The sequence below is a fragment of the Magnolia sinica genome, chromosome 5 (assembly GCF_029962835.1).
Source record: "Magnolia sinica isolate HGM2019 chromosome 5, MsV1, whole genome shotgun sequence".
NCBI classification, from domain to species: Eukaryota; Viridiplantae; Streptophyta; class Magnoliopsida; order Magnoliales; family Magnoliaceae; genus Magnolia; species Magnolia sinica.
In genome coordinates this window covers 83,779,385-83,851,473 of record NC_080577.1, presented here as the reverse complement: position 1 = coordinate 83,851,473, position 72,089 = coordinate 83,779,385, and the positions used below count along the sequence as shown (strand labels likewise).

The 72,089-nt window shown below is 39.7% G+C and overlaps 1 protein-coding gene across 5 annotated transcripts; it reads right to left on the bottom strand.

Annotated features, from left to right (window-relative positions):
- Positions 1-28,356: 28,356 nt before the first annotated feature.
- LOC131246223 (uncharacterized) lies at positions 28,357-58,398 on the bottom strand. Of its 5 annotated transcripts, none has more exons than XM_058246132.1 (6): positions 58,014-58,147; positions 57,614-57,824; positions 53,162-55,604; positions 52,500-52,631; positions 52,217-52,386; positions 28,357-28,941 (listed from the first exon to the last, which is right to left on the bottom strand). In XM_058246132.1, exons 2-6 carry the CDS (start codon positions 57,620-57,622, stop codon positions 28,690-28,692), a joined length of 3,006 nt encoding a protein of 1,001 aa, XP_058102115.1. In that variant the 5' UTR covers positions 57,623-57,824; positions 58,014-58,147; the 3' UTR covers positions 28,357-28,689. The 5 variants fall into 5 exon arrangements, with proteins under 5 accessions (XP_058102115.1, XP_058102114.1, XP_058102117.1 ...); XM_058246133.1 differs by lacking the exons at positions 28,357-28,941; positions 57,614-57,824 and adding exons at positions 40,017-40,323; positions 41,333-41,365 and having other exon boundaries at positions 58,014-58,396; XM_058246131.1 differs by lacking the exon at positions 57,614-57,824 and having other exon boundaries at positions 58,014-58,392.
- Between the last annotated feature and the right edge of the window lie 13,691 nt (positions 58,399-72,089).

The following is a 72,089-nucleotide window of genomic DNA, read 5'->3' as shown; positions in this document are numbered from 1 at the left end:
ATAAAAAGGGAGTAGAGAACGTAGTGGCTGACCATCTTTCTCGCCTTAATCCCTCTGATTCCCTTGAAACGACACATATCAATGACATGTTCCCTAATGAACAATTGTTCAGAGTCTCCCATTCACCTTGGTTCGCTGATATTGCTAATTATCTTGCCACAGGTTCCATACCGACACATTGGACTGCGCAAGATAAGAAGAAATTTTTCACCGAGGTGCGCAACTTTTTCTGGGATGATCCATATTTATTTAAATATTGCCCAGACCAAATCTTAAGGAGATGTGTGACAGACGTTGAGCATTAGAGTGTCATCTCTTTCTTTCATTCACAGGCCTGTGGTGGTCACTTTTCTGCCAAAAAGACCACAGCCAAGATTTTGCAGTGTGACTTTTACTGGCCCACTATGTTCAGGGACACTCATGAGTTTTGCAAAGCTTGTGAGCGTTGTCAGAAATTGAGAGCATTGTCCCGTCGAAATATGATGCCCTTGAATCTCATTCTTATCATCGAGGCATTTGATTGCTGGGGCATTGATTTCATGGGACCATTCCCCCAATCTTTTGGAAATCTATATATTTTGCTCGCTGTAGACTATGTCACTAAATGGGTTGAAGCGATTCCGTGTCGGAATAATGACCATCGCATGGTCATTAAATTCCTAAAAGAGAACATCCTTTCTCGATTCGGAATGCCTCGAGCTATTATTAGTGATGTGGGCTCACACTTTTGTAATAGGCCATTCGAGAGTTTAATGAAGAAATACGATATCTCTCATTAGGTGAGCACCACATATCACCCACAGACAAGTGGGCAAGTTGAGATTTTCAATAAGGAGATCAAATACATTTTGGAGAAAATGGTTAACCCTGACCATAAGGATTGGTCAATTCGATTGACTGATGCCTTATGGGCTTACCGTACTGTGTTTAAACCCCTATTGGAATGTCTCCCTTTAGACTTATCTATGGGAAGGCTTGCCACTTGCCTATGGAGTTGGAACATAGAGCCTACTAGGCAATTAAAAAATTAAATTTCAATCTGGACAACGCTGGCTCGCTACACAAACTTCAGTTGAATGAACCCGAAGAAATCCGGAATGATGCATACGAGAACTCGAGAATTTATAAGGATAGAATAAAGGCGTTTCATGACCAAAGTATTTTACAGAAATCATTCACACCTAGTCAGAAAGTCCTTTTGTATAATTCTCGATTACATCTCTTTCCAGGTAAGCTTCAATCTCGTTGGACTGGCCCTTACATTGTGGTCACTGCGTATCCTCATGGGGCCGTTGAGATAAGAGATCCTGACAATGGCAAGGAGTTTAAAGTAAATGGACATCGCTTAAAGCCATTTGTCGAGAAATTTGATTCAGAGGACATGTCCATACCTCTGACTGATCTTGTTTACCAAGATTAATCTCCTAGTCTGATGGAGGTATAGGTAGGTTTCCTGTTTTCATAGGACTAGGGTAGTTGCTTTATGCTATTCTAAGTTAATTTGCTTTCTACATTGTTTTAGGATAGTTTTCTTTTGTTGGTTTCTCTCTTGTGCTGACTTGCTTTCATGCTGAGATCTTTATGTAAAAACTTCTTGAATCCCTCGTCCAGGTACAATCTTCCCATCACTTCTCATTTACTTTCATTATCTCATGTACATTGCGAGCATATCTTTTACATTGAGGACAATGTAGATTTTTAGTTGGGGGTGGGAGATTAGGTTATCTAACCAGTGTTTTCTTGGTCTTGAGCAGAAATTGTGAAAATTTTTAAATTTTTCTGGAATTTCGTATGAATTCGAAGTGATTTTGACGACCATCTTGGATTTAGACTTACAAGATACATGATGTTGGTGATTTATGTCTCTTAGATTTAGTTGTTTGATAGATTTCACAGTTGAGAGCGAGTTATCAATCCATGATTAGAAGTTTTAAACATTGATTGAATCATAATTTTACATGTCACATCTCGCTTACAAATTAAAGTTTCAGTCGATATTGAAGAAATAACTTGGTAATCACTAAACATGAAAGGAACTAACCTGAGAAAATTGAATGGATTGGGTGTACGATCTTCACCATAGGTTTGCTCCCATAAGTGAGGATTCGATTCTCCATGGATGATATGTAAAAAAGGGTTAGGTGTACAGTCTTTACCATAGGTTTGCACCCTATAGGTGAGGATTTAATTCCCCTTCTTGGCGTTACTTTCAATGAAAAAATCAAAACTAAAAGAATGAAAAGATGATTTGTAAGGCAAGTTTTGGTTTAAGTCTTGGTTATCATGAATTTTCTTGTTGGTTACCAATGATATCCTAAAATAGAGAAGTAAATTTTAATGATGATAAGCCGAGATTAGACTATACACTCATGGATCCTAATGTTTTTCTAATTGATGGATTAATACTTTGATCTTGATTATGAAGTCTATCGAGCACTTGAGTATAAGGAATGTAATGCCCAACATTCATGAATCTTAGAATTCTTGGATCTGCATTGTTTATCAAAACTCACTCAAGTTTATGGAAATCGTCCTGTAAGTCTCAACTTATTTTTCGCATACTTTACTCGGGACTAGCAAGATGCTGGTTGGGGGTTGTGTTGAGGGTTAAATATTGCATATCAGACCCAATTATTGCCTGGATTTATGAAGATGGTACTGTTTAATAGCCCAATTTAATCGTGTTTGTGATGCAAGGTACATTTGCGAGCTTGGACTGAAACAGGGTACTAAAAGCATGGATTTAACACTCAGAATTCATCGAGGCAAGGGATGGGCCCTAGGGGACCAAGATTGATGGATTTACATGCCAGAGATCCGTGAAAATCGAGAAACTGAAGCTCAAGTGGCCTGAAAGTCAGCCAGAATGCAAGATCATAGGGTTTCCACCATATGTTCGGCTTAAAACTTCATATATGACCTGAAGACCATAGATTAACCGTACATATAAAATTTCAGCCATTAGATCTTTGTAGAAGTGGCCCAACAAACAGATTATCCCATAAAACTCTGATTTGGGGCCCACCTGATATCTGGATACACTTCAATTTTGGTTTCAACTCCTTAAATGAGGTAATAAAACAGATGGACGGAGCGGATTTCTCTCGAACATCACTATGGGCCCCACGTGTACATTGCATGTACATAAGGTACATGTGCACGAGAGGTACACCAGACTCGGAGTCCGGTCAAACTCGGTTTGACCGAGTCTCTTCTTCAAAATAGGAAACTATGTTTCCTGTAGCGTGAAATAGAGCCGCGGTTGGATTCTTGTGGGCCACCACTGTCCATCGACAGTCCGATCCAGACCGTCCATTGGAATCCCACCGATCCTCTTATCACCACCTAGGTGACACAATTCCAGGAAATAGTGATGATGGGTTCCTAACCTTTCAAACATAGATCAGATGGATGTAAGATCAAGTAGGTGGGTCATATTAAAATCACTCCAAAACCATTCATTCTCACCCGAAATCTCGCCAAGAAGCTAATGGATGAAGTGGATTTTCTCACCGACGCTGAACAGGGGCCCACCAATCATCACAGCGCAACTTTCTGCGTAGGCCGTGTCCATAAAAACCGGACGCAATATGACGTTATGGCCCACCAGAATGGCCCATTCGACCAATCCGGATCGTCCAAATTCATGTCAGGGGGTGGACGATCAGCTCCAAGAATCCTGAGTAGCTCAGATCTTGCACTCGGAACCCCTGAAGCCAGAACTTCATTTCCAAACGTAGATTGGTTGCGTTTTGCTGTGAGACGATTGCGAAAGGAGTTCGTAAACTCCAGCCGACTTCCCTATTGCGTAAAGGGCAGTCTCCACCGTCCTTCACAGCTATAAAGAGAAGAGAGAAGATCGAATCCGGGGCATTCAATTTGCAGCCGTGACAGTGGCCATTTGTGGAGGGGAAGTGGAGCAGAGAGAGTAATATTTATTTTGTTTATTTTTACTGTTTCTTTCTTTTAAGATGTTTAGCCTAATCATGTCTTTTCTTGGCTAAACCTCTTAGATAGGGCTAAGAGGTGAAGCTTATAGCGAGATGGGAGACTCTATTTTATGCTTTTAATTTAATTTAAATTTATGAACTGAATTTGATTTTAGTTTGATTATTAAGGGAATGTTTTTAGTCTTTAATGGTCTGTTATGACTGAAATTACAATGGGTCTGCAATGGCTTTGAGCGTGTTCTTTTCCTTTTTATGTTTATGACGTCAGGAAGCCCTATTGTTCACCATCATCTCCTGGGCATAGTTGGATGACGGTACCCTTCTTAACATTCATATCATGTTGATTGGTTGTTAATTAGTTTAATTCTATTGTTTACTTTGTCTCTTGGGCATGGTTTGGTAATAGAATCCATTTTAATTTATATACCTTTCATCTCTTGAAAACTATATCAAAGGAAGTTCAGTCTTGATTTTCATGGTTATATTCTTCAACTGGATGAAGATGGGACTTTAAGTCCAGTTGAGTTCTTGACACAGGCATAAGATCTCCCTGATCTCTACAAGTGGATCCTTTGAATCCCTAGTTTCCTTTCCTTGAATTCTTTAAGTTTTAGATAATTATTTCATCATTATTCCTCAATTTACACTCAAATTAGATTTCATTTCATTCTAGTTCTAGTTCTATTTAGTTTCAGATTACGTACAGGTTTCAGTCCCTTGGGATTCGATCTCGGTCTCACCGAGTTTATTACTACATCACAACCCTATACTTGGGGAGTGAACATTGGACGTGGGATATTTTTGGTTACTTAGAAATGGGTTTGAGAAATGAGAGGGAGAGAGAGAGAGAGAGAGAGAGAGAGAGAGAGAGAGAGAGAGAGAGAGGGTTGTAAGGAAAGAGAGAGATGGGTGATGGATGGGAGAGAGGGATGAGTTGTGTAAGAAATTGTTGACTTTTGAGGTAGATTATGTAAGAGAGGTATGAGTTGTGATGGGTTGAGTGATGTGTTGAGTGATGGGTTGAGTGATGTAGTACTTGACTTGTACTTGACCCTTGATAGGATTGATTGATTGATTGATGTGACATTTTAGATAGAGATTCTCTCGAAATTACAAATGTGCGGCGTTTTCCTCGAACTGAACATGGGCCCACATCTCCTGGCCTGGGTATCACCTCGGTGCGTGACACACAACATCAGAACTGTGGCAACGGTGCGGTCGCAAGGGTACAAGTCTAGAGTTGAGTCGACTCTTAGAGGGTGGTGAAAGTGTGTGCACTATATAGTAATACAATTATACAATATCAGAGTAATGTGGAATATACTGGCGAATCCATGAATACTGTTAGTCGTATCTAGGTTATGCGATGCAAGGCATGAATGATGTCAGCAATACCAAGGTCATGCGATACAAGATGCAACTCAAGCACACCAATCCTCATCTAAGTCCATATATTAATACAGTTTAACTCTGGAATATCACCGCGGTCTAGTACACTCCAAGCCAGATTTTCGCCTGATCGGGCCCAACAAGGTGAGTAAAAGAGACCTCACTATCCGCATACCAATATCGGGTTTGGCTCGTCGATAACAGACCCATTCCTCGAGCTAGTCAAACTTAGCTTAACTTTACCCCCTCCTTTCGGGTGGGTAAGGCCGTACCCCCTTTCAACCGACCACGACACAGTGGAAAGCGCGGCCTTCTGGTAATTGACACTCGGCGCTCATACGTCCACTCGGTCTAAACATTGGAGCAACCTCTTGGTACCATAAGGGTTTAGGAAATTTCACCCAAGTATATCTATAACATCCCATGTAGAACAAGATTTTCGGTGTCCAAACCTGCCAACCACGATATGCATGTGGAGGTTAAGGCCCTGATGTCGTTAAGGCGTACAGTATACATGTCATACAATGCGAAATGCATGAATCACGTAATCCAGTCATATAGCAATCATGCGCATACCACGCGCTCATGTGGGCAACTCCCCTTACCAAGGAGTCCCATAACAATCTGCCCAAAGGCATGTACTATGATCAATCACTCATCTCATCACAAGCATGCAGATGATGCGTATGGACATATATCATGGAGCTATACCCCCCCATATCGAGGTTGGGCCTAAGCGGCCTACCCAAAGCCTAAGGATCCGGAAAGGGTTCCTTCACCATATTATTGCATGGCCCGCTAGATGCCCTAGGAGGCCCAAATAAGTCCTAAATGGACTTCAAAATCAAAGAAGTAATCCCACTAACAACCAATGGGGGGCCCAACATCTTGGGATAACCTAATGAGAATATATGGGTCATGCAAATGGGGCCCAATAATTAGGGTCAACCCACTTAGAGAATGATACGAATGGGCCTATCATGGCCTAAGGGAAGGTCATAATGAGGACATCTAACCATCATTGCCCATCAATGTGGACGTCTAACCAACATTGCTCCCAAGGAGTGGCCCACATAAGGGATTCATACGCAATATAACAACCACACATACATCACATTGGGCCTTATTCATGGGCCTCTCATATATCGCGTTGGGCTTCATACAAGGGCCTCAAATGGATCATAATGGGCCACGCCCACGGACCTTGAATACATCACAATGGGCCTCGCCATGGGCCTTAAATACATCATATTGGGCCTCGCCCATGGGCCTTGAATACATTTCAATGGGCCGTGCCCATGGGCCTCGGATATATCACAATGGGTCGCGCCCATGGGCCTCAGATATATCACAATGGGCCTTGCCCATGGGCCTTAGTTACATCTCAATGGGCTGCGCCCATGGGTCTCCAACCTATCGCAATGGGCCTCATCAAATGGGCTCCAAATGCATCACCATGAGCCTCACACGTGGGCCTCATATACAACAAGTGGGCCGCACTACTTGGGCCTCGTATGCACCAAATGGGCCATGTATCTGGGCCTAACAATACAAACAGGTGGGCCCCGCCCATGGGCCAAAATACATCATGATGGGCCTCATGGATGGGTCGTACCAATGGTCCTCAAGTGGGCTTGGACCATACCAAAATCATTTCAATAGTTGTAGGTGTAACATGTGTATCACTATACACTATTAATCCATGGGGCACATGGCCCATTAATGAGAACCAGCACTGCCCAAACATTATCCATATAAATCAGCACCATCCAAACTTTGTCTATGTGGATCAACACCATCCAAACATTGCCCAGTAGCGGGTCCCACCATCAGGACTGCTGGGACGTACATATACATCACGTGGGTCCCATAGAACTTACTGATGCCAATCAACAAGTGGGCCCCACCATCCGAACAGCTTAGATGCACATATACAACACGTGGGAGTTCCACATACAGCAGCTGTATGGCTGGTTGAGGCACCCAGCTAATCCATTCCTCATACCAGGTGGGTCCCACGTGGGGCCCACTATAATATTATATAATATTATATATATATATATATATATATATATATATATATATATATATATAATATACATATATCATGGGGCACCTCACCCAGACCGTCCAGATGGACGGCTGGGGAAAGCACGCACCCCATGGGTGCCCACCATCTGAACAGCTCATGTGGGTCCACGTGGTGTGGCCCACACATGATATATATATATATATATATATATATATATATATATATATATGCTCGAGTAGCAACCAGCGTCCAGATAGATGGACGCTAGATGAAATACATACAGCGAGGTGGCCCACCGTCCAAGCCATGGACAGTGAGGATCCACACGTGCATCATGGTGAGGTGCACCATGCTATGGACGGGGTGGATGTAAACCATCCTCATGGTCAGGGCGGTACAGCGCCGTCCAAACAACCCAGCACTATCCATATCATCTAGACGGTGTGGATGAAACGAATACATCATGGTGCAGTCCACAGCACCATGGATGGTGTGGATCAGATCATGCATCAAGGTGGGCCACCAGCCATCACACGAAGAGAGAGAAAGAGAGAGAAAAAGAGATACCAGCGGTGATGGAGGGGCCCCGCCACTATGGGCCCCTCTTGATACAAAGTATACATCAAGGTGGGTCCCACCATATGTGGGCCCTTAAATCACAAAAAGATTTTTTTAAAAAAAGAAAAAAGAAAATGTGGGTCCAAGATCACCCACCGTCCACTTCTTCTTGGTCCGATGGAATGTCAAACTCCTTAGCTTCGATCTTGATGGAAGATGATGAAAAATGGAGGGTTAGGATGGGAGATGAGAGGGTAGGAAATGGGTCACACTAAAGCTTCTCCATGAGAGCTTGGGAAGCTTGGACGTAGGATATTTTTGGTTACTTGGAAATGGGTTTGAGAAATGAGAGAGACAGAGAGAGAAGGTTGTAAGGCAAGAGAGAGATGGGTGATGGAGTGATGGATGGGAGAGAGGGATGGGTTGTGTAAGAAATTGTTGACTTTTGGGGTAGCTTATGTAAAAGATGTATGGGTTGTGATGGGTTGAGTGATGTGTTGAGTGATGGGTTGAGTGATGTAGTACTTGACTTGTACTTGACCCTTGATGGGATTGATTGATTGATTGATGTGACATTAATTTTAGGTAGAGATTCTCTCAGAATTGCAAATGCACGACATTTTCCTCGAACTGAACACAAGCCCACATCTCTTGGCCTGGGTATCACCTCGGCGCATGAGACGTGACATCGAAACCGCGGCGACAGCGCGATCACCAGGGTACAAGTCTCGGGTTGACAGCGTGTGACTCAGGGTCGCGCGCAAATGCCGGTTACAAGTCGTGATTTGCCGGAATTTAACAGGGAGGATCGCGAGAATCTACGGAATTGTACGGAGTAAAATACAGATCTTACATGAAGGTTGATATGCCTAAGGATTTAGATAAATCTGATAGTGATGATGGATCAAGCCCTACCCCACATGACAAAGAGTCAGTGCATGAACACAAGCCTATGACTCTGTTTTCCCAATGTTTTGTCTCATCCAAACGCTTATCAGAGAATCAAGACATCTTGGATATTTTTCAACAAGTCAAAAGCAATATTCCCTTGTTGGATGTGATTACGCAAATTCCCTCATATGCCAAGTTTCTTAAGAACCTTTGCATGGTTAAACGTAAATGAAATGTGTAAAATAATACTTTTTTTATGGAACAAATGAGCGCAATTATCAAGCAAAATGCTCCCCCAAAATGCAAAGACTCATGTAGCCCTACGATCTCATGTATCATAGGGAAATTCCGAATTGAACAAGCCTTGCTAAACTTTGGGACAAGTGTTAACATCATACACTACTTAGTGTATGAACAATTGGGGCTTGGTGAATTAAAACCTACCAAGATGACCTTACAACTTGCTGACCGATCTATTCATATACTAAGGGGGTTAGTTGAGAATGTGTTAGTCCAGATTGATAAGTTCTACTACCCAGTAGACTTTATCATCTTAGACACACAGCCGGTTGTAAACGCTAGCACTCAAATTCCTGTCATCCTACGACACCCATTCCTGGCCACTTCAAATGCAATCATCAATTGCTGGAAGAAGTGATGAAGTTGTCCTTTGGGAACATGACATTGGAGGTGAGCGAGTTCACTCTTTTTGTAACGCCCTGAAATTCGGGGGTCGAGCATAACTCAGCTCCTGAGTTTCAGAACATCACTTATGCAACACGGGTCATTACACTTTTGAAACAACCAGGGGATATAGACGAGGTCCATGAGGTAAACATGATTGACACACTTGCGGAGGAGGAGCTCGTATTAACTACATTATCCTACCCTTAAAAGCCTGTATTGCTCACTTTATGGATTCTAACGATCACATGATTTTAGATATAGTAAGTGTTTTACTAAATTATGAGCCGATACTTGAAACTAACTGGTGGAGGCTAAGCTTTGAAAAATTGTCCCCGATAGACTTAAATCATCTACCATCTAGCATCATGTAACACCCTTTACTTTTCCATACTCCGGTGTTACAATGGAAATCTAACATAGTGCTCATGCGTGTGGGATTACGTTTAACTTATGCTTAATAATTTGAAATGTACACATGAAAATAGATTTTTGTAGAATTTCAATCGTCGTGATATTTTGTAAAATGCCTCATTAGGAAAATTAAACCATTTATGATCAAATTCATCAAATCCACCGTTTATCGGCTTCAAGACCCTCGGTAGTACCATTATCGCTTAAATAAACAAATAAGCTATCTAATTGTAGTAACTACCATCAAATTCCCTCTAGGATAGGCTAGGGACCTGTAGAAACCACAAGGATCAAATTTAGAAACAATCCAACCATCGGATCAACGAGAATACATAGTTAAATACCTAGATATAAAAATATGGTCCACAACCCTCAATATACCGATCCATCACTTAATCATCATATGTAGGCCATCAAACCACAACATCAACCGTTAAATCTCATCTTGGCAGACCCTAGAACCCTAATAACCGTTAATGATCAGACTGAATATAATCTGGCCATCGGATCGGCAAAAATACAATTAAAGAACCAAAAATCGGTATTTATAGCCCATCCAATTGTTGGATCTACTGGAAAATTAACCTAATGACCTATCGGGAGCATTAGAATATAATGGATGGATTGGATCTCATTCATATACTCCAATGTGGACCCCACCTTGGCTGATAGTGCACAAAGTGTGCATGCACTTGCATGGTTTGAGCGTGTTGACCTGATAAAATAAAAACAGAAAGAGCGATTTTCTCTACTCTTTCCCGCCTGAACCAAAATTCGAACAAATGATGTGGCTGGCGTGATCGTAGCTCGCCTTTGGTCACCATGATGATCTGAGCCCTCCATCGTGTAGGGCACTTAAATCCGACTGAACCTAGGTCGTTCCACATGATTTCGTCCACACACACTCACACAATCTCAGGTGCAGGCCCACCTGTGTGCAAACGAACTTCCAAAAACGAGATTTTTCCGTATTCCTTTCTTTTGCCTCGCTGGCAATACTGCATGAGCTTATCTCCCTTCATATCAGCCCTCCATTCCGAGCCAATCTCAACCCACGATTTTAGGGCGACCATATTACTTCCGCAAGAGGGAATATAAGAAAGAATCCCGCTGTTTTCGTAATGGCACAATCCTATCCATTCCCGCTTTTAGCAACCTCCCCAAATGCATCCTGGTCCTAAAAACTAGCGCATTCTCAAGCCTCCAGCTAAGAGATCTCGCACGAGATCTCCTTGTTGCGAGAAATCCACCAGCGGCCGAGAATCTCGGAACCCATTGAGATATCGTCCATCATTACCCAAATGGTGGGTCCCTTAAGGTCTTTATTACCCATATGAACCATCCAAACGTTGTTGATCAGCAGATCAACCATCCGTATGATATCCACCATTAACAGCGGAGCCATCTTCCCCGTTTATTCGAAAAACCCAGCACCCAATAATGAGCCCCATTTTATGATCTGGTGCGGTCATTTGGTGTGCCATTAACTCAGGAATCGATCCCTTATGACTGATCAAAGTCATGCAATCTATTTTTAATCTGAACCATCAAAATGCTACCGTGTTACATTCATACTCGAAATCGACTTGGATAACTAATCTAGTGATTAGTTAGCATTCGAAAGGTCTAGAACAAGATTAATAAAGCCTATAAAGGTTGCCTTTAAGGCGACCATTTCCGAAAATATAAAGTTGAAAAGAGAAAGGTTAGGTGCGCCGCCGTGATTACCACCTTGAATTGAGTCGACTCGGTTCAAGTCATTGCGAGTCGGGTCGAGTTTTAACGAGTCCAGCTGTTGGTCTTAAGCTGAAGAAGGAAAGAAGGTAGAGAAGAAAGGAAGGGAGAAGAAGAAAGGGAGCGTACATTGGTCTAGACTCAGATTGCTGCCTAGTCAATTCAACTCGCTGAGATTGAGTCGGGTCTGTGATATGGTACTCGTGCCGCACTAGGTTGACTCATCTCCACTGGAACTGAGTCAGGCTGCCTCGACTGAGTTCAGTTCATATGTCAGGCGTTGTTGGACGTGAAAGAAGAAGAAAGGAGAGTGTAAGAAGAGAATGGAGAGAGGAAGAACGTGCGTTGCCGCCCCAGCTTGAATCGAGCCAATTCTAGACTGAGTCAGGTCAGGTTTGGTGACTGCTGATGGATGTTCTCCAGCTAGGATCAAAAAGGAAAGGAAGAGAAAGGAAGGTACGAGAGAGAGAGAGAGAGAGAGAGAGAGAGAGAGAGAGAGAGAGGGAGAAGAAAGGAGGAAGATCAAAGAGAGTGCGTGTAGAGATGACGGTCGGGTTAGTGACTCGCTGGCTTGAGTCGACTCGGTTCGAGTCGCGGCCGAGTGCGGCCCAAGTCCAAAATTTCTCTGGTCGAGCAGTGAGAGAGAAGCATAAGGAAGAAAGAGGAAGAAGAAGATGGAGAGAGACCAAGAGGTCATTATTGAGTCGAACAGGTTCGACTCGTTGGGCCGAGATCGGCCAGAGTTGGATGTGAGCCTAGTCATATCCAGACACTGTTGGTCATGTCAGGGATGGAAGAAAGGAAAAAGGAGAAAAGAGAGAGAGAGAGAGAGAGAGAGAGAGAGAGAGAGAGAAGGAGAAAGAGAAAAGAGGAAGAGAGAAGCTAGTCGAGTTGACTCAACCGAGTCGACGTTGGAGATCAAAGCCCGGGGTTAAGATCTTAACAGTAGAAGGTGTGTGAAACTTAGGTCTGATCCATTCAAGTTGGATTTATACATTGCAGCGTTCATGTTGCGATCATCTAATTTCAAGGTGAGGATCACCCTTCAAGCTTTCCTACATCTTGATAGCTAGCTAGCTTTGTTTATTCATCTTCGTTCATTACCTCATTGATTGCTTAATATGGTTGATTTCTCTTATTGATTTTGGTTCTTTATAAATGATTAATGGATTGGATTTAAATTCAAATATTTGAACATGCGATGAAATTTAAATACCTCTATTCTGGTTTTAAATGAACGCTTTAGATATGGATGTGCTATCGATATGATATGTAATTTAATTTATCAATTATGAATACTTGATGGAATGTTTGGAAGTCCTCGAATTAGTGGTCACTTTGTCTAATAGATTAAATAGAATGTTTGTTCTGGATTTACCATCTTATAGATCATTTGGGCCTATATGGCTTTTGGGGAATAATCCCTTCTCATCGCATCATTGACTGGAATACTTGGCCCTTGCGGTTTTTATGGAATAATTGCCTTATATAGCTTTAATGGATTAGTTTTATCTAACCTTGCAATGGTAAGTTACACTTGTTAAACAATGATTGGTGACTAGTTGATGAGGTCACCTTTAAAATATCCTATTTGTTAGATTCCCATGAGTTGAGGATGGTGATATAGGATATTATTGTTGGCCTATGTTGGATGACGAACCCTCATAGTAACCTTTAAGCTTTCATAATTTAGCTGGTTATAATTGGAATAATAATGACTGGGCTAATAATACATGTCATAGCATGCGGACTTTACTGGGTGGTTGATATAAAATGCGGGGTTTTCTTGGGTCACTATAGGCCATACCGTAAGGTACTTTACCGAGTGATCCGAAGTTATCGTTGGGTGCATTCGACTATCATGGGTTGTCCTTTTCGCATTGACTTTTCTAGGTGTCTAGTTTTCTTTAGACGTATCATATAATACTCTTTCAGGAAGCTAGGTCACCTTGAGTGTCCTCTTTGGGCCACCTTTTGCCAGTTAGATGAGCATTCCCAAGTCTGTGAGCATGTGCATGCATCCTTGCATTTAATCAAGAATATCATTGTAAAATCTGTTTTATGTTTGCACATCTGATGGACTTTGTCTCATTATTATGATAGCTATTGCGAAATATTCATTATGGACTATTCCTGATAAACTACGCTTAATTATCTTGATGCTTGAATAAATCTTTGGGGTATTACCTCACTGTGATAGCCATTGATGCTATCAAACCATATTCAGTATGCAAGAGACGCGGATGATGCACATGCTAGTATTCATATGGAATATGAGGAGTTAGATGACCTTGCAATTTTAGATTGTAGATTTCATTTATGATCAATTTGTATTTTTATGTATTGTAAAGGCTTAATCAGGACATTAGTTTGTATAAGTTTTTGGACAACCACTCGATTATTTTGTTATGTGTATTTAGACTTCCCTCTTATACTTGATTTGTTTTTATTCCGCTAAATTGTTAACTCTGATTTAAAAAATGTATGTGAAATTTGGGTTATCTTTAAAGGTTAACACTCGGGCTTTTAGAAAACGAGTAGTGTACTTGGGTTTCGAGAACCAGAGTGTTACACATCAAACAATTGAAGCTTGACCTAAAACCATTGCCATTTGAGCTTAAATACATTTATTTAGTTTAAGGAGACATATCTAGTGGTTATTTCTTCCCACTTGGATAATGAGCAAGAGAGCAAGCTGATTGCCATTTGTAAAAACTACAAGAGTACAATAGGATGGACTATTGCATATCTCATGGGAATTGACCCCCTTGATTTGCTCTCACCAAATATACGTAGAGGGGAAGAAGGGAAGGCCAAAACATCAAAGTAGCTAGAACGCCAATTAAATCCAAACATGAGGGATGTGGTTAAGATGGAGGTGTTGAAACTGTTGGATGTATGTTTCATCTATCCCATATCTAATAATCAGTGGGTGAGTCCAACTCAGGTAATGTCTAAGAAGTCTGGAATTTCCATCGTAACCAATGCCAACAATGAACTCATGCCAACTAGAATTAACACTAGTTGGAGAATGTGCATTGATTACAGGAAGTTGAATACTATCATGAGGAAAGACCACTTTCCCTTACCTTTTGTTGATCAAATTTTGAAAAGATTGGCCAATCATTCTTATTATTGCTTCCTAAATAAGTACTCGGGCTACAATTAAATTGATATAGCCCCTAAAGATCAGAAGACGAACACCTTTACATACCGCTTTGGCACATTTGCTTACCGAAGGATGCCATTCGGGCTATGTACACTCTTGCGATATTTCAGAGATGCTTGCTTAGTATTTTTTCAGACATAGTTTAACATTTTCTGAAAGTGTTCATGGACGACTTCTCCATTTTTGTAAGCGCGTTTAACGAGTGCCTTAAGCACTTGAATTTGGTTTTGACAATGTGTGAAGAAAATAACCATGTTTTGAATGGGGAAAAGTGTCACTTCATGGTTCAGAAGGGAATTGTCCTTGAACATATGATCTCGTCCAATGGAATTGAAGTGGACAAGGCCAAAATCGATTTGATTGTCAATTTGTCGGCTTCCAAAAGCATACATGACATTCGCGCTTTTCTAAGTCATGAAGGATTTTATATGAGGTTCATTAAGGACTATAGTTAAATCTTTAGAGCATTAAGTAACTTCTTTCAAAAGGATGTCCCATTTGAGTGGACTGACTCATGTCAAGAGGCTTTTAAAAAGCTAAAGGGTATGTTAACAACCGCACCAATCCTACATCCACCCAATTGCAACATTCCTTTTAAAATCATGTGTAATACTAGTATCTATTCTATGATCATTTTTATAATTATTTTTACAACCCTTTTATTCCACTGGATTAAAAACCTAGACCAATCATTTTTATCGAATTATTACTACATCACAGCTCTATACTTGGGGTTGTCAACCCTTGGGTTCAATAACTACAAGGACTGGTTCTCAATGCTGAAATTTAGTAACCCTCGATGCCCCTTTTTTTAAAAAACATGGCTATATATATATATATATATATATATATATATATATATAGGAAGCTTTGAAGGCCACTAATGGTTGCCGCAAGCCTTTTTCTTTTGGCGATGGGGGTTAGCCAATCTGTATTGTTGGATGCTAATGGCCTACATACATTGCGAATACAAAACTGCATGGCCAAGGTCATTGAAAGCGAATTGAGAAAGGAGCCATATGGGCAACCCAAAGTCCATTAACATACCATCTATATGGACGACCCACATTTGTCTGATAGGATTCTAAATGGGTCGTCCCAGAGTTCTGTAAAGAATTCTCAAAGGATCTACCATAGCCGATGCATAGATGGCTTTGATACCAACCGTAAGCTATAATACGGAAATGAAAAGTACTATGTTGTGCATTGAGTATGAAAATCAAATAAACTAAATAAATGGCATACCTAATTGGGAAGATATTGTTGAAGGCGAATTCTGAGATCTTCGGCACCTTATTTCTTTAGAGAACCACCGAGATAGAAAGAAAAGGCTTCATATGCGTGTAGGTTTGGGGACCCAACTCTATTTAAATAATTGCAGGAGAGAGGAGTTTGTAACCCATTGAAACTCCTTCTCAAAGGCTCCACATGATTTTAGGTTTTCCTAGTCCATTGGAATACTGTGCGTGTTACACAGTCCAAGCGCACCACCCCTACACGAATTTGAGACTGCTTACGAATATAATGAGGCTCACTGGTATGCCTGATCACAAAATCCAACCCTTAGTAAGATCTAGACTGTTGATCAATTAATCCCACCTTATGGAATTCTTGCATGCACAACTGCAGAAAAATAGCCCATCCATATAGGCATAACAACCAAACCTTTTAAATAAAGTCGTTTATATGGAACTTAATGGAAACCAATCAACCCCTGGTGTTTTATGCTTTTCTTATTGTGATAAATAGAGGTGATGGTCCAATAATCCAGATCATTAGCAATGTTGACTTCCATGGTGGATGGAGAGGTCCTAAAACTAGATATGTTGACTTCCATGGTGGATGGAGAGGTCCCAAAAAAGTCAACTGGATTGAAAGATCCCATCCACAAATACTAAATCCCTTTCAATTGAATGCCGAATGTTGTTGTCTTCTTAAATATCTATACTTAGGCCACAAATTAAAAATCCAATATCCCCTGCGAATGAAAGATAATTGAACCATGTCCCCGCTTATTAAAATTGATCAAATGGTGTGTAATATAAAAATACGTGTGCCTATTTCCATTCACTAAAGCGATCAAAATCAATAGATTCTTCCCCCCCCCCACTTTATTTTTTATTTTGTGCTTTTCAAGCCCATAGCACCAAAATCTAAGAAAAAAAAAAAACAGACAACATGTACTCAAAGTTTCTTCTTTAGACTAGATAGACTTCTCATTAGATGGTTCTTGTAAGAGCCCAATATTCTGTATATGTATGAAATATGCTACATGTGATGACTGCCCAAGTCTCAAGCGCTCACACGTGCACATATGCCGCCATCAATCCTCAACAACCAACATGTGCCTTGTCTGAATTTCATGTACTATAAATGCAAAATATGTTATCATCGTATTAAGCTCCCCACCTAATATGAGAGCCTGTCTTTACTTGCATGTTCTAGCGTGCTTGACAAACAAGAAATGGAAGAACTAGTCCAAGACAGGATGAACATGTGTCATCATAACTTCGTTTGCATGCAGATGGGCTCTAAGATTCCGGGCCAAAAAACCACAGGTCCAGCCCATCAACAGCTAATAAATTAAACTTCTCTGCTCATCTCTACTCAACCATAGTTGGATATCTTCCTAGTTAAGTTGACAAAAATGCCTTCTTAAATGAGTAATGGGCCATTTAACAGTCTACAATGTGCATTAAGGCTGTTAATGTGCAACTTGCCCCAAGGTGACCCTTTACTTGGCAAATCAGGCTGTTCTATAACTCAATTGGGCCCTGGTGAAAATAAAGGGTAGGTGTTCCCTCCCACCTTGTTTCTTGTGATATGGTCCACCGAAATTTTGGATTGTGCTAATTTCAGTCCCATGATAACCTGATGTGACTCATCTGAGCACAATTCTGCCAGATACCTCTGAACGTGCTCTTTCTCTAGGCTGCCCTGTTTGATGATTGCATGAGTCGAATGATGAATATGTGTGTGTATGATGTTAGATATCGGATTAGAATTTATTTCAATTTTTGATGTGATAGGATGTGGATATTCAACAAGTCGCAAAGCATGTCTTTCATAAATCTAGAATATTGTATGCTCAGTTGATACGGGTGATAGCATATAAAGGCCGAGATCGAAAGTTTATTCAGATCCAATAAAAGCCATAACTAAGACCTCCATACTCGAACCTCACAGAGGGGTTGAAAAGAAAGGTTGATAATTTTGAGTGCTTGGTTGATATGGGCAATAGCATATGAAGGCCCAGATCTGAAGTCTATCCAGATCCAGTATAACCCATATCTAAGGACCTCCATACCCGAACCTCTTAGAGGGATTGAGAAAAGAAGCTAACAATTATATTTATATTATTCGTAACCCCCCATGCAATATGCTCGTATCCTCGGATGTTGAGCCCTGGGGGGTGTGCACTTGGTTTGCAATAACCTAATATTGTTTTGGGTTGTACACTACCTTTCACAAGTTTTAAAGAATAGTTCAACTGAGCATTGTCTTGGAGTCGCCACTAGCCAAAATAAAAGCTCTAGAATCCCACCACTGAGCGTCTGAGTTTCCTTTCAATCTCTTCTCCCCCCTCTCTATATTGTGAGTGCGAGATCCCTTTTATAGGCAATTGGAGAGGGACATATAAGGATGGATGGTTAGGTTCGGTTGCCCCGAGTCGGGTATGGAAGTGTCGAGTCATAGGCTCACGGAAACCGAACTAGATAATAGCAAATGAGCCTTTATCGGAGCATTTGAGCACATAAAACCTGCCTCTAGCAGAGTGTCCACTGCCTTTGTGCAAAGCTGACATCCAGTGTAAAGTTGGCCCTTTGGCACAAAGCTGACACTTAGGTGGCTCAATCTGGACCGTTGGTTGCCTTGCTATGGGGATTTTAGCCATGTGTACCTACTCAAAGCAAGGGCCACCAAAGTTACAAAGCTACGTGGTCATGTTTTAATTAGTAGGGTGTTTATAGATGCCCCTCTTTGGCAAAGGTTGGGATACAACTGAATGTCAAAGTGAGTGGACACCCCACCTGGAGTAGATGATGAGGCGATTAGTTCCTCTACTTGCTAGAGTGTCGTAATCGAGAAGCTTGCTTGGTTAGAAGCTTAACTCAAAAATTCACAAGGTTGGGAAAAACATTGCAATGTCTTATTGTAACTCTTTTACGTTGTTGATCGTCATATGTATCGAATAAATCTATTGAGTTGGATATTTGAGTGGTTAGAACCCATGTGCGCGGGGCCTAATTATAAGGATAATACACATTAAATATGGAAATAGTAGTTTTTTCGATGTTGTGTGATTCCCTAGGATTGCTTGCAAGCATAATATTTGTAAAAGGCAGTTTCTTGCACATTTTGTTGCCTTATGGATCTCCCGCATTACAATGCAATAGTTTTGCAAGTGTCCCAAACCAGAGTTATCTGGATTATATATGCCTTATCCAATCAAATTCTGGATTTTGTCATTGTTGTTTGTAAAAGTTCTTTTCACATGTTGGAGTAAAATTACACTAATTTAGGTATTAAAAAAAAAGTATTATGGATTTATCCTTTTCCTAAGATGACCGGCCTGAAGTTGTGAGGTTAAGTCAGGCATCTTATGTCTGCTTTTCTTTTTTTTTTGTCAAACATACTTGCCTTCTGGCATTAGCATAGGTGTTGCGATTGCAGAGTTTGGTCATGTGGTATACCTTGGGATTGATTTGATCCATCATACGACATCCAATAGGTTCCGATCAAAACTTGGGCGGTCAAGATCTGGAGTGATCGATATGTGTCAATCTGATTTGTCATACTATGTCTAATCGCCTCGATCAAAGCATTAGAAGGTCAGGATTGGAGATACTAGATAAAATGAAAAAGACCTGATTTGCCACCCGACATCCAAAAAGTCTTTTTGGAAATTTGGACGATTTAAATCGAGGTTCCCTTATTGAATGATGCATGGAAATGGATGCAAATGCATGGTATGATGAAATGATGGCCATGATGTGATGCAAGTGCATGGTATGATGAAATAATGGTTATGATGTGATGTAATGCAATGTATATGATCCATCATCCAACATCTAAAGGGCTCCAAGTGGATGTGGGATGGTCAAGATCAGATATCCATTGGGAAAATAAAATAAAATAAAATTGAATAAAATGAAATGGAATGGATTTGGTCCGTCATCCGACGTCTAGAGGACTTTGAGTGGATGTGGGAGGGCCAAGACCAGGGATCCACTGGGGAATGGAAAAAATGCATGAAATGAAACACATAATGTGTGTGAATGCATGATGTGTGATCAATATGCAAATTCGATCTGTCATACAGCGTCAGAATGCATCGATCAGAGCATTTGATGGTCAAGATCGAAAATGCATGATTGATGTACGGATTCAATCCTTCAGACAGTCCAAATGCCTCGATTAGAACATCTGACAGTCAAGATCGGATGATGTGTGATTGATATACAAATCCGATCCGTCATATGGCCTTCAAATGCCTCGATCAGAGCATTAGACGGTCAAGATCGGATTATGTGTTTTATTGCATGCATGTGAATGAAAATGGAATGGATAGATGGATATATGCGATGGGCCTTTGATCGATCAAGTCTAATCAATGGACTATCGATTCGATCAAGAATCGATCGAAAGTTCGTAGAAAACTGTTGTTTGGATTTTTTTATTTCCAACAGCTTTGAACCTCTATAAACCTAGCTAATAATGTTCATTTTAAGGCTAAGGTTTGGGATGATCAAACAAGGATTTACCAATTAGAGAATAATCGTCAAGAGGTAGGTTGTTTTGGAACTTATGGAGTATAAGGCTAGGATTACCAAGGCACCTCAATTTACCTGTTATCTTCAGGCCTTGATGCTTCAAGTCTTCAAGTCTTCAATCTTCAATGTCTTCCAATGGAGGCTCAACCAACACAAGACTCCCTAACTCACGTTATTGACAAATCGAGGCACTAACAAGGATAAGAGATCAGATATCTAAATATGTTTGGATTAGCCAAATGGATGATCATGAAAATATGTTCGTCCTCATCAATATGTGTTCTCATTTGTTTGACTATGGCTCTCCATCGTTCAACATAAGCTAGTAGAGTCTCATCACTTTTCTGTTTTAGGATGGCCAAACCTGCCCTTTATGATGCAGCGGCCAAATTTACCCTTCATGGTGCAGCGTTTAAGTTGTACGCAAAGTGATCGATGAAAGCTTGAGAAGGATCTTCCTAAGTCCTAATTTTGCGATGATCGAGTGATGTATACCAACTAAGCGCATAGGAGCGTACATCGAGTCGAACCAACTCGAGCTAGCCTCAGCTCAACTCAGCTCAGCCACTTGCTGACCTCAACTCGACTCTGCTCGGCTTAGTCCTCAAGCCTGACTGAACAAATTAGCTCGGTTCGGTCAGCAGCTCGGGCCAAGTTCGAGCCAAGATCAAGCCGAGTTCGCCATTGAGGCATTTCCACAAACACCTGGACTGCACCTTCAAAATCCCTTTGTATGTGAAACAGAAGCAATGGTTTTACAGGTATTTTATCAAACACCTTCTATGCAACATAAAAACTGAGAAAAACCTAGAAAAAAGGGTATTTATTTCATGTACATATCTTCCTTGCCACCAGCCACACTTCGTTGAGTCATTTTATCAAACACTTGGTGAGCAACATCAATGGCAAAATAACCAAGTCACCGAACTAGTTCGATTCGAGTTCGATTCGAGCTAGATTCGATCTAAGTCGAGTCGAGCTGGGGCCTACTCGAACTTGGCTCGAACTCATTTTTGAGCTAAAAAAATCAGCTCGACTCGGCTCGAACTCTGCTTCGAACAGAGGCGAATCAAGCTTTTTTTAGTCGAGTCAAGCGAGCTAACCGAGCTAGCTCAGTTCCTGTACACCCCTATAAGCGCATTGCCCCTTAGAAATTTTTGAAACAAACGGATGAGGATTGCATCATCTCTCGCCACTGCATTGAGTTCAATGTAAAAAACTTTCAGATGGGTAGTGGGACATTATGTTCCTCCATACCTTTGGAACTTGGGGATTTCAAAGTTAGGAGGTAACCCAGCATCAGGAAAATCGAGCGAATGGCATTTCCATTCCATGTTGCTTTTGAAGTTCATTTCTCATAGCTCTGAGTTGATCCTCGAAATGCCTCATGAGTTCATCAATCTCGGATAGTTTTGATTGTTGAGTGGGGCTCATGTCCCTTGAGAGGCTCAAGCAACTTCTTCTTTATAATGATCTAGCTTTCTCGTGTTTTGGTTGCCCATACGGGAGGATTTTGCTGGTGGGGTACAGATAGGGGAGGAGTTTAGAATGGATTTCCTAATGTAGGGTAAGCCTATCTTTCAAGATAAGAAAAGAGATTGAAGGTCATGCTAGACTAGATTGTGCATATGGTTGTCCAAATTGGAATTGGGTGGCATTCCCGTTGGGGGGAGATGGCTAGAGTTGGTTTGATTGAGATTGGATAAGCGAAGTACTGGTTTGCTAGCATTTGGTTGCGGATGGGTGGGACTTTGAGCTACTACATGATATTGGAAATGGACTCGGTTTACCTCGGAATGGATAGGCTGGAATTGGTTAATGGTAGGATTTGAAAGATCTACATGCATAGGAGGTTGCTGTGCACTGTTGATGGACTATTGGGCTACCGTTTGGAAAAACTGGGTCATCAAGTTCTCTATCCTACTCATGCTAGAAGCTAGACTGGCTATTAGAGGGTCTGTTGTGGGTTGGAAGGTTTGATGTATGAGTGAATCAAGGGTAGGATCTAGCAAATCTCCCTGGACTGACATGTTGGCTTGTACTCGTGTTCATATGATGCTTCGATGGATAGGCTTTATAGGGCGTCGGACCCCTAAATGCCTTCTGGGCACAACGATTGTAGGATGGTTTAGCTCTCTCCTGAACAGAATTCAAAATATCTTTATCTAATATTCTTTTTTTTAAAAAAAGAGATTGAAAACAAAAAAGAGTTAGGGAGTAGCTCTGGCACGAAACAATTTATAAAAAGAGATAAGACAAGAAAGCTTGCAGGATTGTGCAGAGCTTCTGATTACTAATGATTAAGTCATGTCAGGTGCATCTGCCTCTGCTTGTGACTCTCCATTCCTTCCCTTCTCTATGTCTTTGCTCTCTACCTTCTCTTGTTCCGTTGCCTTTCTCCTTTGTTTTTTGGAAACTATTTTGTTTGTTTTTTTAGAAAATTGATAAAAACGCGGTAATAGAAAGACAAGAAAGTAAATACATAAATGTAAATGAACCAATACGAGACTGGAATGTTTAATGTAAGAACAAGAATGTAAAGGGACTAGTATGAGACTGGAATGTTGAATGTAAAGACGGGAATGTAAACTATGCTAGCAGATGCAAACTAGCACAATACTGGAAGTTCAAGTAAATCCCCTTTTTTAACTTACAACCCAACATTTTGAGTCAAGCCTTTGGCTATGAGCTCTTCCCCAATGATGTCGCCATTCTGTAAACGCATTCCGGGAAAATTTCCCCCAAGCTATTCACTAGGTGTCCAGGTCGAACGATCCAATGGTTGTGAATGATATATATATATATATATATATATATAATGAATCCATTTTTAACATGTTGTAGAATCTTCCGTATGGGCTCTCTAAGAGTCTGAGTTTACTTTCGGTCTCTTCTCCCCTTCTCTGAATTGTGAGTGTGGAGTCCCTTTTATAAGCAATTGGAGGGAGACATGTAAGGCTGGATGGTTAGTTTTGGTTCCCTCGATCTTGGGATGGAAGTGTTGAGTCATAGGCTTGCGGAAATTGAACCAGAAAAAAGCAATCTAGCCTCTCTTGGAGCGCCCAAGTGCACAAAACCCGCTTTTGTGCGAAGCCGGTGCTGGCAGTGATGGCTTTGTACAAAAGCAGCACTCAATGCAAAATCAGCACTTTGGTGCAATGTTGGCACTCAACTGGCTCAATCTGAACCGTTGGTTGTCTTCCTATGAGGATTTTAGCCGTGCGTACCCACTCGGATCAAGGGCCACCAAAGTTACAAAGCCACGTGATCATGTTTCGATTAGTAGGGTGTCTACAGTACCACTGCAAAGTTAATGAGGTAACGATACGACAATATCATGCCTAGATTGTTTTTTGTTTGCAAAATAGGAGTTAAAAGATACTCAGGCATGCATAGTACGTACTTCATATGCATGCTCTTTAAATCGTCTCATGCCTTGATTGTTTTTTGTTTGCAAAAGAGTTAAAAGATACTCAGGCGTGCATAGTACTTCATATGCATGCTCTTTGAATCATCGCATTGCATATATTAACTCAAGTAAAAACTCATTGTCACGGAGGCACATTGCATATATTAACTCAAGTTAAAACCCATTGTCAAAAAGTCACATTGCATACATTAACTTAAGTTAAAACCCATTGTCACGAAGTCACAGTCATGAAATAAGATTGGTAGAACAAATCCTGTGTTGCTGCTATGTTTTTGGCTATACGTATGCGGGCGCATGCCAGAATTGGATTTGCGCCTCAATTCAAACTGAAAATAGCTATGACCCCAAGCTCCAAGATAGGCAAATACATAGTGTATGACTGAGATCTGATGAAATCGGCCACCTATTCAACCACTCACTCAATGTGTAAATAAGATCAGACGATATTCAGAAGGTAGGGTCCTCTGATGATGTGTTACACCCGTGACTTCCATACGAAACGACTTTTCAGTAGAAATAAAGGGAAATGAAAAAAGAATTCTTACAGTTTATCGTAACTAACAGCTATGAAGCGTATTTTTCAAGTGAAGAGTTGAATCCAGCGTGCAAGCGTAGACTTAAATTACAGCTAGGATTAACTCTATGGATTACACTATTAAATGTAAATAACAAAATGAAAGTAAAGAATTACACTAAGAAATGTAATTTACTTGACAGGAAAAGTAAAGTGATTACACTACAGAATGTAATTGACTGGTAATTGAAAAGATAATTGAAAGACAATGTTTGGTTTGATTTGGTTGGTATGAGATGAATCTATCATGCTGAATTTATTTGCTATTTATACCTTTGATCAGGCCATCTAGATTTTTCTCACGTCTTGGTGGTTGCTATAATCGTTCAACATTACTTGATTTTCTCTGTTTTTTTTTTTTGGTCATCTATCCTATAACTGCTTATTCACAACTACTCTTCCATCAGTCACTTAAATGATGATGTGGCATTGTTCGATGTGTTCCTACTATATTACTAAGAAATCTTCTACAAATCTTCAAATATACCATGCAATATGTACAAATTGCATGTAACCTATTTGGATTGGTTCTCACTTGTTTGCGTAAATAAGATCATTGGATATTTTGCATTTTTTACCGTCCAATATATGTCAGCCATTCCAACGCTGTTTACTAAACTGAATGGACATAGGGCTTTTAGAGGCCACCACCGTCATCCATTTTGCCATGTCATTTTAGAGTACAAGCCCAAAAATGAGGCAGATCCAAGGCTAAAGTGGGCTGACTACACAGAAAGCAGCGGTGATGATGACACCTTGTCATCCAAACTGTTCATAAGGTCACATAGACTTAGATGGAGAGAAGACACAAGTATCAGCTTGATCCAAAACATCTGTGGCCCCCCTAAAAGTTTTCAACCGTAGGTGTTCCCCACTATGTGATCCACTTGAGCCTTAGAACTACCTCATTTTTGGGCTTTTAACCTAAAATGATATGCAAAAATGTATGGACGGTGTGGATAAAACCCATGCATCATGGTGGCCCCTCAGAGTCCTCAGGGTTGTACTTGTAAACCTTGCTATCACAAAAACAACCTTACCAAGGGCGTTAGTTTTGTTGACAAGGATAGAACCAACTTCATGTCAATGAGATCCACTCCGTCCATCAGCACACCAACATTGAAGTATTCCAAATTTCGTATGGGTTCCACCATGGCGTGTATATACCATCAAATCCAATCCACTCATCTGATGTAACAGACCATGATAAATAGATTTCCCACAATTACGTTAATTATAAGAAGACTCGTGTGAGAGCCACGTGACTTTAGAGGTTTTAGGAATGGGTTAACACTCTTCCCTGTGGTGGATTTAACTGATTTTTAGGATCCATGGTAAAAATGTGATGATGGACCTGATGGATGGGTTGGATCTGATGCATTTTTTTTTCACCTACTTAGCGCTCAGTTAGTGAAAGTAATGCTTTGGGTGTGCCTAACCCAGTTGAGGTTAAGCTAGGGTAGTCCTTTTGCCTGACAGGAAACGTCCACAACGTATGTTTTACACAGTGGGTAAAACACTCAAGCTCCATGGGCCCACATGATGTATATGCAAAATCCAGTCTGTCTATTTACATGAGAAACCTTTTACTTGCCATACATACGAAATATCTGCCTGATAAAAATAAAAACTTAGATCATACCAGCAGGAACAATGTAAAATTCTCAAGTGGTGGGGCTCACCTGAGCTTTGAATCAGGCTATTTTTGTATATTTTACAAGTTTTTAGGTTTATAATATATGTTTTCAATAGGGCTCGTTTGGTAGCTTGTATTTAGTATGAATTGGAATCTAAATCACAATTGTCATGGAATTGAAATCCCTAATTGCATTTAACAGCCATAAATTGGAATCGATTGAAATCCAAAAATTGTGCTTGTCAAACTATAATTGGACATTGGAATTCTAAAATATATTCATAAGAACTTGAATTTGATTATGCAAATTGGCTTTAATACTCAAAATTAATGTACATGTGACATTTGACAGAATGATTACAATAAGCCCATTGAAATATATACTTTGGCAAAAATTGAGAAAACTTTTAACCATGGGAGGGCCACTTGTATGGTTTAAGACTCCCCATAATAGTAATAGTGCTAAAAAAAATTAAAATGAAAAACAGCCCTCGGTTTACCTTGAGTTGCGAAGGGTAGGCGAGAGAGATGGTTGGAGGTGAAGGCAGTGGAATCAGTGGGAGAGACAGAGGAAGTGGGATCCACTGGCGGTTGTTGTCAACAACTGTGAGAGAGAATGAGGGAGGGAGAGAGATGTGTGTGTGTGTGTGTGTGTGTTGGAGGCAGCAGAGAGGAAAGAGAGTGACAGAGAGTTATGTGTGTAGCCGCTTTTGAAGCTCCAGGCAGTGGAATCGGTGGTAATTGGAATTGGTTTCTCAGCCATGAGAAGAGAAGCCGATGGTGTGTATTTGGTTGATTTCTCAGCAGTTCACACCTCCCAAACAACCCTTTTCCCCAATTCACACCTGCCAAACGACCCTTGAAACGAGTATAAAAAACAAAAAAACAGCAAATGGAATAGTGGTAGCATGCGTACCTCATTGACCATGTCACTCATGAGATCAAGCATTCATGTCTCATCTCCCTCTGTTATTTTTAATAAAATGCCATTCACCCTGTGAGTGATTCAGTTTGAATCACGGCAAGTCACATTGAGTTTTTGGCAAGTCAACTTGATGAGTCTTGTCGAGTCAGACTGGACTCTCCCTCAACACCAGGTTTCTCACTGATTCAGGCTCAAATCTCCATTCTGACCTGTATGAGCTTATGTCTACAGCCTTCTTTTGGTGGGTCAGGCCAATCTCAAGAGTGACAGACATGGTTATTATTATTTATTTATTTTTATCAGGCGGGGATCAAGCCCAGAGCTTCAACATCTGTGCCTAGCTGGGGCGAACTTGACCTAGCACATCACCCGGACGGACCTTGGACTGATGGGATGAAAGTACCCTTTCAACTGACCCAAGAAACCAGTGTATGTTATCTATATAACTTCTGTACACTTAATGAGAGGGATGAGAATGTACAGGAAGAAACGGAATTTGGTATCACTGTATAGCCATCTAACTACAGAACAAATGACAGGGTGATGTGTCAATCGGGACTTTCGGTCTAGTGGACCCGGTTAACGATGGTAAATGATTCAAGAATACACAAAGTGGATGATCCTAACCATCTGAAAAGTGGCCTTCAAAGCAACGGCAGAGAAGAGAACTGATTAATGGTCAACATTAAAGTGCTTGAAAGTGAAGAAATTTGACAGCTATGATCATCTGTCATAGTTATTTTCAAAACATTGGCCATCCACAACGAGACCCACTAGATGAACAGTCCCAATCGACATACCATCCTACCATGTGAACTAAAAAGAGATGGATCTACTGCATTCCGGTTATCCAGCTCTACCATATCACCTCGGAGGTGCCTCAGCCTTTCATTAGAAATGTGGAATCTGGAACGGCATAACATGACCCTTGAGACAAAGGTTTTGCCCAGTATATTTGGACTTTTTGTTTGGGTATGTGGGACTGATGGTTTAATGATCTAAACAGTTGATATGAATGGGACCACCGTTGATGGACCATATTCCAAAATATCCAAGATCGTTCGACCCCAGCCATCAAATCTTTGGCCTTTATCCTTTATATGCGGACAGTGGTTGTGTTTCTTTTCTGACCTACTTATTTGCAGGCCACCTATTGAAGAGCTAGGACCATTCTACTGAGGAAATATGTCAATCCATGGACGGCTGAAAAACATCTTGATAACTTAACCATGGATCTCATAACTACAAACTGGAAAACCCAAATGCATATTTCTCAAAACAAAACCATCCTAATATGAACACCCACAGACACAGATGTAAAGGGAAGAGATGGTTTCTGGCAACATGTCTTCCCCACAACACTCCCATCTTCCAACCAAAATTCTCTCATTCCAGACTTCTGCACCCATGAAAGTTGTACTCGTATGCAGGAACATGCACATGGAAAAACATACGTGTAGAGCATTTGAGCCAAAAAAGGAGAAAAGGCAGGGCTAGTGCACCTCAGATGGATACGGATAGTATGGTTCTTACCTTCTGGAGATGTGCACTTGGAGCATAGCTTGGGAATTGTCTGCAACTTCAAAAGTGCAAGCATCCCCCTCCTTTAGGTTGTTAGCTGCAGCAAACGAGCTCCACCCACTGCCCAAAATCCTCTTATGCTTGTTCTCATGGTATAGGACCGGCCACACTCTCATGGCTGGATCACGGAGGAATAACACTGCCCTTTTGTGTTTCTTCCTCCCCTTTGTCAGAGCAGATGGAATGTATGTTGGCAATTCCTGCAAAAACACCATGTAGAAATGGTTATGTGCCATTGAAGGAAAGTGGAATCATGTGATATTGTACAAGACCCCATGGCTCGGTGATCTAGACTGTTCCCCGAAGATCTTGCATGTGGGACAATCCTAGCCCCTAAAATTGGTGGCATCCAAGAATGCAGCAACAGCACACATTCAATAGAAGAGGATGCCAAGGACTGGATGGCTAGGCATTGTCTTCCATCCATGGTGGATGCAACGGATCAAAAGACTGGATTGTCAAACTATGGGACCCACAGAGACGAACTCAGGGTCCAAGGATCATGCAACTCCTCAGTAAGAAAAATGCCCAAAATCCTGAAAATGGGTCTGTTTTAACAACATAACCAGGTACCATTCCTCTTCATGCAATCAATTTATTGAAGGGTAAGAACATTAACCTCTTCTTTAACAAGTAAAACAAAATAGGAAAGACAAATGATCAATTTAAGACCATAATATTTTTGTAGGGTTAAAACCCAATGAAGGGCTCATGTGAGGGGGCAGAATACCTGCCAGAGATCTGGGCAGACTGCACATATGTCATTGATCTGGGCCATTCATTAGGTAATGCAGCCATATACCAAAAATCAGGGCAGTACATCCATCAAGTGAGCTAGACATGAACACTGAATTTGGACTGTTGGATGTTTTCTTTTCTAACAGCCAATTTTTCTCATACGAGTTTGGCCTGCCTGATAAGCGGACCAACATCATGGCAAGTTCACAGCATGCACTACCTAATGAATGGCCCAGATATATGACACATGTGTCGGCTCAGATCTCTGGCATGTGTTCCATCCCCTCACAAGAGAGGACCCTCATTGAATCATGTCCCATTTTTAAAATGCCTAAATGTATATGCATGACGCCCTAGAATTTCCTTTTCATTAGTCAACACGTGCATGCAAGAAAGGGAAATCCCTGAAGAGTTGATGCATTGCATATTCCTGCATTGAATACAGAAAGGTAGATACTCTGGCAGATTATGATTGATGATACACAGGCAGTAATAAATAATGAGGACTTGCAAATGTGGCATGCAAATAATTTGAACTGAACTGTCCAAATTATGGGTACCAATTTAGATGTATCATGAACAAAACATTACTCTTATCTGGTAATCTAATTAGTTGATTGTGGAACATTTATTGGACAGTTAAAAATGAAAAAAATCCAATGGTCTTATTTCAAAACACAAGTGTCCACGAATCAGAGGTTAAGATTGTGCAACCAATCTGATTTTTAGATTGTAACTTAGCAACGGTGGGTTCCACAATTTAGTTGGTTTAATTTAAGTTAGTATTTGGCACGTGTACCATTTCTGTGTGTCTGCGTACCAGGCATCATATGCAGCCAGAGTATGAAACAACTCCCCTATCAGAAAATGCACCCAGGCCTAGCTATTCAAGGACTAGAAGTGCTGATAATCAGGGTGTACATCTCAAGGGGGGCTTTTCTGTCATTCTCGCGGCAATTTCATAAAGAACATAAGATCACTTGTAAATGTATTTCAATAAAAAGGCAACAAAAATACCTCAGCTTCATCACTATATAAATAGTCGTGCAATATCAATATTAAAGAACATGTTGTGTCCACCCATAGGAGATTTCAACCAGATTCCAAAGGCATAGACTTGCTCGTATGCTTGGACCCGCATCAGAAATCATTAAATCCGAAATTTGGACATCTATTTTAATTTATATGTTGGTTTAAAGTTTGGCAGTTGAAAATGAAAATATCAACAGCCAACTATGAAGTAATTAAATGTGTTTGAGCAAGCCTTCTTCATTCAGTAAATCATCACCATCTGTTGAGAAATGGTGGTGTATGTTAAGAAATAGTGGTGTAATTTCTATGGAGGTAATCTTGTAATTTTTATGTGCTATAAGAGTATTCTTGTAATCTATGTAAATCTTTTAGATAGGCTTGAGTAGATATCCAGGATCTCCAGAGATAAAATGGAGAAGATTGGAGAAGATATCTAGAATCTTCCGAAGTACACTTGAGAAGCCAACAAAGACCATATGTTTGTATTCAGCTTATTCATTAAATACAGAAACAATTCATATGCTTCAATATTCTTTTCATGGTACCAGGGTGGGTCCTCTTATCCATCTTGCTTTTTCATTTATGTAGCCTAGTAATCGAATCGTCTCCATCCTTTAGCATTTGCAATTTGTCAATCCCCGAATCATGTGGCCTACTAATCTCATCCTCATCGTTTGTCTTCTTCCTCTTTCCTTTCCTCTTCTCCTAAATCTCTTCCATTAAGTGCCAACTTTCCCAATCTCCTCTTCCTTCAAAATCTTAAGGGCTTGCCAAGTAAAGGAAAGAATGAATGAAACTATTCTCTTGATCCCCCCCTCTTCTCTCCATTTTCAAATTTGTTTTTTCTTCCAAAGCCTAATCCCTTTTCTTGAGATGATGATGATGATGACAAAGCATAGTTTGTTGCGAATGACCATTGCAAAGATGAGGATGTTGGGATGGATGGTTGGGAAGAGGATGCATCTTAACCAAACATTATGAGTTGTCCCTACTGTTAGCATTTTAGAAACTTAGCAGAAAAAATAAAGATTTTTATCAGTCCAAATCAGTGTTTCAAATAGTGTTTGTAGTGTAGCAGTAGCATACGCTACACAGTGTAGCTAAATAGCGTAAATCCCCTATAGCGTACACTACAATTTTTTTTTTCTATTTTTAAAATTTTTCTTTTTAAAAATTGTGTAAAACTCAAATCATAAGAAAACCTTAAAATCTAAAGTAAAAAACCAAACCTTTTATGTTTAGTTTCACTTGAAATGGTGGTGGTCCTTTGTTAAAGTTGGTGTGAAACTCACACACTAAAACTTTAAAACTAAAATAAATAAATAAAAAGGTTTTCAAAAACCCTACGTCGTATAGATGACATATGTATTGTACTTAATACCCTTAACCCATGGGATTTTAATTTCTTTTTATACTTGTTAGTTGTGCTTGTGGTTTCAATTAGACATTAATTAAAGTGGTTTGCTCAGAAAGTTGTTGATGCGATAATTTTTGATTTGTTTTATAACTTTATATATGTAGATTAACTTTTGATAAATGATAATTAGCAACTTGTTTGAACAAGCTTATACTTCTTCTTTCTTTTTTTTTTTGGCATTTTTATATTTTTGCTTTTTTGCTTACTATTTATCATATTTTCCTATTTTTAAATTAAAATATAGAGGTATCGTGTAGCTTCAACTACACGCTATAGAGGGTTGAAGCTACGCAACACGCTACCGCTATTTAAAACATTGGTCCAAATTAATTAATCAGGTCTTATGGATCACTGTTTAGACATTGAATTTTCTACAATTAGCCAAAACGCGGCCATGTCTTTTGACCGCCACCATTGAATTGCTAATGTCGGACCTTTAAAAGAAAAAAGTTATCTCCCAAATCTATCCCAGATGAGGTGAGGAAAGCCTACGCGCAGAATCCCTTAAGCGAGGCCAAGATCCACATAACAGAATGGGCCACACACGTGGGAACATGTGGAAGCAATCTCTCTCTCTCTCTCTCTCTCTCTCTCTCTCTCTCTCTCTCTCTCAGTGGTGATCAAGGTATCCCAAATCGGATACGTATTAGCCGTAACGGCCGACACGTATCGGTAATGGTGGGACCCGTTGCACGTTTCGAGGCCGTATCGGCGATGTCCCATTTTTGCACGTAACGGCATAACTGACCCGTAACGGCTAGCTCGTAATGGTCATATAACGGCAACTTTTTTTTTTGCCTTTTTTAGCTCCTTTTTTCATTTTTTTTGAAACCATTTGCTTTCAAACTCTCACTCAATCCTTCTACTACTAATTTCGACCAATCTTGGTTTGGTATTTAAGATAACACATTATATTACGGATTTTCTTGAATCGAAGCTCGGTGAGCCATTTTTCAGAAATTCGTCAAAAATAGGTATTTATACTTTTTTTAATATGTTTTGCTGTTTTAGTCATAGCCATATGATGTGTTAATCATAGTAGAACATGTTAATGTGCATTTTACAGGTTTGGGGTGCCATTTTATATTTTTTTCTATTTACGCATTAATTTTGGCCCTTTTTTTTAATTCGAAAAATCAATTTTTAATGGTTTTGCTGTTTTAATCATGCCATATGATGTGTTAATCATAGTAGAACATGTTAATGTACATTTTATATTTTTTTTATATTTTTTTCTATTTACGCATTAATTTTGGCCCTTTTTTTTTTAATTCGAAAAATCAATTTTTAATGCTTGTTTTGCTGTTTTAATCATGCCATATGATGTGTTAATCATAGTAGAACATGTTAATGTGCATTTTACAGATTTGGGGTGTCATTTTATATTTTTTTCTATTTACGCATTAATTTTGGCCCTTTTTTAAAAATTCAAAAAATCAATTTTTAATGGTTGTTTTGTTGTTTTAATCATGTCATATGATGTGTTAATCATAGTAGAACATGTTACTGTGCATTTTACAGATTTGGGGTGCCATTTTATATATTTTTTTATTTTTTTCTATTTACGCATTAATTTTGGCCCTTTTTTTTTAAATTCGACAAATCAATTTTTAATGATTGTTTTGTTGTTTTAATCATGCCATATGATTTGTTAATCATAGTAGAAATGTTAATGCGCATTTTACAGATTTGGGGTGCCATTTTATATTTTTATTTATTTTTTCTATTTACGCATTAATTTTGGCCCTTTTTTTTAAAATTCAAAAAATCAAATTTTAATGATTATTTTGTTGTTTTAATCATGTCATATGATGTGTTAATCATAGTAAAACATGTTAATGTGCATTTTACAAATTTGGGGTGCCATTTTATATATTTTTTTCTATTTACGCATTAATTTTGGCCCTTTTTTTAAAAATTCGAAAAATCAATTTTTAATGATTGTTTTGTTGTTTTAATCATGTCATATGATGTGTTAATCATAGTAGAACATGTTAATGTGCATTTTACAGATTTGGGGTGCCATTTTATATTTTTTTCTATTTTCGAATTAGTGACTTTATGTTTTTATTTGTTTATATTGGACAGGTTTTGGAGCTTCTTAGGGTTTAGTTTGAACATAAAATCATCTTTATTGACATATGTCATACATTCATACTCTAATCTATATCTAATTATCTATTATCTACCTAAACCTAAAGAAATGTCTGGGTCTGGCCAACAACAAGTGAGGATATTGGATGGCAACATTGTGAGAGGGTTGGTGGTCTTAGGCACCAAATGAGGTGCAAGTATTGTGATAGAATAGTGACTAGTGGAATTACCTGTCTCAAACAACATTTGGCACATCGAAAGGGTCAAGTTGCGGCATGTACTAGAGTACCGAAGGAGATAATGCATTTAATGCAAGCTAGTCTAGATGAGTCGAAGGGTAAACGTGCTGCTGTACAAAAGAAGAAAGATGATGTTTTGGATGCAGCTCGACAGGAGGTGTTTGGTCCTGAATATATGGGCGTTCGTGATAAAGATATTATTGATTCTGATGAAGATACAGATCGGGAAGTAACGATAGCTAGGAGAGAGAGCTTGCGTCTAACTCGTGAAGAGGAAGAACGTCGCCGCATGTTTGGCACACATAGGTCAGTGCGTGATAGAGGAGGGGTGTAGGTTTGGTGGGTTACGACGTGTGTTTGGGAGTCGACGACAGACATCTTCACGTGATGCCCCTATACGTTTGGATGAAGAAGTAAATAAGCCTAGGAGACCCTCTATTGATCCAATCCTATTTAGGAAATAATCAACTAAACAAAAGAAGGTAAAACAAATATAAAGTAGAACTTCCGTTGAGAAATTAGGTAGAACAGCAGCAAAGTTATTTATACATGCCAACATACCTCCTAACGCGCCCAATTCTCCATATTCGCAGGTGGTAATTGATGCAATAGCAGAAGCAAGTGAAGGAATAAAAGCTCCCACGGTTAAGGAGATTAGGGGGGAAATAGATAGATGTAGAGTATGCAGATGTGAAAGCATACGTGGCTACCTTTAAACCTGTATGGCAAGCCAGAGAATGCATGATCATGTGTGATGGCTGGACTGGCCCAACCAGACGCAGCATGATCAACTTCATGGTTTACTACCACTTAAGAACTATATACCATAAGTCAATTGATGCCTTAGAAGTAACAAAAGATTCTAATTATATTACTAAACTAATGGATAAAGTTGTAGAAGAGATTGGAAAGGAGAATGTAGTGCAGATTGTGACAGATAATGAAGCATCATATAAGCTTGCAGGACATATGTTGATGGATAAGAGAAAACATCTTTTTTGGTCACCATGTGCTGCCCATTGTATTGATCTTATATGGGAAGATATTGGGAAAAAGAAGAATGTTAAGGAAATAGTCGAAAGGGCAAGAGAAGTGACAACGTTTATTTACAATCATAATCAAATAGTCGCAATAATGAGAAAGTTCACGAAAGGACGAGTTGTTAAGGCATGCGACGACTAGATTCGCAACAAACTTTATAGCATTAGAGAGTTTATTCCAACATAGGAGAGAGTTGAGTGAGATGTTCGCTTCTCGAGAATGGCTTAACACAAAACATGGGAAGAAGATATCAGGGACACCGGTTGAAGTTGTGAACACCATACGGGACAACAAATATTGAAAGAGGGTCAAGTCGATCCTAAAGGTGATGGGGCCACTAATGAGGGTACTCTGTCTTGTTGAAACCGACGAAGCACCTATTATGGGCTTCCTATATGATGCCATGGATAAGGCAAAGTTGGCAATTCAACGTGATTGTAGAAGCTAGGAGTCTTATTGGAGGATGATCGACAAGAGATGGACAAAACAACTCCATCATGATCTTCATGCAGCAGGTTATTATCTAAATCCTAGGTATTGATATGCCCAATCATTTGTTGAGGATGATGAAGTTCGTGTCGAGCTAAAAAATGTGATAAAGAGATTAGAGTCTGACATAGATCTGCAAATAAAGGCGTTGAATGAATTAGATACATTTGAAAATCGCCTTGGTAGCTTTGGAGATGTTCTTGCACAGCATGTAGTATCTAAGTTGCAACCGGCCGAATGGTGGATTAATTTCGGAGATAGTACGAAGGCTCTCCAAAAAATTGTAGTAAAAGTTTTAAGCCAGACAACATCTTCATCTAGCTACGAAAGGATATGGAGTTGTTTTGCGCTTATTCATTCAAAGAATAGGAATAGATTGCAGACTAGAACATTAGATGGACTTGTCTTCATACACCACAATATAAAACTAAGAATGCGACGACATCATAGGAGCATTACAGCTGTCGACGATGGAGACTACTATCCAATAAACTTGGACAATATTTATGATGAGGATGACCCGCTTCTACCTTGGTTGGAAACAAGGGAAAAGCAAATTGAAGAGGATAGTGAAGAATTGAAAATTGATAACCCAGAAATACGTAGAGCGCAACAAGAGAGTCGTGCAGATGTGTTGGACCCAGTAAGAGGGGAAGCGTTTATGCCAAGTATGGGTGCGGCTCAAGATCAACAAAAGAGTATGAGCAGTGGTAACGTAACCGTGTCGAATGATGGTGACGATGACCCCCCTGCCCCTGGTGCTGGCACTTCCAATGTTGCTCAGTGCCCTATACAGCCGTCTATAGATCGCGATGCCGATGAACATCGACGAGGTGGTACACGAGGTCGGACTTATGAGTGTACTGAGTCACGATACAGCCAGCAGGAGGAGGGTACATCTAGTGGTGCACCGGGTCTTGGAGGTCCGGAACATCAGTAGGCTCATGGTCTTGGTTATTATAATGGATATTCTTATGGTCAATTGGATTATGATTATGATGGTTATACTGAGCCTGTTCCATCACATTCATGTTGGAGTAGCCCTCCCGATCAATATCCATATGATCATAGATATCCATATCCAAATTCAAGTTACTCATCACAGCAGACGCACTCTCAATCTCAAGATTCTCAACAGCCTGAGTATGGGCACCAGTATGGCTATTCGACGGGCACTGGTGGATATCCTTACTTAGGGTCAGAGTCGTTACTTAGTCAGGATCAGTCATCCTCTGGTTTCGTTGATCTAATATTTCCTTCTGGCACTGGATATTATGGATATGTAGCACCTACACCTATTGGACAGCCTTAGCCTGATGGTAACGATGACGATGATGTGGAGGTCGAGCAACCACAAAAAAGCAGATTTTCATTTTGGTGGTGACTTGTGATTGTGAGTATATATTTGTATTAAGGTAAGTATTTGCAGCAGACAGCTCACAGCAGTATTATTGCAACGCGAGTACACACTTGACACTGCCGAACTTGTATTTAAAATAGCTCCCCCGACAACCAATCAAGTAATCCTTAATCAAGTTGCAGGGAGTATATCAGACACTACTAATTTTTTATTTTTTAAATCACACTATCACAGTCACGTGCACCACACTGCACAGGACCACCGGTATGTTCGAGAAATTCCTCAAAAATAATTGCAAACACCTAATGTAAGATATTTTTATATTACATTCATTTTAATATATCTATCATTGATAGTAGATAGTTAGAAAATTAAATATATGAACTTTGTAGTCAAATTCAGGTTATCTAGTTCATAAATTCATCAGACAGTCCGATACAACTTCTCACCAAAGAGTGGACCGTTACACCACCATAAACATGTTCCAATTTATAAATGAATGCATATTTGGAATGCTTAGAATATTCCGGATTTAATCCATATTTTTTCATATTTTTTTGGTAAAAAAAAAAATGCGCCGTTACAAGCCGTTACGCCCCTGTATCGCCGTTACGCCCCCGTATCCGTCTCGGTTTTGAAGGGCACCGTTACGCCAACCGATACCAATACGGGACACCTTGGTGGTGATGCCCTAGGGGTTTAGGCGTCTAAGGCTCTTTGTTTTGGTGTATCATTGAGATAAGATCCTCATTACAAGGAGGAATTAAGGTTTTAGGGGAGACTAATATGGTGCTCCACCACCCTCGATGGCCTAATTGCCAGATATAGCCATAATAGTGTCCTTAAGAGACCAATGGATCACTTGTTGAATCATATGTACCTCAACCATATCCCAATGCATGAACCCAACAACACATATATGAGGCACTGCAATTGACTTCTTAAGGCGAGCCAAAGTACATTACATTAGGAACTTGAACTCCCCATACGTCCTCAAGTCTAGGGATTAGTCAAAGCTAGTACACACAAGTCGATTATAATCCAAGCATGATGGTTCTCCTGGTCTAGAGACTTAAATTGATCCTTCAATGCAAGTATCCAACAAGTCCAACACCAGGAGCTTATTTCAATGCACCTTTACACTCCTATGGAGGGAAGGGCATAGGCACACCAACTTATTACAAAACCCAATGGTGGAGACCCTCAATCCTAATTCATCATTGGTTCCCTCAGATAGAATGACCACATAAAAATGATAGCTACCACAAGCTTGTCCTATAACCTGTTAGGTGGTCATGGAATAATCTAACACAACTCTCCCTTGACCAATGGTCATTGTGTCTAATCTTAAGTTCCCAAGGACAACCAAAGGAATCCCTCTCCTTTAACCCATATGCACGTATGATTTAAGATATACCCACGTACACGTCATGACATTAAAAATATGTCCGCAAATGGACCTATGGTCATCATGATCTACATTCAAGATCATCTAATCAATGGAAAAGATTAACACATTGACTTAGCAAGTTATACAACAACAAACTCCCACTTGCCCAAAAAGCTAATCTCCCTTAACTTGAGTACTTGTGCCAAACAAGACTCTATCCAACCATAGTAACACAGAGGATCATAACATGATGTTGGGAGTAAACTTGTCCTCTCATGGAAGTCCACAAAGTTACTCATAGCACAGAGCTATATATATTATGCAACATTCCATTGTTGTCCAATTCATTGTGTCTTTAACCTCGTCATGATCTAGACCAATTACCAGCAACCTAAATTTTAACTAAAGAACCACATGATCCTTAGGAATAATACATGCACAAACCACATATCTAGATCATCATAGAATTAATATGAGTTGTCCATACAACACTTGACAACATTACAATTAGAATTATGAGATGACCCACTATCTAAAATATTATTCAAACAAGCAAATACAACATCCACACAAGTGGATCATAAAGCCATATTCACATTGAGGTTCATCTAACACAAATAACCTCACACAGTTGATCTATAACTGTGTAATCATGACATGTCCTTATTCTCTCCCACTGATTGAGACATCTTCACATCTCACTTCATAAAATGTACAGTGTACATTACATTCCCTTTATTACAAGGTTAGGAACCTCTCTTATCTCAATTGGGAATTGACACTAACAATTAAAACATGCCAAGAGGCATCCTTTCCCATAACCAGCAAGAAAGTCATATGGTTTCATTGAGTAATGCTCCGAACCATCTTACATTTGGTGGGAGAAAGATTGACTACCAAGATACAACCCATATCATATCCACCATTATCAACATCTCAAGATTCCATCCACAAGACAGGTGAGATTCCACGGCTTACACATACTATATATTTCAAGGAATACCATTGCATGTGGGAATATTAACCTCTTTAGAGTGTCAATGAGCAATCCAACATGATTCAAACCAAGTTTATGATGAAATATCGATGCGGTACTTGGATGCATCCATTCTAGGATAACATGCTTACTTAACCAGGTTAACGCATCCATGTGCAGCATAAAGGTATTTTTGTCCTAGAACATCCTCTATATGACTCATGTATATTTCATATTTTAAAACTCTAACCTACCACAATTTGGCAAATGAGTGTGGTAAGCATCAAAACAAGGATCCTAAATTCCTAATATGCATGTTGAATTAATCCTATCCTTCAAGGTGAGAATTGGATCACCAATTCTATCATTATTGCATATCTTGCACAATATCTTACCAAGAGTCTCTATCATAATTCATGAAGCTTTAACTAGATATTTGATGGATTTGTGATCCAAATCATTAGGATAACATAATCAAAGCCCAATCCCCGATACAAGATACATCCCAAGACAAGACTCTTATCATTCACCATGTCACATAGCGTGAATCATAAACAATATCAACAAGAACTACATGTACCAGTTATGAAGCTATAATGAGGAATGATAATCGAACAAAAGATAACCATCATCAAGTAAAAAATTGTTTCTCAAACAGACAGCTATGAGAAGTATAATAAGCTAATACTAGCAAACTATCTAAATCGGTCATAAACTAAAGAAAATCCTTGAAAGGGGCTTCATATAACTACTACACTCCAATCCTCACTACAGTCTTCAGCTCTGGCTTCTGCAGGTCTCATCCTGATGTAGGACGACCTAATCCAACCTTAAATGAGCATGGTATATGAAAGGGGCAGATTTATGCAATCTTAGAAAACAAATAAAATATCAACCTTATACATCATAAACACAAGAAAGAAATAAGGTTAATATAGCATTGATTATGGCCATCCATCACAAACACGAAGTATTGAATCTTAAAATCTGATTTTAGTTGGATCCGGCGAAAGATAGAACTTTCGTCTTGCAATAGGTCCGTCTAACGATCCAAGTGGATTTTCTAATCCAGAAAATAAGAATTTTCTAGATTGGGAAATCTGGAAAATTCAGAAAAGAATTGGTGGTTCTTCAAATTTAGATTTGGGTGATGAGTTTTATGTGGGGCTGAAAATCTTTTGATATCTAATGATTTAGATAAGAAAAAGGAACAAGATCGGCTTCTATATCTAAAGATTTTATGAGAAAAGGAAGATAATAAGGTTAAAGAAAAAGATTGCCTTGAGAAAAGAAAGAAGGAGAAAGAAGTAGGGGATGAGAAATCACTTCCTTGGGCCTCACGCCCTCTTCCAATCACTGGAAGTCGAAGACCAAATCGTCAGAAGCAAAAAGCTCTCTTTTTTCTTTCATAAACATATCATAACATGCTTTAGGCTTAGGGCAACCTTTATAAATTCGTAATTACATGAAATTACCAAAATACCCCTATTAAAAAAATTTTAAAAAAAAAGAAATTCGCACAAACTTTGTGCGCAAACTATCTCAAAACTTAAATAAACCAAATGTTCATAAACTAAATTCATTTAAGATGTTCAATGGGCCCCGATGATAGCGTCGTGAAGGTGGCGTAATGAAGGTAGGCCGTGACGATCCAACGGTCCAATCACACTATCCTCACGATCCAACGATCCAAATGTCTCCTTTAAGTAACTTACACATGTCACGAACACGTATGTAAGGTTTTCAACCTCTAGAAACCCGACTCGTATCCTACGTTGATATACTTTGAATGGCCTGATGTCCGCATCACATCCTCTCTTCACTTTCCTTCTTGAGTCTACCTACCATCTGCATTATTACAGTCACAGTTTAGGAGTAGTAAGCAAGCATAGATGCTTGATTTATTTGGAATGAACACAGGAAAGTGAGGAGTGAGCTATTCTTACATTTGCCTCACAAGCAAGCTGTCACTTGAATGCAAAGCACTCACTCTCCAAATGGCCCGGCTTCCCACAATGTTAGCAGGGTCCTTTCCCTTTCTTGCCATTACCTCCTGACTTGCCCTTTCCGGGTTTCTGAACACCACCTTTTGGGCCGGGCTACTAACTTTTTAATGGCTTGCTTTCATGAAGGTTGTTCTTCCCCCTTTGCCCGCCTTTCTTAGGTCATTTGGATTTGATTTAGCGCCCGTGGATCCCTTAGTCAAGTGAGCAACATGAAGATTGTCATGTTTATTGTTGACCTCAAAGATGGCCAGTTGTGTGTGCAACTCTGTCTCCGAATAAGCAATCTTATTCATATGGTAGTTGTCAACAAACCTTTTCTACATCAAAGTTAGAGACATTAACACCGTGCTGAATATAGTAACCTCCTCTTTAGCCACTCCCAACATCTCAAGCTCACTAGTGATCTCACATATATTGAGGAAATGATCACTTATGGGAGTGCACGCTTCTATTTTAGGTTATAGAGTTTCCTTTCTAAAAGCTTGGACTTAAGCGGCAATCTAAGAATAGAACATTCCATGTAGCCGCATACCAGCCATTCATCATATTCCACAACTGATGTGGATGACATCATAGACAGAGGCCAAAATATACACTTTGACCACTTCATTGTCCCTTTGCCATTTGATATGTTTAGCACAGATAGCCAGGAACTCTTTGTCATTATCCTTATTAGGAGAATGAGGGAGCAACTCTTGAATAACATAAGAGTACCCGCACTATAGTGAGAGCAAGCTCTAGTTTCTGGGGCCAGTTGATGATGTTTCTCCCAACCAGCTTGTTTTATACTAGACCACTAACTATTTCTCCAACAAAAGATAAAGTTGCTCCCAATTGTTTCTCAAACTCTCCCTGCATGACCATTGACAAATATTGTATACAGGTATATCTAGTGTCTTGTGCCCAGGCGTTCATTTTAGAGGCACATAGACAGTAAGTCATGCCATGCCTCCACATGGATCAACCACTCCCACTTCACGGAGCAGCTCTATACATAACCAGCTATGCGAAAGTAGTCATGTGGTGTAGATGTGCGCACAACTCCCTTATCCCATCTGATCGAACATGCACAATTACGCAGTCATAATCATCCACCATATAACAAAAAGCATCTCATGATGCATCATCATCACATGAAGCATAAAGCTACACAACATGCTTTCATAATCAGACAAGTAATCTAAGACATTCGAAGGAACTATCATGTCCCATTTTTGTGTATTAAGTTATGCGACTATGCGCATAACCAGGACACTCTCGAGGTTTATAAGCAGTTAAGTACCTCACATCATACACAGAATTATGCATGTTCTACTAGCATGCCCTACATGAGCATATGGTCTCATCTACATGGTCTATACACGCATGCACACAGCCTAATACATGTCAAGGTCTATGATGTCCCATCTTCACATAATGGGCTGAATGCCCGTACATCTAAGGCACGACAAGGACTGTGTCCCTCTTGCATGCCCTCAAAGTAATGACCATACAAGCACAATCATCTTGTTAGTGCTCAACTTAGACCACGGTTGATGGGGACATCACGCGCACAAGCACGCCCCCCTACGCACGTACGCAAGGAGGAGGAGGGCCCCACTATCTATCTGGATCGATGACGACGTCCAGGGATGGTCTCCTAGAGGATTGCGTTTTGGTTCGTTGGAGTGGACCCGATAGTCATGTGAACCCCACCATAGGTTCTCATGATCATGGCCCACTATTCTAATTGATCTAGTACTTTGGGTTTTGCTTATTATGTTATTAGGAATACATGGACGGTTTAGATTGCTTTGATTAGTTGTTATTTTTTATTACTTCGTCTCCAAGTAATAGGTTGCGTACATGGCGCGAGTTTTGGGGTATAGGGTTTTATTATAAATAGACACCCCTTGTAGTCTTTTTTTCTCAATGAAGATTAATAAAATTGCAGCGTTTTTCTGCTCCTCTAAATTTTTGAGTTGTGGATATTCAATTGGATGCGAAACCCTCCCTTTCTCGAAAGGGTGACTACCGTGGTACAAAGCCACACCTATCCCGATTCGCCCCCACCTCTTCAATCCATATTTCTCCTCCTACAAGCATTCCATCTGCAAATCTATCAATATTTGCAGGCGTTTCTCCATCTACAGTAGATTTCCAGAATTTGGCCCTTCAGGAGGGCTGAAACTTCGACGAAGCACCACGCACAAACCATTCATCGGATCGAGCTGAGATTTGGGGGCTTTGGAGTCCATCCCTAGCCGACCAGGGCTAAGGTGGCATTTTTCTGAATAGTGGGCCCCACACGCGTGTGGTCAATATCATATGCACGTGCATCTGGGTCATTACTACTGTCCACACGTGCGGTATTTTTTTGGTTCGCCTCTCTCCTCTCTTTCACCCCTCTTTCACCCCAAATCCCTAACCCTAATCCTAAATTACTCAAATCCCCAATTCTATGCCCTTTCTTCAACCTTAGGGTTCCCCGAATTGAAATTTGTGAACCCCTTGGATTAGCGAATTATTTCTGTGCATGTGTAGATGAATTTACCCTCCTTTGATTCTTGTTTGGTCTATAATTTTGATTGATTCGGCACTAGCATGTGTAGGCTTGGATCCGCATAAGATTCCCCTTGATTGAGTGTTTGAATTTTTGTGTGGGATGTGGAATTTTTTGTAATTGTTTCTGAACTAGTGTAATCTAAAGCCTGAAAATCTTGAATTTCATGTCCTGCATCAATGGTGTCCCACAATATAAATACTTAAAATAGGGAAATTTTGGGAGAGAATATTCAGCATAATAGGAGATCATACATGCATTCATATCATAGGCAGTGTTATCATAATCGTATGATTCACAATATGAATTGTACGATTCATATAGTATCGTATGGGGGTATAATTTGAATCGTACACCCAAATCGTAAATCCCAAACAATCGTACTAATCGTATCGAATCATACAATAATCGTATCGAATCGTATGAATCATACGATAATTGTAGATTACATAAATGGGCCCAACAAGTACTTAAAAATCATTTTTTAATTCTATTTTTTCTTCTTTCTTTGTACCCTTTTTCTCATAAAACATGAAAAGGGCTTTCCCCTATTAAATATATCCTCATTTTTTTCTTTTGAGAGAGCGAGAGAGGCAAGAGAAGATTTGGGGATCTTGATGTTCAAAAACCCCAAGCAAAGAAATCAAAATACTATTCACAATGGAATCGAATGCCATTTTTCCTAACGTGATTCTACACTTAATAAAGGTACAAATAACAAAATTATTAAAGGACTCTTGTATGTTTTTTAAGGTAAATTTTCCGAAAGACAACAAAAGAAAACAAAGGAAATATACAAATCCTCTAATATCATCATATATATACCATATACATTTTCTCAATTGATAATATCATGATATGTATTACTTTTTTGGTACATGTTGATGGGAAATGGATGATTAATGAGTTTTTAATCTGTTCTGATTTACTTATATTTTTTCATTTTTTTTAATGTATATTTTTTTAATTAAAATTAAAAATTAAAAAATCTTATGATTTACGATACAATTTGAGATTTGATATGATTCACCCCTCTTACGATTTGCAACACGATAACAATTTTGACAACATTGATCATAGGATAATAATCAAGATACAATCAGGGCATCAAAACCATGTACAAACATGTCCATGGCAACTAGGAATCAATGCGTGACTCAAATATAGCCATGTGATAATAATGGATTGATATGATGAAATCTCCTACATCAGGCAATCAAAAAGTCGATCTTCAGCATGTCAACATTGGGCTAGGGTTCAATTTTCAGCGTAATATGATATCGAATGGACGAGATCCGTTGAAAACAAGATGAACTGCCTTGATCGCATCCTGTCCAGATCTGGCCAGCAACTGTCAAATCTAATATATACATCTTACAGAGCATGATAGGGGAGTCTTGATCTCAAATTTCATATCAATCCGAACCCCAATGGATGAGATATGGCCTGGTCAAGTTTCAATCAATCCTAACCATCCAAAATCATCGGATCCACGCGTTGTTCAGCGAAAGCATCCACTTGTACAGATTGTTCAACCCTTCAATAACATCCCATCAGATCCATATGGCTTGGCCAAGCCTGTGGCCAGGCAATCAAGGGAAATACACATAATGGACAGTCATCATTCACATGATCATGCAGACCACATGTTCGTGGACTCCACACATCAAAATAGTGGGCTGGTCATGTGGTGCCCATGCCTTTAGAGGGTGTGGATGGGCCCCGTCCCACACGTGTGGACATCCAAGACTTTACACACTTTCCTAATTTAGGTTCAATCTATACCATTCATCTATGATGTGTACATAATTAATGAAGGGAAAATCACATGGACCAAACTTTTTTTTTTTCAGATTTTCCCGATATAGAAATCCTCAAAATTCTCCCACTAGGTACCTTACTAAACAAAGAAACTAATGGGGATTCCAAACTTAGAAAGATATGGAAAACTCAGATTTTAAGAAAGTGGGAGAGAAAGAAGGGAAAGCGCAAGACTCTACCTTAAAAACTATGAGCAAGAGGTCCGATATGAGTAACCCATCACTAGCAGTTCTAAGTAACTTCATTGTTTTGTCCAATTTGGATGGTAACATGGATATATATGATGTGCTCATAGATGACCTTACTGGTATGGTTGTCTCAACATCTCAAAGTGTGATTCAAGGAGTACCAGCCACTGCACCAAAAGCTGCAGAGTTGTTGGAGAAGCACCGGAAGCCCTCCCAAGAAAACCAACCGAAACCTCCCTGTGAGCTACCCCATATCTCACATGTCCCACAGTGGGCCTCACCCCATGGCCATTCTGTATCTCATAGACCCCACCTCATGGGCCACCCCTCCCCAATGTGTAGATGCACCTGCAACATCCACCCACACCGATAAGGAAACTTAAACAGTGGTCTCCTACTCTAATATCACTTGATGCAGGGAGTGTCGGCCAACACATCAAAAGCTCCAAAGTTGTTGGGAAAGCACCGAAATATCCCTTTATCCAGGCCCTCCCAGGCAAACCGATCGAGACTTCCCTGTGGGCTACCCTGTATCTCACAAGTTCCATAGTGGGCCCCACCCCATGGCCATTTTGCATCTCACAGACCCCACCTCAGTGTGGAGATGCACCTGCATCAGAGTGACCCTTACACTCCCAACCATAGACTTCTCATTATCCAATGATTCCTTATAAAGATCTTAACTTGGAAGTTGGAATGTGCGAGGCCAAAATAGGTCTTCCATGCAGAAGGAGCTTAGTGATGCCATTTATATCCTTGACCTTTCCATTATCTGGATAGTTGAAACGCACATCAACAAGGCAAATTTATATTATACTTGCAATACTATTCTTCCTAGCTCTTGGAAGAACAAATCAAATGTCGATTATGGTTCTAATTGTAGGATTCTCATAGCTTGGAAGCGCTCTATCCAGGTCTCAATTCTGAATATAACTGGTCCATTCACTGGTGTCTACGCTTCAAATGATGCCCACCAAAGGATAGACCGATGGGATGATATTACTCAACTCAGAATTGGTCTTTCTTCTCCATGGATCATGGCCAACGATTTCAATTGTATCGGCTAGCTTCATGAGAAAAGAAGTGGAGCAAACCCAAACTTGAGACAAATTGAAGACTTCAACAATTGATTCTCCTTAGCAGGGTTTGATGATCACATGCTCGCTGGTAATATCTTTTCATGGTTAAACTCTAGCTCGGACTCTCAAAGGATTGAGTGCAAATTAGATCGACTTCATGCCAACTCCATCTGCACTGACTCCTTTGGCAACTAGAAAGCCTCCTACTTGCACCCTGGTCTTTCGAATCACTCCCCTATGCTCCTAGACATGGATGTAGGATCATTTAGTGAGAAAAATTCATTCTGTTTCTTTAATTACTAGCGCAAAATGGAGGGTGATGGGGACATCAAGCGCACACGCGCACACGCGCCGCCCCCTCTACGCACGTACGCGAGAAAAGGAGGGCCCCACCGTCGATCTGGATTGATGACAACATCCAGGGAGGGCCTCCTAGTTAGAAGACAGAGTTTTGATTCATTAAAGTGGGCCCGATAATCAAGTAAAACCCATCATGGGATCTCATGATCGGGGCCCACTAGTCGGATTGATTTCATATTTTAGGTTTTGCTTATTGTTATTATTTAGAACATCATGAATGCATTGGATTTCTTTATTTGGTTTTTATTTTAGTTTACTTTATCACCAAGTAAGAGGTTGCGCACATGGCGCGAGTTTAGGGGTATAGGATTTTTCCTATAAATAGACACCCCTTATAGTTCTTTTGATTCATTGAAGTTGAATAAAAAAAATTGCGCAGTTTTTATACTCTCTGAGTTTCTGAGTTGTGGAAAAATTAAAGTGGGTGCGAAGCCCTCCCTTTTCGAAAGGCTGAGATTAAAGCGGGTGCAAAGCCCTCCTTTTTCAAAGGGTTAACTACCGTGGTGCAAAGCCACATTTATCCCCATCCGCCCCTCCATCTTATTTCATCCTTCCCACAACCATCTTCGCGCCCAATCCGTTTGTTTTGCAATTGTTCATCCCTCCATAGCCAGTTTTCAAAATCTAGCCCTGCAAAAGGGTTGAAACTTCAACGGAGCACCACGCCCAGACCACAGCCCGGATCGACGTGAGATTTGGAGGTTTTGCAGCCTCAGCCTAGGTGACCAGGGCTAAGAAGCCGATTTGGGAAGGCGGGCCTTCATCGCACGTGCGGCCAGCCCATCTGCGCACGTGTGTCAGCTCCTGGGCACCGTCTGCACACGGGAGCTATTTTGGGTCAGGTTTTTCTCTTGTTTTCCTTTTTTCATCCCTAATTTTATAAACCCTAACCCTAGATTTCCTTAAATCCCCTATTTCTATCTCTTTTCTCACCCTAGGGTTCCTTGATTTGAAATTAATGAATTCCTTGGATTGGGGATTGATTGTCATGCATGTGTGGATGGTTTATATTTCCCTTTGAGTATTGTTTGGTTCATAATTTTTATAGATCCAGTCCTAACGTGTATAGGCCTGGACCCACATAGATTCGCCTTAATTGAATATTTGGACTTTTGTGTAGGATGTGGAATTTGTGTAATTGTTTATGAACTAATGTGATCTTAAGCCTGAAATCTTGCACATCATATCTATTTTCCATGTCCTGCATCAGATGGTTTCTTCTAGATTGTTGATGTGTGGTCCTCTCCTGTTGATGGAATGCCTACAACTGTGGTTGCCACTAAGCTAAAAAGAGTTAAACATGCATTGAAAAATTGGGTGGCCAATAGACTTAGGCTTTCCTCACAAAGCTTCAATGTTAAAAAGAATCTAGAGCACATCTAACTAGCAGTGCAACGAGACCCTTATAGCTCCAACTTTGATTTGGAAAAAAAAAAAGGTTAAAGAGGAATTGGATCACCTCTAGAGACTGGAATTGTCTATGCTCAAACAAAAAGTCAGAGACACTAGGCTTAACCTGGGAGATGCCAACTCTAGATATTTCTATTTCTCAATTAATTTTAGACAAGCATCCTTTAAAAAATAAAATAAAATAAAATAATAAAATAAAATAAAATAAAATAAAAAATAAAAAATTATGAAATTAAGGATAAGGATGGGTTCATCTGTACTAATTAGGATGAAATTAAGGTTGCCTTAGTTGATCATTTTAAACGAATTCTTACAAATTAAGTTGCGATCGAATGTACAGAAAACCATTCTGAATATGACATCAATGTCCTCGCACAGAAATCCAAAACCCGTATTCCATTTTCCTTTGACCCACCTTTTACCAAAATACCATTAGTTTGCCCCTTCTGCAAAACTACACCAAACTAATTTGGTTAGTGAAATTCCAAAACTATCCCTCCCCAAGCCATGAAAAGCTTCCAATGTCTCAATCCTAGCCACTCTATTCCAAAGCCTCTAAAAGCCTCCTCGAATTCCCTAAATCCTAACACGCCTTAAGAGTTTCTTCAATTTACACCTATACCACCCCATTGGCATCTAAGATCATGCCAATTGTCGATCATCCCCAATCTTCCTACCCTTGAGAACACCCCCAACCTCTCCTCAATTACAACTCTATCATCCCTCTCCTTTACAATGTTCGAATTATCTCCGATATTATCTTTATCTCTAGCTCAGCGATACCGATAACACTGGTAATGATACCGATAACGTTGGTAGAATCAGAAATTTCAGGTATTAGCAATGTATCGCTAAGTATCACCAATGTATCAATATCACTAATGTAATCGCCCAACTATGTAAATTCTAGGCGTCGCTTGTATTGCCAATGCATCAATATCGCTAATGTATCGCCAATATTTTTTACTATGTAAATTCTATGTAATGCCTGTATCATAAGTGTATTGACGATATTTCAATAATATTGCTGACGTATTGATATGATTAAAATTTCATTTATTAGAAAAAAAAATTATTTCAATTTTTTTTTTCCATTGGCACATGGTTGTATGTAGTGTTCAATTTGTCATTGATAATATTGATAATATCTCGCAACATGTGCAATATTGAGACCACAATCTTTGGTTTTCTTTCCAATTGTTGATGATTTCTTGGTGAAACATCATGCGTTGTTGATATTTTTCAATATCGATGGATGTTTGGATGGAAGGTTGGATGGTTAAATAGGCTGGATGGGATGGTTAGACTGATTTCTTACAACAACACATGCTTTTAAGGCCCCATTAAATGGATACTTGTTATACATGCCTTCTTTTTGCAAATTTTTTATTTCTAAATATGCAAATATGTACATTTTAACATCTCCTGAAGATCCACTGAAAATTCCACCAATTTTCCCATGTTTCCCCACATTTCCGATTATCAGCGATATCATCGGCGATATCAATATTGTTTCCGTATCCCTGGCCAGCGAAACCTGTAGCGATACCGATACTTCAAACATTGCTCCTTTATAAATAAAGGCCTCTTGCTACAAAAGAGGGGTCTTGCATCTCAAAAATTCCAAGTCCTATAGCTCCCTCTATGATCTAAACTCCTATACTAAGAGAAAATCTGTTATTCATAATGAAGAAGGAGAGTTTGAGACAAGGGCTAAGAGCTTGGGAAGCTCTTCTCTACCAAGGCCAAAGAGTACAAGTCTACTCCTTGGAGTGGTGAGCCATGGCTTCAGAAACCTTTAGGTAGAAGAACGGTTCTCTTGTTCTTCCTTCATCATCTCTCCTAAAAGAAGCAAGCTAGGCAAGATCCTCCTCATCGCAAGATCTTGAAGAACCTTTAAGGAGCTCCAATCCAAGTTCAAGCCCAACTTGAAGAGAAACAAATCCATCAAATTCGCAAGGACAAAAAGACCAAGACACGGATCCTTTGCCACATCCCTCCCACTCTCTTTATCAATTCTTATTATGGCCCTCCTACTTTCTATCTCCTCTTCTTCTTCTCTTTTCTCTTTGGTTACATTGGGAACCAACCAAACCATTTATTGAAATTCCAATTGAGGGAATCTCATTCTCATCAAGTAGAGACCATTGTACGCGGTGGAACAGGAAGCTTAACACCTTCCCTATTCCACAAATGCGGTCCATACCCAAGAACTTGTTGAATAGCTGACATCGGGGTGAAGTCCACAAAAATCAAGAGAATCACTCCCTTGATTGTTGGATAAAAAATAAGGGTGATAACCTATCCCTGAACCGTACATGAAAAAGGCTAGTAGGGACTCCAAGATTGACTTTGAAGGCTTTACAATTCATATAGGCCTTTGTCGCTACAACGACATCCCCGCCTCCTTAAAAAGGAGCATCTACACTTACAAGTGATTAGAAACTGCTAGCAGCAGGACTTGCCCATCCTCAACTCGTACTTTCTAGATTTAGAGGGGCATTACCTGTTGTCTTTAAGCTACTGAGAATGCTTCTATCAATGTCTATATTTTACTGGTGTGCATGCCTTGTAGAATTTATGTCATTCTATAAAGGCAGATGGCATGATGGTTGTATTACATTTACATCTATAAGGACAAATGCAGGCGTGTAGGGGGCTCACGGTTACCAGAACATACCCCTATTGGTAATATAAAAATCAAATGACCTAGCTTTCCCTACAACAGGTTTAAACACAACCAATGAAATAAAAGCTAACAATTCTTATCACATCCAAAAAATAAGGTAGATATAGCCATTTTCCCAATTTCAGGGATAAAATGTTTCAACAAGATAATTGTATCATTATTTTTAGAGAGAGAGAGAGAGAGAGGCATCCTCCATCAACCCAAAAAATGTGTACTGTTCATCTGATGGGCCTCACTGTGGGTGGACTGTCCCAAAATTCCTTCCAATGGGACAATTAGAGCCTTTGATCAACAGCATATATATAGCAATCTGGGGCACTTTTGCGACATGTCCATCCATGATGGGGCCCATCAAAGCAGTCATCCAGATCACCAAACCATTGACTCCACTACTACAGAGTCAAGGCCCAAGGACACTATACATAACCTCAGACTGACAATCACATCATTTCTCTTTCAACAATACGATTTACACCTACAGGTCAGCTACCTAATGGCTATAATGCATACAGAGATATTAAACAAGGGACTTTGAAGAGCAGCTTCAGTTAAGATTATAGACTCAAAATGTTAGTGTAAACCAGCGTGTTAATCAGTAACTTACAAGTCGAGACAGACTACTCTCGGACATCGAACAGCAGAAACAGACATCATTAGGGGTTGAAAATTCAATTGAGTCCAAACTTTCTTCTGGCTCAACTTTACAGTGTTTCAGTTCAACTTTTGAACAGGAACCGAATTGTCCATCTTCTAAAACTGAATGTGGCTCGTTCCCTGTTGAGTAGAGATTGGAAATACCAAGCAGTTCATCTAACAATGAACACCACTTAAAATATCAAAATAATCAACTGCATCAATGAGAAGAGCATAGAAAAGAGAAGACAAACCAGATGGACAATGTTTCTCTTCCATTGTAAGGGGATATTCATGGCATTTAGATGCATTCACATTAGTCTCAAGGGCACTTCCCATGTTACCATCATCCAATTCCATTTTGGGCAATGTGACTGGCTCGTTTCCTGCCAAGTAGTTGCTATTGAAGTTAATAAAGAAAATAGGCGCTGTAAAGAGAAATTATAGAATACAAAGCCGCAGAAAATGTGTACTCTTCCCAGGCACTATATTCTGTACATGTGGGGCCATGGATCAGTTAACCAGACATGATCTGATGAGCTGCGCCATAAATAGGAGATGCCGGGAAAATCACTCAGATTGGAAGTTCCGTCCCTTGAATTGGCCCTATTTTCTGTTGAATGTGGACCTTCGCTGTATTTGTCCTCACCACCCATTTTGTAGGCCACTCATATAAGAGTTACTCTTTTGACCTGGGACAGTTTTGGAGCATCTCTCATCAGCGCATCAGATCAACAGTCCCCCATGTACAGAATCCTGTGACTCAGCAAAGTATACATCAGCTGAGGCTTAGTACCCTATAATTGCTCCACTGTAAATCACCACATAAGAATCTGAAAGGGAAAACACAAGAACATAATGAAATATTGATTCAATGGTTTAGAGGTTTTAGAAGAAACATACAAGAGCCACTAACCAGAGTATGTACATTTTTGTTCATCAGATAGAGGATATCTACAGCTACCAGCATCGGATATGTTCACACTTCCATTCTCATTTTCACTGTACCCTATCATAGACATGGTCTGGAGTCTTCCCGAGGAGTTCTCAAGATGGGAGGAATTCTCTGTCGTTTCCTGTTCTTTATCCAAATATTCAGGATGGCATTCACCATCGAACATTTTAAAGCCAGTGAAGCTTAAAGGTGCAGTTCGGCTTCTTGCATCTCCCTCTGCATTTGTCATGTCATCATCAATAACACCAGATGGTAATTCTGAGGCATCAGGCATCCTTTTAGATATTGGAATCATATCCACATCTTCAGCACTGAAGTTACCATCAGCCATATTGAAGCCGTGTGAGTTAGAAGGAGCATTCCCACTTCTATCAACTCCTCCATTCATTGAATCTCCCTCAATCATGTGGCGTGGTAATTCTGAGGCAACGGAAGTCCTTTTAGAGCTATTTTTGAAGGGGGAAGATTCTTCCATTGTTGTCATTACTTCATCCTTTTCATCAGCGCATTTAGTTTCAATTATTCCAGTGTCAGGAAAGCTTAGAGGAGCAGTTTCACATCTTGTAGCTCCCTCTTTGCTCACTGAATCTTCATCAATCATGTAGCATGGATTTTGGGAAGCATCAGAATTCATTTTAGAGCTGTCATCATGAGATTTTTCTGTTGTTTTTGGTACTTTTTCCATGCCTTCATCTTCACATTTATTCCCAATCACTCCAGAGTCGGGAGAGTTGGAATGAAAGGCTCTGCTTCTTGAAGCTGCCTCTTCATGCACTGAATTTTTCTCACCACTGTACTTCATTCGCATCTCCTGCTTCATTTTACAGCTAACGGCAGAATTGGAAGATTTTACTATTGATTTTGGTACTTCATCCACATGTTCAGTGTTGCATTTACTCTGGAATGCAGCTCCCTCTTCCTTGATTGAATCTCCATCTATCAGGTAGCATGCGGTGTCTGATGCATCAAAAGTACTTTTACAGCTATTCTCATGATGGGAAGATTCTTCCTTTGCATTCGGTACTTGCTCCCTATCTCCAGCGTCACATTTAAGCGCAACTCCTTCATTGTTAGACATGCATGAAGGACGAGGTGGGCTTCTCACATCTCCTTCATCCAAGTCTTTGTCAATCACGTTGAATGCTTTTTGCAAGGCATCACAAGTCATTTTGGAGCTACCATCATGATGAGATGTTTCTGTTCTTCTTGGTACATTTTTCATAACTTCAGCGTCAGGTTTATTGCGAATCATCTCAAAGTCAGACAAGTTTGAATGAGCAGCATTGTTTCTTGAAGCTCCCTCAATCACCGAATCGTTATCAACAATGCTCTTCATCCACATCTTCAGCTTCCTTTTAGAACTAACGGCACAATCTGAAGATTTTTTTGATGTTGGTATCTTGTTCGAATCTTCAGCATCACATTTACTCTCAACCATCTTGAAGTCAGATGAATTTGAAGGAGCCATTCTGCTTTTAGCAGCTCTCTCTTCATTTGCTGAATATCCACCATCCTTGTGGAATGGTGCTTCTACCACATCAAAACTCTTTTTAGATCTAGTTTTGTACCGGGAGGATACTTCCAATACTGACTTCTGCGTATCTACAGCATTGCATCTAGTCCCAAGTATTTCAACATCACACGAGCTCAAAGAAGCACTTCTACTTCTTGCAGCACCCTCTTCATCATCCAGAGTCATTTTAGAGCCACTATCATGATCAGCAGATTTTCCCGGTTTTGTGGGAAGTTTGTCTGGAGTTTCAGCATCACACTTATTCCCAATCATTTCAAAGTCAAGAGCAGTTCTGCTTCTTGCAGCTCCTACTTCATTCATTGAATCTTCATCAATAACATAGCGTGGTATTACCGAGATATCAGAAGTCCTTTTAGAGCTACTAGCATAATTAGAATATTTTTCCATCGGAGTTGGTGCTTTGTCCGTACTCTCAGACATCTCAAAGTTAGATGAGTTACAAGGAGGTGTTCTGCTTCCTGTAGCTTCCTCTTCATTCATTGTAGCTCCCTTTTCATTCATTGCATCTGTATCAACCATGTAGCGTGGCATTTTAATAGACGGTGAACAGTCAGGGGAAGGTTTCCTCGCTCTAGCTTGTTTTCCTTTATGATGATTGCCGTTGTTTCTTGTGGAGAAGTTCAACCTTTCCAAGGTACTTGTGCCAAAGATTTGGACTAGAAAGTGGGACCCGACAATGTAATTGAATACCAAGATCTCTCCAAACTTCACAGAATGATCTGACACAAATTTATCCCATCCTTGCTGAAAAGCCAAGGACCCATCTACCATCGATAACTTTACCCTCCACTGCTGTCCTCTCATATCTTCAAGAAGAGTGCTCTGATCAACCAAAGCTACTGCTCTGCGGTGAAATTTCGGAGGTAGGAACTGCAAAGTTGTTTATCAAGGGGAGGCATGATTTAGAAAACATGTTAAAGATAAGATACAAGAGTCATCAATGAAAAACATATGCAACCCATGTGTCTTTTTTTAAGAGTCATTTACTGAAGTAAAATAAAAAAAATAAAAATAAAAACTCTTCAGTTTTACATGGATAAAAAGCTAAATTATCAATCACTAGCAATAAAGTATAAAGTTTATAAGAGAGCTCACTTTCCTGAACAACCTATTATCTTATACGTCCATGACAGATACCAAAATGCTATAAAATCGGGGAGACTGTCCTTCGAGATACTTCCATGCCAATAAGGGTGGCAATGGCCAGGTAGCCCACCCGATCCAGCTTTGAGCCGGGCTTGGACCTATCAGCTCTTTTTTTTAGCCTGATCAAGCTAGAAGGGTATTCAAGTAATTTAACCACCCCATATTTTCCAAAAATTCAAATTTCAAACCATATATCCCTTTACCAAAAAAATCACACCCTCTAATGGTTAGTGATGGCTGAAGAAAGGTAAAAAAGAAGAGTGAAGACTGGCAACTAAATCCACGAAGTTGGATCGAAGATCTGGAAGGATGCCAACTAAATCCCCTCAAAAGGATTAAGATATTAGAACCAATATAAGTCAGTTGACTGGCAACTTTCTTCTATAGGCATATTTTTCTCTCAATTACATGAAAGTGCATGAAATTTAGTCCTAACAAGTCTTCAGCTGTTACAGCAAAATTAAGTCATGTTAATCATCATCACAAAATGGTTTCCCTGAACAACGCTAATAAGCCTCACTTGTCAGATATCATAATTAAAAATTCGGAACCTCCTAGAAGATTTTTCACTAAAAAAGAAAAATGTATTAAACACATACAAGGAAGAATGTGGTGAGGTTAAGACATTTCACAACTCCATGATGAGGCAAATAATTCCAAGGTTCAATCTCCCACATGCGGGTAGAGTTGATATTCAAGAACCAAAATAAATGAAAAATAAGGAAAAGATTAAGAAGAGAAACAAGAGGAAAAGAGAGGAAAAGTGTGGAGAGATTGGATTAGTCTATCTTTATGATAAACTAATCTATTTATCTTAATAAGAAGGAAATTACAATAGTGCCACTACGGGGTAAAAAGCCTAAAATACCCCTTCCCCTTAAAATATAACTAAAAAATCTCTCTATGATTCCCCTCAAGTTGGACAATATATATCAATCATGCGCAACTTGTCAATAATACGATGAAGAGAACCCCAACTAAAAGACTTATTAAAGACATCAGCCATGTACACCCCTGAGCAAATAAATAGTGTCTCAATCTCCTTATTAGCTACCTTCTTCTATATAAAATGGCAATCAACCTCAATACGCTTAGTACGCTCATGAAAAAAAAAGAAAAAAAGATTACTAGCAATGCGAATCGCAGCTTGATTATCAGAGTTAATGGAATGGGAGTACCAAAAGAAGGATAGCTAAGCTCTTGTAATGGTGTTTGAAATCAAATGAGCTCACAAGTTGTAGGAAAATGGTAATGTAGAACACAATGGAGGAGAGAAGAATTTGATGACGAAAACAATCAGATCTAGCAGGTTCAAGGCTTGATTTGAATAGTCAAAATCTAAAGACAGATTTACTGCACAGCCCATGCACCAAAAAATCACAGGTTACCAGTCACACAACAATGACGCAGCACATTGTCACATGACAGCAACAAGGTCAACTAGCCAAGTGAACATGTCGCAGCCCACAAGCGCAATTCTACCTGTCATGCTACAAAATCATTTCTCAGCTGCTACTCTACCCGTCACACTAAAAATCATCGCTCAGCCGCCACGCAGCAGTGGCCCAGCCCATCTGTTGGGCGAGAAAAATTACAGCTTACTAGTAGCAAGACAATGAAACAGCCCATAGGCGAAGCACGCCTGTCACATGACAGTGGCAAGACTGACTAGTCATGTGGCAATCTAGCGGCTTGAAAAAATCAAACAAAAATAAAATAAAATCACGGTTTACCAGTCGCATGACAGTGGCAGAGGCTGCAAGCACAGCACACCTGTGGCGCAACAGCAGCGAGGCCGACTTGTTAAGCGACAATGGCGCACAGCCCACAGGTGCAGGGCTCCTACCTGCAACAGCAGCGAGTCCATTCCATGGAGTTGATGGATGGCACGTTTGGGCGTTGCCCAATGGACCCAGCTAGATGGATGGTCATGATTTCACGAAACTAATAGCCACGTGTAGGCTTTAGTAGCAAGCAAAGCAAGAGTAGTTGAGTGAAGAAAGAAGTTGAAAAGTAACTCCATCAAAAAAATAAAGAAGCAAACGAATGAAATGCAAAAGAAGAAATGAAAAAGAAAAAAGAAAAGGCAACAGAAGAATCAGCAGCAATCAGAAGAAGAAGAGAATAAAATACCAGAGATTTTGAGAAAGAACCAATCATGACTTTGAAGAAGGAAAATGTGGTGGGAACATGCGCTTTCTTCCCATCAATCAGTAAGCATTTCTTCCTGCATTCCTCACATGCTTCCATCCCTCTCTGAGTATCTCTCTGCAATGTTGCAAAAACCCAATTTCTACTTTTGTGGGAGCGGCTCTGTTTTCACAATCTAAGCAAAAGAGTTCCCCTTTTTTATCCTCTTTTCTTGAATTCGATTCTCCTTTTCCATTTTTGTCGCTTTTCCACTCTTCACACGCGCGCTTCATGCACACCTCCCAACTGCCGTCCCCACCGTACATCTGAAGGCCGTGACGGTTGTCTCTTGGGAGACGAATCTGACCATCTAACCATTCCGAGTATTGCTGTTTTACTGTAGACCGCTGCTCGTTGTCAATGACAACTTTGATACGCAGGCAAGAGTACGATGGAGGCCGTGTACGTACTTAGAAATTGCATACGTGGCATACAATAATTCAAATTCACTGTTTTAATTGTAGGCCCCACTCTATATGTATTATCAACAAAAAGAAATGTTTAAACTTACTTGTAACTATCCAATTGGTGGACATTGATTGGATGGTTGAAAGTGATAAGCATCCAATGGCCCTATTTCACAAAAAAAAAAAAAAAAAAAACCAAATGCGGAACAATAAAAAGTTGGGTTTTTGTAAATAAATAAATAAATAAAAATGATTTGGGATTGTAATTTACACGAGTTGGGTTTTAGAAATTAATCGGTTTAGTTTGATTTAATGCATTCCTAGGATGCAGTTTGAGACTGGGTGAGTATCGAGCGTTGTATGCGGCAAGAGTATCAAATAACCCCCATGCATTATCAAGGCGACGGATGGGATGCCTAGCACAACTTGATTTTCGTGGTGTCGCACATCTAATTGGTGGCCCACCGAAATAACCATCTTGATCATTGTACCCAAGTGTTACTTGGACGGTAGAGATTGTGTTTTGCTGCGAATTCCTGGTACTCATGAAGCACCGTATTCCAAGCAAATATTAGTACGTGGGGACTGTGGGAAACGGATTGGCTACTCCCCCTGCCACCAGCCAATGGCTGCTGTTCAGTGCTCTGTGGGCCCCACCATGATGTATGTGTTTCATCCATTCCGTCCATCTATTTTTCTAGATCATTTTATGGTATGAGAAAAAAAAAATGATTTATATACCAATCTCAAGTGGTTCACATTATAGGAAACAGTGTTGAATGAATTTCAACCATTAAAAAATTTTTGGGGGCCATAAAAGTTTTGGATGAAGCTTATCTTTGTTTTTTTTCCTTTCATCTGTGTCTGTATGACCTAATCAACAGACTGGATGTCAAATAAACAGTACAGTGGACCTTAGAAGGATTTTAATGGTGGATATCCAATCAATATTGTTTTCATGTGGTGTGGTGCACATGAGATTTATATGCCCCTCATTTTTGGGATTGAGCATGTAGATTATGGTGGGTAGAGGTGGGCATTTCATACCCGATCTGGTGGATCTGACCCGATCAGACCCGATTTGACCCGATTCGAACAGAACCGGCGGTCAGGACTATCAGGATCAGGTAGCAGCATCCAAATCCGATTCTTTTTCGGGTCGAATATGAATATGCCCTATTCCGAACCGACCCGACCGGAACCTAATCCGGACCGGATAGCTTATATATATATAAGTTTTAGGTTTTTTTTTTTTTTTTACTTTTACAATTTTGCCCAAACTGTTTTTTTACCCTACCCAAACAGCTCCTCTCGCCGCCGCACCGAACCCTAATTCCCAAATCCTATTCATCTTCTCTACCCCACCCGGCATACCCGCACCCAAAGATCTCAAATACCTGACCTGTTTTTACCCTACCCTGTCCCTACCCACACTTGAAGAACCTTCGCCGCGCCAAATCTGGAATCCTTAAATCGTCCCGATCCCGATCTCTACCCGAAGATCTCGATCCTATCGTCCCGATCCCGATCTCTACCTGAAATTCAAAGTCTTCACTCTCACCCTTCACCCCGCAGCCCGGCACACCACTCCCGATCCCAATCAGGTAGGACCCACTCGGCCACTCCCACTCCATTATTATTATTATTATTATTATTATCTATTTTAAGAGCTCAAATCTCATGGTGGCTAGGCCAGGCCAACTATTGCACGGAATAGACGGTTGGCCATGGCCTGCTGCCTGCTGTGCGAGTGTACGGTCGTGGCTCATCGGCCAGGCCAGCCATAGCCCGCTGCCCGTTGCTCCATTGATCAAGATAATATCAACTATCTTATTTTTCCCTTTGAATATTTACAATTTATTCCTTTATTTTTAACCATCCATTTGACAACAATAGCTCAATGTCGGTGTGGGTGTGCATATATGTGTGTGTGTGTGTGTGTGTGTGTGTGTGTGTGTGTGTGTGTTATTGAAACGGGGCCGATGTGTGGGTGTGTGTGTGTGTGTGTGTGTGTGTGTGTGTGTATTATTGAAACAGGGCCGGTTTACATGGCATATATTGACTAAAGTTAAACAAACATGGTTACAAAATCTAATCAGTTGAGCAACTAACATCTGATCCCTGGATTTGAAATAGGTTAACAAATATTTTCATTTTTAATCATCCACTATATGTTCAGAATCTGATTATAAGATGATTATGGAAGCTTAATTTTGATACATCCAAACAGGGACCGTAATTTGTATATTTTGATTTAACTTGCATTAGAAACCATGCAATTTATAAGTAATTTCTAGGTCCTAAAATGAGGCAAATCAAATGCCCAGTGGACCACACCACAAGAAATAATGGAGATTGAACTCTCACCGTTGAAAACCTCCCGAGAGCAACGGAAGTTTTGAATGAAGCTAATATAGTAATATTTATGTTTTCCCTTCATCTTGATATATGTGATTTTTATGAACAAGTTGGATGGCAAGTAAACACTATGGTGACATTAAGTTGGCTTCAACTGTAGAGGCCATATCATACATTTGAGCTTCTGATCTGCCTTCTTTTTACACTTGTAAAATTATCAAAATTGATGGATAGCTTTATGGAGCCCCCACCATCCGTCTCTCTCGTCAGGTTCTCATAGGATAGTATCCATGTGGATGAAGCATATCTCTAATACATGCTTTAACATAGCATGTGTGTAGAGTTGCACCTTGAAATTGGATGAGGTAGGCCAAGCCCAACAAGTTTGTATTGTTAGTAAAAAATTGCAGAATAATGAATTGGATCATGCATTAAAAAAGCCATTTCGAATTTCTACACAATTACTCCGGATTTCTCCACACTCATAGAATTCATGTCTATTTGGGTGAGAATGTGATCTAGCCCATGGGTTCATTTTTTACATGCTTGAGGTGGGTGCACTTTCAAATTGTATTGAGCCACTGCACTCAGCATATCTCAATTAGTTACACTCTCATTTGCTCTTATGATTTGTTTTGAAGCACTGTAAAACTGATTTGATTTGAGTGGGTGAGAATGTGACACTCATTCATTCCACTTTATTAAATTTCAATTTGAGTGGACCTACAAATACATTTGGCATTACTAAAAATCTAGAATTTATATAAGTGGATTCATTTAGCATTGCTGAAAATCTTGATTTCAATTCAAGATTGGTTCAAAATCTACACCACAGATGTAGCATTGATTCTAGTCTCTAGAGGATTGAAATCCTTAACTTTAGTTTCCAAATTTTTTCTTGAACTCTCTAGTTTATCCATTTCTTTGAATTCAGCTTAAATTGATACAAGAGATGTTATTGGATTGTGATTTGTGAGGTTTGCTCAAATATAGCGACATGCTGGACACTAGTTGTTTGATGTTATTTTCTATATTTTAATTTTCTGAAAAATCTTTGGGATTGATATGTGCATTGCTTAATTAATTATTATGCATTGTAATGTGTATACTTAGCTTAATATGTACATTGCTTAGTTAATTATTGTGCATTGTATACTTAGCTTAGTTGCGATTGTGACTTATAAGTTAGATAATTAGTTACCCGTTTGAGAATTTCTATATGGCCATACATAGATATAGTGTGTTTTTGGTAGCATAGAAATCGCTCAAATTGTCCCTTTTTGGACAGTTCAAGGTTAGATGGATAGTATGCTTTCATATAACATATTTAAATATCCATGCCTAATCCGCGGTCCATCTCCTTGTTTCTCTCTGGATATGTTTCTTTCATTTCATATCCAATGCCAAATATCTTTACATTGCTTTAGATATTTGGCATCGGAATGTAACGTAAGATCGACTTATCTGGAGAGGCATAAGGAGATGCTGCCGGATTTTTGACGTGGATGTTTAAATGAGAATATGAAAGTATTACAATCTATCCAACCTTGGATGGGTAACTAATTTAGGATTTAATTGTTATTTGTAAGTTAGATAATTAGTTACCCGTTTAAGGATTTCTATGTGGTCATTCATAGATATAGTGTGTTTTTGGTGGCATAGAAATTGCTCAAATTGTCCCTTTTTGGACAGTTCAAGGTTAGATAGATAGTATGCTTTCATATAACCTATTTAAATGTTCATGCCTGATCCGCGGTCCATCTCCTCGTTTCTCTCTGGATATATTTCTTTCGTTTCGTATCCAATGCCAAATATCTTTACATTGCTTTAGATATTTGACATCGGAATGTAACGTAAGATCAACTTATCTGGAGAGGCATGGGGAGATGCTGCCGGATTTTCGGCGTGGACGTTTAAATGGGAATATGAAAGTATTACAATCTATCCAACCTTAGATGGGTAACGAATTTATGATTTAATATAACTTTGTTAGCATTAGATTGCTAATACCAATATGATTTAGTATATTTCAACTATCAGATGGAAAGCAAGGGTCTTTCCAATATCTTGTCCCCGGTCCCTGGTGGTCGATCAATTACATCACCAATGATCCTTGAAGATGAATGATTAGGTGTTGAATATGGAGAGGTGCCCGTCGACGTGGTTGATACTAGTACCACACAGTCACATGTTGCGGAAAATACGAAAAAAAGGTCAGCAGTGTGAGAAGATTTTGAAGAAGTAACCCTAAAGAACGGCCAAGTGAAGATACAATGCAAGCACTGCAAGAGTCAGTACGCTAAGCGAGCAAATAGTTCGACCACAACATTGAAGAAACATCTAGTAAGGTGTCTTAAAAAAGCGAGAAGTGGGCTAAGGCAACAAACACTTTCATTTTCACAATCTGCAGGGGGTCCGTCAGTGTCCATCTACAAGTATGACAAAGAGTCGGTGAATGAGTGGACGGCCAAGTTAATTATTTCAGATGAAAGACCATTTCAGATGGTAGAGAGTCCTGCTTTTGTTGGACTAGCCAAATGCCTTAACCCCAGATACGAGAAGGTCTCTCGTACAACAATCAGGAGGGTGTGTATGAAGATGTATGAAGGCGAGAAGGTCAAGTTGAAAGGAGAGTTGGCCATAATTTCTCGAATTAGCCTGACATCAGATTTGTGGATGGCATCCAATCAACGAAAGGGGTATATGTCCCTAACTACTCACTACATTAATACCGAATGGAGGCTTGCAAGATAATAATAAACTTCCGTTATCTTGCGCCTCGTCATAGTGGTTTGATGATTTTAAACTGCATACACAGATGTCTAATAGAGTGGTGAATTGAGAAGAAGATCTCGACAATTACACTAGACAATACCTCTGCAAATGATAGCGTGATAATAAATTTGCGCAACAGTTTAAGGCCACCTGTGACTTGTATTTTGGTGGAAAGATATTTCATGTTAGGTGTTGTACCCACATTCTAAACTTGATTATACAAGAAGGCCTTAAAACAATCAATCCCATAATTGAAAACATAAAAGAGAGTGTGAAGTACATACGGGGGTCACCTTCACGATTACATGCATAAAATGAGATCGTGAAGCGGTTGAATTTATCAACTCAGAGAACGATGAAGTTGGATGTCATGACACGTTGGAATTCAACTTTTGAAATGTTGGATTCAGCGATAGATTTGAGACCTGCCTTCTCTCACTATGCGGAGCGTGATAGTGCGTATATTTGGCTGCCTTCTGAAGATGATTGGTCAAGAGCTGAATCAGTTCGTAAGTTCCTTTCTGTTTTTTACAACAACACGAAGAAATTTTCGGGCTGCAAGTATCCAACAACAAATATATTTCTGCCTGAACTTTGGAAGATAAACGATGTCTTGCGCAAAAGCAGTAGTGGACAAGACTTTTTACAATTCATGACCATGGGTATGCAGGTAAAGTTTGATAAGTATTAGTCTGAGTTTAGTTTGGTAATGGGTGTTACAGTCGTTCTTGATCCTCGGTACAAGATATTTATGGTTGGCTTCATATGTAATAGGTTGTATGGTGTGATGGGTGTTGCTGAGGCCTAAAAGAGTTCTGGTGCAGCCAGTGAATTGTACAATTTGTATGCGTGTGCCGCAAAAGAACAATCTTCTCATGTGGGTTCTAGTTCTGCTGTTGATGAATCGCAAGAAAACACGATAGATGATTTCATGTCTTACTATACACAACTGAAAGGGACTTAAGTACAAATGCATAAATCAAAACTTGAAAAGTATCTCAAGGAGGATATTCTAGTTCTATACAAAGGCGATGATTTTGACGTTTTGGAGTGGTGGAGGACGAGATTTGGTAAGTTACAGTACCCTATACTCTCGTTAATGGCACGCGACATATTATCAATTTCAATTTCAACTGTGGCTTCAGAATCCACTTCTAGTACGGGGATTAGGGTCGTAAGCAAGTATAGAAGCTCACTTACACCTGAATCGGTTGAAGCGCTCATTTGTACTTAAGATTGGCTGCGTCCGATGTGGGGGAAAGAGACCTCTATTGATGAGGAGTTCGATAAAGAGGAGAATGACAAGATTGAAGAGACAGTACCTGCAGCTACAATATGATTTTGATGCCTTCTAATTTTGTTATATCATGTTATTTGTAATTTTGTTAAAACAGTTACATTGAAGTTTTATGGTTATGTTTTATGGGTGGATGAATATTTCTCATTTTCCATTAGTATCATTCAATTAGATAATGTTGTTTAAATCTTTTATTATATTGTTAGGTAATTACGTTTATTCATAACTTTTTTTTTCGTCTTAAGCTAACCAGATATGTCATCGGAAAATGATGCATCGGCAGATATTTAGGATTATGGAGTCCAAACCTACTCCTAGGATGGAAAGATAAAGTTGAAATGTAAGTTATGTGGAAAACAGTTTGTCAACAAAACAAATCAACTCAAATTACATTTGACTTGTCGGGGAGGAGACACTGCACCATGTAGCAAAGCTTCTCAGGAGGTCCGAGATTTATTTGGAGCCATTCTTGAGTCTAATACAAAGACTTCCCACACCCCTCACCCTGCAACTACAACCAATACAACTAACCAAAGAATATATAGAAATAGGCCTGTTATAAATGAAGAAGGGTTTAACAGAGGAACTGCAACTGCCTCTAGCTCTAGTTCCAGGCCTTCCACAACCACAATTAGTAAAGAAGAAGAACAAGAGAGAATTTTAAGAGAACAAGAAGAACGAGATTATAAAGAGGCATGCAAATGACATACAGATCAAGAAGTACCAGACAACAACATCCACCTCCGAAACAACATGATGTTGAAGCAGGCACAAGTAAACCATCAAAGTTTATTAAAAGTCTTGCAGCATTTTATAGGCTGTTAGGAATCTCGTATAAATCGGGTCATAAAAAGCGTCTGAAAAAACTTCTTGCATCTGTGAATGAGGACAATAGGAAAAGATCCCCACCATCCGATTCAGTAGAGGTGAACGACCATTTTTTGGACATATCCAGCTCGGAGTTGCTCAAGAGTTCTCCTGCAGTTGAATCAGTAAAAAGAGAACCGAAGGATGAATCTGGCGATGGAGGTGGAGGTGGAGGAGGGGGTTACCATTACGGACAAGGTTTATTTAGTTAAATGCCACAAAGACATTTATCATATAGAGGGTATTGAATGTATGAAATTTTTACCTAATCTATATGTCAGTATGTGCATGTTAGGTTTTTTACTTTTGATTTTGGACATGATGTTGGACATGGTTTATGTCAGTATGTGCATGTTACCTAATTTTTTTCTTTTTCTTTCTTTATTTCTTTCTTTATTATTTTTTAAATTTTAGCTTAAAGTGTGTTTAGTACTAAATTTCTTTATTATTTATTAAAATTTAGCTTAAAGTGTGTTTTTTAAATTAGTCATGAAATTTCATGGTATTTGCCGCAACCATAACAATTTTTTATCCATACAACTTCTTAACATCTTGGTTGCACTAAATATCATGTCTAATGTGGCACTAAATATCATGATATTTTCATGAAATAATGGTGCAAATGCAATCTAACACATTGTCTCAATAACTTTTGTTTTGTGGGCTATTGATGGTGATTTTCAAGGTAGCCACCATCAGCTTTCAAGATATTTTTCTTCTTAGAAAATGTGATTGAATGGAGTGTTCTAATGTTCTCCTACTTAGGTATGTCTGTTTTGTCCTTTCTTGTACTCTATTTATTCCCAAAGGGAGCTATAAGATTATCCTTTTTCTCATATCAAACTTCAACTCTTGTAGCATTGAGCAAGGTTCTCCTTGATTTGGATTGACTTGGTTCTAATATTAGTCACAAAAATGCAAACACTTCCTTGCATTTGTTGACTAATTAGGCAAGTGGAACACACATCCTTTATTTTATTTTTATTTTTTTCATGCACTTAAATTTAGATTGTCCAAATCGTGGGGCTGGTTGTGGATGGAGCATTTCAAATTGAGCACCATCCTATAGCTTGCTATCAAATGGATGCTTACAGATAAAGAAATTGTTCAATAGTCTAAATTTAATGAATGAAATAAGATGGCTATGATCATTAATTAGTTCCGGTATCTGGCTATGCTCCACTATTTTAGTCCAAATTCCAGAATGCCATGCATTTATACCAAGTAGAGGATTTTTTATTTTATTTTTTTTACCAGATCATGTGCATGGTGAATGAGACAACTGTGAATAATCACTGTAGTCTACTCCTTTGAAAAAAGAGTTGCATTAAGATAAGTCCTACCAGTCCTTGAATATCATGGCACTTCTCATTCTCAACAATGTTTTTCCTTATAAATGATAAAAATGCCATTGTCTTATATGTGCATTTTTTTGAAGCTAGCCTATGATTGTGGGACCTACCTGATAAATGGTATGGATTCTTGATCCATCAGATAGCCTATAAATCAAACACTACACGATAGTTGCTGATAGTGTTACTCCGTTTTCTTTATTTTTATCTGTTTGCTACCATCACCAAATGACTGATTTTCTTTCCTACTTCCTTTTCAGTATAATGGACAATCAAGAAATCTTGGTCTTCTTTTGTTTTTTCCATTCTTCTCTATTTTGTTCTGTTCTGTTTTTTTTTTTTTTTTTTTTTTCCTTCAATTGTTTAAGTCCAGTAAACATAGAGCCAACACAGGAAAAAAAAACCCGGTCTGAACCTGGGCCAATCCGATCCGACTCGGTTTTCCTAACCAAGTCGGACTCGGATCAGTTTAGGACAACATGGGTTAGGATCGGATTGGGTCAGAGGACCAGGCCACTCGGTCCCAAATCTGACCGAGTTCGGGTCAGGCCATGCAGAACTTAAACCTAGTCGAGTTGGGCCCAATCCGATTTGACTCGGTCCGATGCCCAGCTCTAATGGTGGGGCCTACAGATCACCGACCATCAGCCACGGGGCCAATGACAGGGGAGTAGCCAATCCGTTCTCGGGGCTGGGGGCACTCCTTAGGCGAGAAGAAGGGAAGCGGATTGCGTGTGTGACATACACTACATACCTCCGCGGTGTGTTGATGTCACCAAGTTATGTAGACAACCATAATGTAAGTGTTATATTCATACCGTCCCTTCAATTTTCAATATCATTATAAGGCATGGCCCTACAAATGACACAGATCAAAAGCTCTAGTGAACCACACCCCACAAAATAGTGGGACAATGATAGCCACCGTTGAAAGCTTCCTGGGGCCACATAAGTTTCGGTTCGGATAAAACTGATATCTATTTTTCCTTCGTCCACATCTGTGTGACCTTATGTATAGGTTGGGTGGCAAATAAGCATAAGTGTAGGCTTTAAAAAGTATTCAACGGTGCAGTCATTGTCCCTGTTTACTTTTGTGGTGTGGCTCATATGAGCTCTGGTTCCGAATTTATTTTTGTGTCAGTGCCTTAAAATAATCTCAGAAAATAATAGCTGATGGGTATATAACACGTAAATCATGGTGAAGCCCATGATAACTTGGTGACGTCAACATACGTAGGAGGTCGGTGGTGTGTGACACCACGCAATACGCTACCGGGAAGGACGGAAGCGTTTCAGTGAATCGCCAGATCCACGGCGGTAAGTGGATCCCTGAGTGTGCGGCCCACCGTGATAGATGTTCCTTCAATCCAAGCTGTCCATCCGTTTTGGCAGCTCATCCAAGGCCATGATCCCAAAAATAAATGAGATCTAAATTTCAGGTGTACTATATGAATGGAAATAATAGTGACTGATCATTAAAAGCTTCTCCTGGGCCATGAAAATTTTAGATCAATACTTGTGACCTTATCAACATAGGAGCCGATCCATCCATTTTTTAACCCATTTTATTAGGTGGTCCAAAACAATTGAAGTACATCCAAATGTGACGTGGACTACACCTCACGAAACAGTGTGATTTAACGCTCACAGCAAGCCTTACATCCAAACCAATTGATAAAGGGCATCCAAACCAGTTGATAAGGGCCCGTTTGATTTTCCGGCAGAACTGTAATTATCGTGTAAATGGGTAATGATTATTTAGCTAGATGGTTACTGCATCTCTCAATGAGATCACTTAAATCAGAAATTTACAAAATCAATGTGGAGCCTATTGTAATATATGTGACTTATTCACACCGCTCATTTGTTATGCCAACTGGATATGAGGCATGAACAAAAAAAATGAGGAAAATTCAAAGCTCAAGTAAAGCACACCACAGAAACAGTGGGAATCAAATGCCTATCATTAAAAACTTAATTCTTAGAGCCCTTAAAAGTGTAGAATCAAACTAATATTCGTGTTTTCCATTTATCCATGTTTGTGTGACCCTATGAACGGGAGGACCAGTAAAGGAAATAATTTTCAACGGTAGACGAATTAAGGCCATTGTTTCCTTTCATGTGGGCCATTTGAGTGTTGGATCTGCCTCATTTTTCAGCCCTTACCTCAAAATGTTCTAATAAAATAGATTGACGGTGTAGATATATCATGTACATTACAGTGGGGTATTTAAGTCAACATTTTTGTATCAATTTTCAAGGTGGAATTACTCTCATAATTTCAAACAAGGTGAAAAAGTAATAATTACTTATTTACTATGAATTAATTGTGGGTATTCAATCTACAATATTTCATGTGGTGGAGAGTGGATTAGTTGTTACCCTGGTAACAACTTAATGGGTGTTACCTTAACCATGTGTGTTCACCACCCCAAGTATAGGGTTGCGATGTAGTAATAATCTTGGTAAGACCGAGGTCAAATCCACAGGGACTGAACCTTGTACATATTCTGAAAGTAACCAGAACTAGAACTAGAAGAAGATGTATCTAAATCAGGAGAATTTAAGAGAATAATGGTGGACTAATTAACTAAAACTTGTAGAATTCAAAGGTAGGAAACTAGGGTGCCAAGGATCCACTTGTAGTAATCGGGAAGTTACCTTGCATAATTTAAGGACACAACTGGAATCATAGTCATATCCTATCTAATAATTGGTAAAAAAAGATTTGTCAGATCTCTGAACTTCTCATAGATCTAATCATCAAAGAATGAGAGTGGTAAAGAATTGGAAGTGATTCCGTCACCTAACCATGCCCAGGAGACAAGGCAAACAACAACAATTTACCAAACCCACAACCAATCATAAGAGAATTAAGAAGATTAGGAGGATTCCATCACCCAACCATGCCCATGAGACGATGGTGAACAATGGGATTCCCTAATTTCACAATCTCAATACATGAAAAAGAATATATTCAAAGCAATCGTAGATCCATTGTAATTTGAGTCACAACAAACCATTAAACACTAAAAATATTCCTTCATAATCAAACAAGAATCCAAGAGAGTTCAATAAAATATGAATCAAGATAAAGCAAACACCCCAATCACGCTACAAGCTTCACATCTTAGCCCTAGCTAAGAGGTTTAGCTCATCATATGCATGATGAAACTAATCTCTCAACAAGCATTAAAAGAAGAAAAACTAAGAAGAAAGAAGAAGGAGAAGAAGAACTCTGATGCTGCTAGCCATCCACCTCTCTCTCTCTTTCCACGTTTTCCACTCTCACGTCCAGATGATGCACGTCTGATGATCTCCTCTCATTCAAGTCCTCCATGTCCTTGTCTCTCACGTCCAAGATTGGATGCCCCTCACGTCTCTCTCCTTCTCCTTTTATAGGGGATATACAGTTGGTGGCTGGGCGTTTTAAAAAAGTGGTGAGAGCATGCTCAGCAGCAGGTAGTGGAAATTTACGCAATGCATGCGAGATTTCCTACTGCGCAGTCCCATTCGTGCATAGATGGGCAACTCGTCTTGGCCATCGGATCCGTTTGGGCTCCTTGGGCTTGGTCGGTTGCCCTATGGGAAGGGTTTGGATGGCTAGGATCATCGGTTCGATCCTAGCCAAGATCGCAAAACGGCCCAAATCTTTTGGGTCTCAGGTATGCGTAAATGACGCATGTACTTGCGCCGGGATGCTTGGTGGGCCTCACAGTGATGTTTTCGGAGAAATCCACCCCCATCCATTAGATTCGTGGCGAAATTTCAGTTAGGAATGGATGGTTTTGCTAGAGTTTGGTGCAGCCCACTGTATCAAATCTTCTTGCCGTTCATCTTGCGTTTGACGATGATCTGGTGTGTACACGTGCATGGGACCAAGAGGACTTCATGGGTATGGTTGAAATTCTCTCCTGGACGCAATGGACGGTCCTGATTGGGAATTTGGATCATGATGGTGGCCCATTGAAATCATCCATGCAGACGCTGTTGGAAGGAGGAAAATGGAAATTTTTGTTTCCAAAAAGGATCAGGTTAGTGTGCCATTGACCAAACTCCCCGGTCCGGTGCACAGCCTGTGTATGTGTGTTGTGCACAAGCACACCCTTAAGGTGGGGTCCATTGTGATTTTCAGGAGAAATCCGCTCCGTCTAACCATTTTGTCATCTAATTTAAGGGGTTAAGACCAAAATTGAAGCATATCAAGATATCAAGTGGGCCCCAAATCAGTGATTTAGTGGTTGATCTGTCCGTTGGGCCACTTTCACAAAGATCCAAGGGCTGAATTTTGATGTATATGGTTAATTTAGGGTCCTCAGGCCAGATATAAAGTTTCGAGCCAAATGGATGATGGGAACCCTGTGATCTTGCATTCAGGGTGATTTTCAGGCTTTTTCGTCTTCAATCACTTGATTTTCTTAGATTTTTGGCGTGTAAATTCTTCGATCTCAGTCCCCTAACATCCGTCCCTTACCTCGGTGATTCTTAAGTATCCAATCCATGCTTTTAGCACCCTTTTTCAATCCAAGCTCTTAAATTCACCTTGCAACACAAACATGATTAAAATAGGACGTTAAACATTATCATGTTTGTAAAATCATATTTTTTATGTTACCTTAACCATGTGGGACCCACCTTGATGTATTTTTTATGTTACCTTAACCATGTGGGACCCACCTTGATGTATTTTTTTTTATATCTACTCCATTCATCTGTTTTTAAATGTCATTTTAGGATGAGATAGAAAATCATAAGAAGATCCAAATCTAAAGTGGAACTACCAATGGAAACAGTGACGAATAATCATTAAAAACTTTCTATGACTACAAAAGTTTTGGATTAATTTGATGTTTCTATTTTCTATTCATACAGATCTTCTTGACATTATCAACAGGTTGGATTGCAAATAAACAATACAAAATCCTTAGGATGGGCGCTTTGGATTTTTAATGGGGAGGCACTT

Excerpts from the sequence above, each read along its gene's own strand:
- LOC131246223 (XM_058246131.1), bottom strand. The coding sequence starts at position 58,130 with ATGGAAGCATGTGAGGAATGCAGGAAGAAATGCTTACTGATTGATGGG. Across the intron at positions 52,632-53,161 it reads ACAAAAATGTACATACTCTG|GAAACGAGCCAGTCACATTG; the intron begins GTTAGTGGCTCT and ends ACTACTTGGCAG. Across the intron at positions 28,942-52,216 it reads AGAGTAGTCTGTCTCGACTT|GAATTGCCAACATACATTCC; the intron begins GTAAGTTACTGA and ends GTGTTTTTGCAG.